This window comes from Theropithecus gelada, chromosome X (assembly GCF_003255815.1).
Source record: "Theropithecus gelada isolate Dixy chromosome X, Tgel_1.0, whole genome shotgun sequence".
NCBI lineage: Eukaryota > Metazoa > Chordata > Mammalia > Primates > Cercopithecidae > Theropithecus > Theropithecus gelada.
Genome location: NC_037689.1, coordinates 151,778,122 through 151,843,593, shown reverse-complemented (window position 1 = coordinate 151,843,593; position 65,472 = coordinate 151,778,122). Strand labels below are relative to the sequence as shown.

Here is a 65,472-nt window from a genome sequence, read left to right as displayed (position 1 = left end):
CTTCCTATTTCCACCCCTACAGAGAGGCCAGAGGCATTATACAACAAGCCAACACATATGCTTTATGGTTCTGTTTCAAAAACATGAAAACTCAGGCCCCAGGACTCAAGTGATGTTGAGAAGCAGAAAGGATGGAGAAGTCGGTGGCCCCAGCATGGGTGCAAGCAGCCAGACCTCAGGCCCTCGCTCTAGGCTCCACGTGGCTGGGCTTGGCTTCTGGCCAAGGGCTGCTCTTCCCACCTGAGGCCAGACCTTGCCTGAGGAAAGGGCCTGTGGCAGGGGGGAAGCTCAGGCAGAAGGAAGACGTGGCCAGCGGCCATCCCTGAGGAGGTAGTGAGCAGCTCCTGGTTCGGCAAGGGTGGGGGGTAGGAGCCAGGCTGAGGGGTCTTAGGGTCCCCTCTCCACAGCTCTGGTGAGCCCCCAGCCAACTGCTTGCTCACCTGCCTTCTATGCTTCCTCCTGACGCCAGCCCCTGGGAGAGAACACCTGAAGGCAAGAAGGAAGGAGGGCCCTGCCTAAGCTTCTTCCTCCCTGCTTGGCCAAGTGGGAGAAGCAGCTGAGGTCCTTCGTTTAACCGAGGAAGCATGGAGGAGCTGGAATGCCTACCAGCTCGGAGAGGGCACTTGAGAGGGTCTATGAACAAATCTGTCTAAAAACCACATTTGAGCTAAAAGCATCAGTCCATCCCTCAGCCCCAGCTCTGTGCAGGCCAAGTATCCAGAAGGCAGCAAGCAAGGACAGCCAGCCCCGTTGGGCCTGGACCCTGGTGCCGCCTCTTCCTCCAGCCTCAGCCCTGCCTGTTCCCTCAGGGCCCAGAGGAGGCAAGGTCAGGGGCTGGCCAGGCGGGGCCTATCTCCCAGGCTGGAGGTGGTTGTGGAGCTGCTCTGCCTGAGTCTTCAGACGCTGAAATTCCTCTTGAATGAAGTCTGTCAGGGCTTTGCGCATCTCCACCTGAGGGAAAGGACCAGGGATGGCCTGCACCCCTCGGGAAGCTTGGCCAAGGTGTCCTGGGAGGGTGACGGGACGGAGAGGGTGGAGGCACCCTCAGGGGGTCCGGGGACAGCTATGGGGGACCCAGGAGGAAACTCACAGCTGACTTGTTCTCTGCCCGGAGCCGCTCGAGTACAGGTAGGGCACTGAAGGGCTTCCCGATCAGCACAGTGATTTTCTGTGGGGTGGCCACCAAGAGTGATGAGGAGCAGGAGGAGTGCCCACAGCCCCAGCCCAAGCAACCCGGGAGCCAGAAGCTAAGCCCTGGCCCTGCTGTGCCACACATTCCCCAGGGGCCACTCTCTCTCTAAAATGAGGTACTGGTCCTGGGTCCTGTGCTGTAGATAACCTGTCCTGTCCTGACCCCACGGCCCACCCCTGCCCCAGCCTGACTTCCTCTGCTCTCATTTTAATGTCTCAGTGCCAGGAAGTCCCTGTCTATGTTCCACTCAGTCCCCTACTGTAGCCTCACACTCAGCTCCTCCTGCATCTGGCCTCCACAGTGCTGAGTGGGAGACATGGGGCAGACGGCAGACAGGCAGGCAGACAGACAGCCGAAGGTCAGCAGTCCCCACCCACCTGTCCAAAGCGGGGGAAGTAGGGCGGACTGTTAGGAAGGACGTCATTCATTCCTGCAGCACAGTGGACAGAAGGCCAGACGTGGGGTGGAGCAGGGCAGCCTGAGTCCCAGGCCCCCCACCCCAGATACCATCTCTCTGTCCCTGTTCCCAGGCTCACCAACATGCCACAGGGGCAGGATGATGGGGTTGAGATGACACTCAGCAATCAGGCGCCCGATTCCTGCCCGGGGGGGAGGCAGAAATGTTAGCATAAGCTGGGCCCTGAGCCAAGCTTCTGTGCCAGCCTCTGGCCAGTACCACCCCGGACATCCTCCAGTTCAGTTCAGCTCCCCTGGGCAAGGCCCTCCACGAGGCAAGCCCTAGTCTCAGCACCTGTCCTCTTCCTGGCGCTACAACACACCCATTACCCCCATACAACCCAGCCTGAGGGGGCAGGAGCCAGGGGCCCACAGGGCCATCTCTGGGCCGGGAGGATGGCTGTGGCCAGAGACCAGTAGCCCTTACCCCACTTGAAGCGCAGGAACTCAGAACTCATGTTCACTTTCCCTGGTGAGAGAGCACAGAGGCGAGGCTTGGGAGCCCATCCCGCTCATACTGCGGGGGCTCGACCCAGTCAGCCCTGCTGACCTTCTGGGAAGATATGCACCCAGTCCCCATGGTTGAGTTTCTCCAAAATGAAGTCCATCCCCTTCTGGTAGACACCATCTCCTGCAAGGAAAAGGCCTCTCCCCATCAGTCCCCATTCTCGGGGGTGTGGGGTGATGGGTTAGCTTACCCTCAACCCTCTCCAAACCTCGATGAAACAGGCCCTTCTCCCTGGGGCCCATGCTTTGGGCACTTCCCATCCCCCACTGTGCCATCCACACAGATGCCCTCCAATGACTGTCTCCAGGGTCTGTGTGGCACTTGGGCACATGGTGGGGCTTCCTTCCTAATATCTTCTAAACCCCTAAGTGCCAGGCAGCATCATCTCAAGTCATCTCCTACTGAGATTTTGACCTGGCAATTCCTCCATCTACCATGACCCCCATCTTCAGTGGCTCACCAGCTGGGCCGCTTCAGCCACATACCCCTGCACACTCTCAAAGATCCCCAGGTTGGCATACCACCTGCCTTCCCTCCCCAGCCAGGCCCTGGCTGCCAGCCGACCGCTCTCAGAGCCTCATGTATTCCTTTCTCTTCGAAGGTGCCACTCCTGGGGTGATCCTACCATGTGCCAGCTGCTAGAGAAACCAAGTGCATTTGTGATTTCCAACCTCACTTAGGCCCCAGATTCTGGGCAACAACCCTTTGCTGGGGTCTCAGTGACGTGTCACAGCCACTCCTCAGAGGGCACCTGCCTGAGGCCTCAGCCTCCACCATTCCTCCCTCCTGCTGGCCCCTTCTTCTCAGGGCGCCCCGGGAAACTAGACCCTCCCTTATAGGGAGGCCTCTTGGGAAAGGGAGAACATTCATTTGAACACACATCAAGAGTTTGGGAAAAACTCAAATTTGCTAGACTGCAAACAGTGGAGTTGAACTGCTCCTGGTCTAGCAACTTTCCACATTGGAGATAACCCTGAGACCATGACACTGGACCCAAGAGAAGGAAATGCAAACTTCCTTCCTTCTGAAGCCAATGTTGGCTGCGTGTTGGCTGGAAGCCTGGGGACGCTTGGAGACAGTAAGTACACAGTAAGGATCTCATCAACCTCGGTGATGGAAAAGTAACCACATGTCGGACAAAACAGGAAAGAGGAGGTAGAGAGGTTGAAGGAATGGGGTATAGCAGATATCCTCATCTTATAAAGTAGGGAGTAAAGAAGTTCTATCACAGAGGGAGAGACAGACATTGGGAATACCTCTGGCAATGAACTTTGTTCTCTGCAAGGCCGATTCTTTGGAAGGGGCTAGTTAGGGATCCAGGAGTCTCAACCCAACCCAAACAGTGCCCTGACCCAGCAGCCCACTCGGGCTAGAGGGAGGGTGACGACTCACTGGAGTTTTCTCAGGGCATGGGAAAAGCAGCAGTTTCCCTACTTGGGACACAGCATGTGTAACAGTAGGGGGGAGTCTTCATAGGTACTGGCCCCTTCTCTACTAAAACCCACTGATGCAACCTATCCATTGAGCTTGAAACTGGAATTTAAAAAAAAATAATAATATGCTTTTGGAGCAAGACTTCATCATTTGTAGCTTTTACAAATGCTACTACTACTTATTTGTGTCACTTGTGTCAAATCACTTCGATACTTAAATACCATATTAAAGTCAACACTTGGAGAAAAAGGGAATTTTTTGGAACACAGAAGCCAAGTGTGCTAAATACTGCCTTTGCCTTAATGACATATTATTAGTTCTTTGCTGAAGGAACTGAGAGGCAGGGGCAGGGGGTGAATGAGTAGAGTTCTCATCTCTCAGAGCAGGTTGGGATAAACGACGCCACGGTCATTTGCCAAGACACTGTGGCCTCTGCTTGTTTCTTAACAGAGACAGAAGTTCCTTTACAGAGAGAAGTAGCCTCCAAAAGCAGCAGAAAGAGAAACCGCTCCAGGGGGCTGCTTCTGAGGAGTGGGGCTAGGGAGGTGAGGGGCGGGCACTGCAGCTTTCCATTAAAAGCCCCTCTTTGTTATTTGTTGTTACTTTATGGGGTTTTACCACATTCTACTTTGACCAGCTAGAAATAATAAACCCCTCCTTGACCTCTAATATCCTTTGGTTACTCTTCCTTCTGTCTCTTTTTCCTCCCAACTGAACCTCTGGGAGGAGTTGCTGCCCCTGTGGTCTCCATTCCCCCTCAACTGCAGCACCACCAGCCCTCAGGCCACAATAATCTGGCTCTGGCAGCCGTCACTCCATGGAAACGCTTCTCCAGAATCACCTGCTGCTTCCATGTGCCACAGGCGCCTGGTTTGCTCTTCTCTCTGGCCATGGCTCCCTGCCATCTTGGTGGCTTCTCTCTCCCTCTGTGCCATCCTGGGCCTCTGCCCTGCAGACTCTCACTCTGCATTCATGACTTTGTGGTTGAATTCCCAGTATCTTTATTCCTGATTTTTTTTTTTTTTTTTTTTGAGACGGAGTCTCGCTCTGTCGCCCAAGCTGGAGTGCAGTGGCGCAATCTCGGCTCACTGCAAGCTCCGCCTCCCGGGCTCACACCATTCTCCTGCCTCAGCCTCCCGAGTAGGTGGGACTACAGGTGCCCGCCACCGCGCCCGGCTAATTTTTTGTATTTTTAGTAGAGACGAGGTATCACTGTGTTAGCCAGGATGGTCTTGATCTCCTGACCTCGTGATCGGCCCACCTCGGCCTCCCAGAGTGTTGGGATTACAGGCATGAGCCACCACGCCTGGCCCCCTGATCATTCTTCTAAGCTCCAGAACTGCACACCCCACTGCCTCTGGGACTGCTCTCCAGGTGAGGGGCTCCTCAGATGCAGCACAAGCAAAACAGGACTCACCCTCTCCCCTCCCAGCCCCTGCACTGCTTTCCCTTTGCACCCGTCTCCCCGTGACTCAGCTCCAACACCTAGTGTTATCTTTGAGTTCTCTTCCTCACCCCACCCTACACTTAATTTATCAACAAGTCCAGAGTACATCCCAAAGAAGTCCCCTTCTCCGATTCTCCACCGTGACCCTTGGAGGCCCAGCCACAGTTATCTGCTGCTGGAGCTACTGTGACAGCCCTGAACTGGGCTCCTCACATCCACCTAGCCCTGCTGCAGCCACATTGCAAACTAGGATGCTATCGCTCTCTTTTTTTTTTTTTATTTTTTTGAGACAGAGTCTTGCTCTGTTACCCAGGCTGGAGTGCAGTGGCACGATCTTGGCTCACTGCAACCTCCGCCTCCTGAGTTCAAATGATTCTCCTGCCTCAGCCTCCTGAGTAGCTATGATTACGGGCATTTGTCACCATGCCCAGCTAATTTTTATATTTTTAGTAGAGACGGGGTTTCACCATGTTGGTCAGGCTGGTCTCGAACTCCTGACCTCAGATGAACCACCTGCCTCAGCCTTGTAAAGTGCTGGGATTACAGGCGTGAGCCACCGTGCCCAGCAAATGCTATCTCTTAACCACAGACACAAGCATGTCACCACCTGGATGAGAGAGCACAGCCAAGTACAAAAATATTTTTTTTTTTTTTTGAGACCAGGTCTCACTCTCTGGCCCAGGCTGGAGTGCAATGGTATGATCTCAGCTCACTGCAACCTCCGCCTCCTGGGTTCAAGCGATTCTCCCACCCCAGCCTCCTGAGTAGCTGATATTACAGGCATGCGCCACCATGCCCAGCTAATTTTTGTATTTTTAAAGTTTTTTTTTTTTTTTTTTTNGCTGGCTGGCTATCTATCTATCTATACATACATACATACGTACATACCTGGGGTCTCACTATATTGCCCAGGTCAGTCTATCTATCTATCTATCTACACATACATACATACTTGGGGTCTCACTATATTGCCCAGGTCGGTCTATCTATCTATCTATACATACATACATACCTGGGGTCTCACTATATTGCCCAGGTCGGGTTGGTTGGTTGGTCTGTCTGTCTATGGATCTATGCATTCATCCATACCTGGGGTCTCACTATATTGTCCAGGCTGGCCTCAGTTGGGCACAATGGTTCATGTCTATAATCCCAGCACTTTGAGAAGCTGAGGTGGAAGGATCACTTGAGTCTAGGAGTTCAAGACCAGCCCTGACAATGTAGTAAGACCCCAACTCTACAAAAAAAAAAAAAAAAAAGAATTAGCTGGGCACACTCCTTAGTCTCAGCTGCTCAGGAGGCTGAGGTGAGAGGATCACTTGAACCCAGGAGACAGAAGCTGCAGTGAGCCATCATCATGCCACTGCACTCCAGCCTGGACCATAGAGACAGACCTTGTCTCAAGGAAAAAAAAAAAAAAAATCAAGGGCTCAAGTGATTTTCCACCTCAGCCTCCTGAGGAGCTGGGACTGCAGGCATGCACCAATGCAGCCAGCTAGAATCCAAAATTCTTAATAGGATTATTCTAGAACCTTCATATTCTACATACAACTTATATTTTCTACCTTTCTTCTGTTTAAAATATGTTTATTTTTAAAGAGACAGGGTCTCACTATGTTGCCCAGGCTGGTCTCAAACTCCTGGGCTTGAGTGATCCTCCCACCTCGACCTTACCAAGTACTGGGATGACAAGTGTGAACCGCTTGTGCCCAGCCTACCTTTCTCTCTTCTCTCTCCAGCACCTGGCATGTGCCTGCCTGTGTCTAGAACACCTTTCTCCTCATTCTCTGCTTGGAAAAATTCTGCTCCTGCAGAGGGAGGAGCAATCTGGATTCAAATCCTGGCTTTGCCACCTCCTACCCCATGACCTTGGGCCAGCAGCTTAATCTCTGTGATCCTCCCTGAATAGGGATCAAAATGGCCCCTATCTCCTGGGGTTCTCACCCCACAAGCCTGTTTGTTCTCCTAGAAGCAAAACCCTCTGGCCTGCAGGTACATGCTACTGCCACCATGGACCAATGACAATGCACTGTTCTCAATGAGTCTCTTAGTGACGTGTCTGAGATAAGGGGGTGTGGATAATACCTCCCTGAATTCTAATGCCAAGGTTCCAGGTCCACACGATCCCTGGGCAGTTGCAGAGAGTTGAGGGCTCTCCAAGGAGCCATCCCTCCTCCTGCAGCCTCTGCCTCCTCTGCTGGCATGTGATGGAGCTGGGCCTCATGTTGGCTCCCGGGCTGCCTGCCCCCATAGGTCCCTCCAAAACAGAGACACTGGCGACCAGCTTTCCTGCCCCAGAAGTGCCTCCCTGCACTCGCTGGAGGAGCAGCTCACCTCGGCACACAGGCACACACTTGCCCAAGCTGAAGAAGTGGGAGTGCAGCTCCTTGGTGAAGCAGATGTCTGCAGCTGCAGGGGTCCTGAGCAGAGACAGATGCAATTAGTCCTGCCCCCTGCACCCCGCTCGACAACCCTGCCCCCAGCATTGGCATGCAGAAGGGAGGCACAGGGGAGGGCCTGTGGGGCCCCACCCCATGCCCTGCCTGGACTGCTGGACGCCACCTCCTGGGCAGAGCAGGAGGAGGGCAAATCTGGGCAGAGGCAGGTGGGGCCGGCCCGGCCCACTTCGAGGGGCCCATTCCTCCTCACCAACGCATCAACTTCAGGTTCCAGATGTGGCGGAGTTTCAGGATCCCTAGAGGAGAGGAAAGACTTCATGCCCCAACTTCCCATATCCCCAGGGAGTGCCCTTCCTTCACCCCATTTCAGGGAATGAGGAACAAGGACAGCAGCACTACCATTTCCCTACAGCCCTAAGTGGCATCTTTCAGACCCATAGGCGAGACTGTTCAGTTCTCCCTGGCTCCTGCCTCTCCCCCACCCTCCACATCTTACTAATCACTGCACCTGGACTGCCTACCTCCCCAACATACTTGGACAATGCCCATTCTTCTATACTTCTCCCTGTACTGTCACTGCCACCAGCCCAGTCTAGGCTAGTGGATGGCTCAAAGACCTCCTTCCTGGCCTCCCAGGATCCACCTGTGACATCTATAGGCCTTTCTCCACCCAGCAGCCAGGATGAGCTCTGAAGGGCTCCAGTGCGGCCAGGTGGTTCCCCACGAGCTCTAGGACAGTCTAACCCTTCTGTTCAGAAGTGGAAGCCCTGGGCATCCCTCCACCCAGCCATCTGGTTACCAGAGCCAAGTAACTTCCTGTGAAGTCAGCAGAGCAGGAACCTCTAGGTGTGGCAACCAGGCTCCCAAATAGGGCTGAAGGGTACCCGCCCAGCCAGGAGCAAACCTGGAGCCAGGACACTGGGCTTCCAGTCCCTGGCCCAGAACTTCCTCACAGGATATCCTATGTTCAACCCCCAATTTTTTCCCAAGACTGTGGGGCCCTGGATGGTTTAGAGAACAGAGGGTTCTCCAGGACTGACGTTAAAGGAGCTGTAAGACCTCAGGGGATGCTGCAGGAGTCACAAATCAGAGTCTCAGCCCTGGGGCAGAACACCCAGAAACCAGAGTGCCAGGGCTCCATGAAAAGGCAGCGAGAAGGGGTTTGTTCTGACAAGGCTGGGGCCGTCGCGAATCCTCGCCTTTCCTCCCCCTGCCCAGCACACTGGCCCGGGTACCCCAGAGATGAGGGTCGTCCATGCAGGACTGGTGATTGGACACGGTGATGAGGGGCGTGGCCGGGCCTCGGTTCTCGATGAGCTCGTACAGCACCTCCTTGTTGTGCACGGTCAGGTGGTTCATATACTCTGGCGGGAAAGGAGAGGTCAGGCGCTCAGGGCTCGCCCACCAGGTCGGGGCCGCGGCGTCCCCCACCCTAAGTCCCATCTCCGGCCGGGCATAGGTACCCAGGTGGGCCTGCCTCGGCCTGGGTCCACTCACTGGTCCAGAAGCAGCTGTAGGTGCCCACCAAGCCCATGACGACGCTGCTGGCCAGGGTCCAGGTGAGCGGCGGCACCGCGGGGAACGGCCACTTCACGTGCAGGGGCATCCCCACCGGGCCCGCGGCCGGCGCTTCCCGCGTCCCGGGCCGGCCTGTGGGGCGCCTCTAGGTCTGCGACCTCGACCGCTCGAGACACTGGCCCCTGACTGGCCCGCGCACGGACGGACGGGAGGCGCGGCGCAACAGGGGACTGGACCGAGGTCCCTTCGCAGGTCAGGCCGGAGCCGCGCCCGGCCCCGCTCTCTTGTCACTGAGGAGCGGTCGCCGGGGTCACAGGCCGTGGGCGCGCCGCGCAACCGGAGGGAACGGGAAGGCGGGCGCTGGCGCCCCGGCCCCCCGCAACCGCCGGAAAGCGAACCTGCGCCGGTGCCAGGCCCCACCGACTGTCGCAAAGCGCGCCCGGGCCGCTTGACGGCAGCGAGGCCAGCCCCGGGGCGGCTGGAAGTAGCCTCAACCCCGCCGGGCTCCAGCTTTCCGGCAGCCGCCTGCCCTCGCCTTTTGTCTCTCTAGTGTTTCTGTTTTTTGTTTGACACAGGTCTAGCCAGACCCAGACCGGAGTGCAGTGGTGCAATCACGGCTGACTGCAGCCTCGACCTCCCAGACTCAAGCGATTCTCCTGCCTTAGCCTCCCGAGTAGCTGGGACCACAGGCGCCGCCATCACACTCTGATCCACCCGCCTCGGCCTCCCAAAGTGTTGGGATTACAGCCGTGAGCCACCCCACCCGGCCACATATACAATTTTATATAGTTACAGTACTACATGATACTATGTATATGTAGCAATATATAATCTACTGTATGGCACAATATATATATACAGCAATATATGCAAACACATATTGTGTATTATATGTAATACAAGAAACAGTATTTTATACCGTCTGATACATTTACGATGTGTGCTACTACCTCTAGTTCTGAAACATATTCATGACCCAGAAAGAAAGCCCCCTATGCATTAAGCAGCCAGTTTTTTATTTTTATTTTATTTCTATTTATTATTATTATTATATATATATATTTTGAGAAGGAGTCTCACTCTGTCGCCAGACTGGAGTGAAGTGGCACGATCTCAACTCACTGCAACCTCCACCTCCCGGGTTCGAGCTATTCTTCTGCCTCAGCCTCCTGAGTAGCTGGGACTACAGGCGCAGGCCGCCACACCCGGCTAATTTTTTCTTTTTTTTTGTATTTTAGTAGAGATGGAGTTTCACCATTTTGTCTCGAACTCCTGAGCTCAGGCAATCCACCCACCTCAGCCTCCCAAAGTGCTAGGATTACAGGCATGGGACACCGCGCCCGGCAGGTTTTTATTTTTATTTTTATTTTTTTTTATTTTTATTTTTGAGACAGAGTCTTGCTCTGTTGCCCAGGCTGGAGTGCAGTGGCGAGATCTCAGCTCACTGCAACCTCTACCTCCCATGTTCAAGCAATTCTTCTGTCTCAGCCTCCCGAGTAGCTGGGATTGCAGGCACCCACCACCACACCTGGCTAATTTTTGTACTTTTAGTAGAGACTAGGTTTCTTCATGTTGGTCAGGCTGGTTTCAAACTCCCGGCCTCAGGTGATCTGCCCACCTCGGCCTCCCAAAGTGCTGGGATTACAAGTGTGAGTCACCCCACCCGGCCTGTTTTTTATTTTTAAACCATAATTTATTGGTTTTTGTTTTTGTTTTAGTTTGAGATGGAGTCTCACACTGTCGCCTGGGCTGGAGTGCGAGTGCAGTGGTGTGACTTCAGCTCACTGCAACCTCCACCTTCCAGGTTCAAGCGATTCCCCTGCCTCAGCCTCCCGAGTAGCTGGGATTACAGGGGCCCACCACCACGCCCAGCTACTTTTTTGTATTTTTAGTAGAGACGGGTTTCATTATGTTGGCCAGGCTGGTCTTGAACGTGGTCTCGAACGCCTGACCTCGTGATCCACCCGCCTCAGCCTCCCAAAGTGCTGGGATTACAGGCATGAGCCTCCATGCCAGCCAATAATTTATTGATTTTTTTTTTTTTTTTTTTTTTTTTTTGAGACGGAGTCTCGCTCTGTCACCCAGGCTGGAGGGCAGTGGCCGGATCTCAGCTCACTGCAAGCTCCGCCTCCCGGGTTCACGCCATTCTCCTGCCTCAGCCACCCTAGTAGCTGGGACTACAGGCGCCCGCCACCTCGCCTGGCTATTTTTTTGTATTTTTTAGTAGAGATGGGGTTTCACTGTATTAGCCAGGATGGTCTCGATCTCCTGACCTCGTGATCCACCCGTCTCGGCCTCCCAAAGTGCTGGGATTACAGGCTTGAGCCACTGTGCCCGGCCAATTTATTGATTTTTTAAAATTTGTCCAGCCTTCTATCACCACGTTAAATCCATTAGCTGCAACCATCCCATGAGAAGCTGAGTGGATTCAGCCCCACCGCCTGCTCAGACTCTGTCCGAGCACCTCAGTTGTCCCAACAGCATCACTGCAGGACCCCCAGGACGTTGGACTGGTAGCTCCCTGGGTCTCCTTCTCTCTGGGGCAGATCCTCAGTCCTCCCTTGACTTCACAACTGTGGCCAGATCATGTGCGGACTGTCCCTCACTTTGGGTCTCCAGAGCAGTTGCATCAAACACCTCTAACTCAGAAGTGTGCAGCCACACTGGGACTCAGAACCCGAGAACAGGGACAGAAGACTTATGCCCTTGGGGTGCCCGGTCTCGCGGCATTGGGCATGACTTCCAGCTCCTGCGCCTTTCCCAGCAGCTGCTGACTGGGGACCCGGACCAGGGGCTGAGCGACCGGCCCGGCGAGCGAAGCTCGGGGTCTCACTCAGGCACCAGCTCCTCCTTGCCCCGGGCCCTTGGCACAGGTAAGTGCTCATTAAGGGACTGCTGCTGCTCAGCCACGGAGACAGCTGGCCTGCCAGGCTTGAGTGACTCACAGGTCTGTCACGTCCCGCTGGCCCGGGAAGGCGGGGTCTGGGTGGGAAGGTGGGCGGGCAGGTCAGCAGTTCCCAGGCCTGGTGCTCGCCCTCCTTGTCAGCGGCGGGGCGGAGACGGGGCGGGCCTGCCTGTCGGCAAGGGTGGGGCGTCCGGCCCGGTCAGGTCCTTCCTGGCTGGGTGGCTCAGGAACACGGCCTCTTCCTCTTTTTTTTCCCCTGCTAGCCCTATTCAGGCAGGAGCTGCTCTTCTGGGGTATCGCGATCCACTTAAGGATGAGGCAGACTTGGTGACAAGCTGGTCTGAGCAGGTATGGGAGTCCCCTGGGGAGACAGAATAAGGGAGGAAGTTGCCTTCTGCCTGGAGAGGGCTTGGGAGGGAGAGGGAAGCCTAGGGCTCCAACCAAGGCTGATGTTGACTGCCAGGGTTTGGGGCTGAAGCCAGGAACAGTCGCTCTCTCTGGTTCTTACTGGTAGCCCTCATGGGGGTCCCTGACGCCAGAGCCTCTAAGGCTGCCTGTGCCAGCCCAGGGCTGCCCACATGCCCACGTATATCCCAGAATAGGCACCAGGGCAGGGAACTCAAACTAGCGTGAGTGACAGAGCAGGTGGTCAGGGAGAAACAGACATCAAACCCAGCCAGGAGAGAGACACCACAACAGAGAGACAGAGAAGGGAAACCAGAGACGAGAGGGAAAGTGAGACAGAGACAGGCAGAGCCTCAGAGAGGCAGGAAGTGAGCCCAAAGGGAAGGTGACAGGTTGAGGGAGAAAAGCAGGCAGACAAAGCAGAGGAACTCATGCCTCGGGATGCAAAAGCCACATGGACAGGGCTTGGAGCAAGGGGCTGAGCCCTGCAAGGTCAGGTGAGTGTGAGACAAAGATAAACTGGGGGGGGGGGGGGGCTCCAGCTGGTGAGATAAACACAAAGGGCTCCCCAGTGGTGGCAGGGGCATGTGAAAGAGTCCCCATCACAGGTTGCAACGGGGATGATTTGGCCATATCTGAGATCTTTTTAAATACACACGCCTTTGTACCCAGCAATTCACTGCCAGGAGTTTATCTTAAAGAGAACGTCTCACAAGTGGGGAGACAGAGATGAACGAAGATGTTCCTGTAGTTACTAATGGAGGTGAAAAGCACTGGGGTTTCTTGGAACAACATGGTGAAACCTCATCTCTCCAAACAAATTTTAAAAATTAGCTTGGTGGCCGGGTGTGGTGGCTCACACCTGTAATTCCAGCACTTTGGGAGGCTGAGGTGGGAGGATCACTTGAGGTCAGGAGTCCGAGACCAGCCTGGCCAACATGGCGAAACCTGTCTCTACTAAAAGTACAAAAATAGGCCGGGCGCGGTGGCTCAAGCCTGTAATCCCAGCACTTTGGGAGGCCGAGACGGGCGGATCATGAGGTCAGGAGATCGAGACCATCCTGGCTAATACGGTGAAACCCCGTCTCTACTAAAAAATACAAAAAAAAACTAGCCGGGCGAAGTGGCGGGTGCCTGTAGTCCCAGCTACTCGGGAGGCTGAGGCAGGAGAATGGCGTGAACCCGAGAGGAGGAGCTTGCAGTGAGCTGAGATCCGGCCACTGCACTCCAGCCTGGGTGACAGAGCAAGACTCCGTCTCAAAAAAAAAAAAAAAAAAAAAAGTACAAAAATTAGCCGGGTGTGGTGGCATGCGCCTATAATCCTAGCCACTCGGGAGGCTGAGGCAGGAGAATCACTTGAACCTAGGAGACGGAGGTTGCAGTGAGCTGAGATTGAGCCACTGAACTCCAGCGTGGGAGATAGAGTGAGACTGCATCTCAAAAAAAGAAAAAAAAAAATCAGCTTGGTGTGGCAACATGTACCTGTAGTCCCAGCTACTCGGAAGGCTGAGGTGAGAGCATCACTGGAGCCTGAAAGGTGGAGGTTGCAGTGAGCTGAGATCACATCACTGCCCTCCAGCCTGAGCAACAGAATGAGACTATCTAAAAAAAAAAAAAAAAAAAAAGAAAGTGGGCCGGGCACTGTGGCTCACGCCTGTAATCCCAACTACTCAGGAGGCTGAGGCAGGAGAATTGCTTGAACCTGGGAGGCGGAGGTTGCAGTGAGCCGAGATCACGCCACTGCACTCCAGCCTGGTGACAGAGCAAGACTCCATCTCAAAAAAAAAAATATAGACTAGGCCAGGCGCAGTGGCTCAGGCCTGTAATATCCCAGCACTGGCTGGGCGCGGTGGCTCACACCTGTAATCCCAGCACTTTGGGAGGCCAAGGCCAGCTGATCACCTGAGGTCAAGAGTTCCAGACCATCCTGGCCAAGATGGTGAAACTCTGTCTCTACTAAAAAATACAAAAATTAGCTGGGCATGGTGGCAGGCGCCTGTAATCTCAGCTACTCAGGAGGCTGAGGCAAGGAGTTGCTTGAACCCGGGAGGCAGAGGTTGCAGTGAGCCAAGATCACGCCACTGCTCTCCAGTGTGGGCGACAGAGTGAGACTCTGTCTCAAAAAAAAAAAAAAAAAAAAATCCCAGCACTTTGAGAGGCTGAGATAGGAAGATCACTTGAGCCCAGGAGTTTGAGACCAGCCTGGGAAACATAGAATTCAGGAGGCTGCAGTGAGCCGTGATGGCACCATTGCACTCCAGTCTGGGTGACAGAGCAAGACCTTGTCTCCAATAAATAAACAATAAAAGAATAAGCTTGACCGCTTGTGCACTGTTGGTGAGAATGTAAAATGGTGCAGTCACCATGGAGACCAATGTGACAGTTCCTCAGAAAATTAAAAATAGAACTACCATATGATCCAGCAATTCCACTTCTGGGTATATACCCAAAAGAACTGAAAGCAGGGGCTGGGCGCTGTGGCTCACACCTGTAATCCCAGTACTTTGGGAGGCCAAGGCGGGCAGATCACGAGGTCAAGAGATGCATGAGGCTGGGGCACCAGGGCTCATTTCTGCAATCCCTGCACTTTAGGAGGCTGAGGCAGGAGAATTGCTTGAGCATAGGAGTTCAAGACCAGCCTGGGCAACATAGTGAGACCTTGTCTCTCTCTCTAAAAAAAAAAAAAAAAACAAAAAACCAGCAGGGCACGGCCGCTCACACCTGTAATCCCAGCACTTTGGGAGGCCAAGGTGGGCAGCTTACCTGAGATCAGGAGTTCGAGACCAGCCTGACAAACATGGAGAAAACCCGTCTCTACTAAAAATACGAAATTAGCTGGGCGTGGTGGAGCATGCCCGTAGTCCCAGCTGTTTGGGAGCCTGAGGCAGGAGAATCGCTTGAACCTGGGAGGCGGAGGTTGCAGTAAGCTGAGATCGTGCCATTGCACTCCAGCCTGGGCAACAAAAGCGAAACTCCATCTCAAAAAAAAAAAAAAAAAAAAAAGGAATATGATTCAGCCATGAAAAGCAAAGAAATTCTGACATATGCTCCAACATGAATGGCCCTTGAGGATAGTGAAATGAGCCTGTCACAAAAATACAAATACTGTAGGATTTCACTTTTTTTTTGAGACGGAGTCTTATTGTTGCCCAGGCTGAAGTGCAGTGGCGCGATCTTGGCTTCATCTTGACAGAGCAAGACTGTCTCAAAAACAATTTTTTTTTTTTTTTTTGAGATGGAGTCTCACTCTGTCGCCCAGGCTGGAGTGCAGTGGTATGATCTCGCTTCACTGCAACCTCCGCCTCCCAGGTTCTAGCTATTCTCCTGCCTCAGCCTCCTGAGTAGCTGAAACTACAGACACCCGCCACCTCGCCCGGCTAGTTTTTTTGTATTTTTTAGTGGAGATGGGGTTTCACCGTGTTAGCCAGGATGTTAGCCACCTTGATCGATCTCCTGACCTCGTGATCCACCCATCTCGGCCTCCCAAAGTGTTGGGATTACAGGCTTAAGCCACCGCGCCCGGCCTCAAAAACAATTTTTAAGTGAAAAGAATGCTGTCAAGCCATACATGGAGAGTCAACAGGTGGCCACGGAGAAGGGCGGGGAACCTGCGGGTTGGCAGGTCTGGGAGGCTGGTGCTGGGCAGCAGCTAGTGCCACTTTCTCTGTTCCATATTTCAGCCCTCCCAGAGCCAGAACTGAGCCCAGTGAGAGCATACCCTGGGGCAGCCTGGATTCCTGGGGGGTCCCCGGCAGCCACACGCAGTCATGCACTATCCAACTGCACTCCTCTTCCTCATCCTGGTCAATGGGGCCCAGGCCTTTCGCATCTGCGCCTTCAACGCCCAGCGGCTGACGCTGGCCAAGGTGGCCAGGGAGCAGGTGATGGACACCTTAGTTCGGGTAAGTTCATCACTTCAGGGAAGCTGTGCCCCTAAACACCATGACCCAAAGCCCCCAGCCCTGCCTGACCAGGAGTATGTTCTAGAGAAGAGGGGACAGGAAGAGATGTGGCACGGAGATGCAGCACAGGCACTTGCCTGCTGCTGGCCTCAGTCTCCTCCTCTGTGAAACAGGTGACGTGTGGGTGGGATGAGTCTTCTCCTGGGGCCTTTCCAGTCCCACTGCTTCTGTGGGCTGCAGCCAGCAAGCCTTAACACTCTTGGCCACAACAGTGCCAGTTCCCTGGGCCCACTGCCTCCTCTCAGGGCAGCTGGCACTGAGTCAGGCTGGCCTTCCTGGTGTCCTGCAGATCCTGGCTCGCTGTGACATCATGGTGCTGCAGGAGGTGGTGGACTCTTCCGGCAGCGCCATCCCCCTCCTGCTTCGAGAACTCAATCGGTGAGCAAGGCTCTGTGAGTCTAATCAGGGGCGCACCCAGAGCCTTGAGGCCCTGACTCTGCCTCCCCTTTTCTTGGCAGATTTGATGCCTCTGGGCCTTACAGCACCCTGAGCAGCCCCCAGCTGGGGCGCAGCACCTACGTGGAGACATACGTATACTTCTATCGGTGAGCACGGAGCTGGTGGCGCAGCAGGGCAGGGGGTGGGGAGGGGGCGGGCGCAGTCCTTGGCCCTAATATGAAGTAGGCTCGTTAGTCCCCGGGGCCACAGGCCCCCCATCCTGGGACAGCCTCACCTGCTTAGCATACTTTTTCTTCTCAACACCTTTTATTCTGGACTCTTCCCATCCTCGACCCCCGCCAGAGTGTCCATAGAGCAAGAGGCCTTCCTTCTCTAAGCACAGATGTGGGGTCCCTCCTCCTCTCTCCTGTGGGAGCTCTCCTGCTGGGGCTCAGGGTGTGGCTGACCCCCTCTATGAAAGTGGCCAGCAAGGGCTGCAGCTGCTGGGAAGAGGCTCCGTGGGGACCACTTATGGGCCTTGGGTAGACCCGATCTTCTAAGTCCCTGGGAGGACAGGCTGGCAGGGAGCCCTTTGGAATCAGGATCCAGAGGGCAAGGGAGGCTGCAGGGAAGGAGAACTGATTCTCTATGTAAATAAAATTATATGACATCTGGTATTTGCTCCAAAATAACTGGGTAGGCAGGATACAGTGGCTCATGCCTGTAATGCCAGTGCTTTGGGAGGCTGAAGCAGCAGGATCACTTGAACCCAGGAGTTCAAGGCTGCAGTGAGCTATGATTGTGCCACTGCACTCCAGCCTGGGCAACAGAGCGAGACCATGTCTCAAAAACAAAAATAAAAAGAAAGGCCGGGTGCGGTGGCTCAAGCCTGTAATCCTAGCACTTTGGGAGGCCGAGACAGGTGGATCACGAGGTGAGGAGATCGAGACCATCCTGGCTAACCCGGTGAAACCCCGTCTCTACTAAAAAATACAAAAAACTAGCCAGGTGAGGTGGCGGGCACCTGTAGTCCCAGCTACTTGGGAGGCTGAGGCAGGAGAATGGCGTAAACCCAGGAGACGGAGCTCGCAGTGAGCTGAGATCCAGCCACTGCACTCCAGCCTGGGCGAGTGAGACTCCGTCTCAAAATATGAAATATCCAGAATAGGCAAATGCGCAAGATAGAGAACAGATTAATGGTCACAGGGGCTGGCAGGAGGAGAGAACGGAGAGTAACTGGTAATGGATGTTATATTTTGATTAGGGGTAATGGATACCAATGTTTTAAAATTGATTGTAGCAATAGTTGCACAGACTTATGAATGTACAAAAAAACCATGTTGTATACTTGAAGCAGGTGAATTTTATGGCATATGAATTATGTCTGATGTTTTAAAGTTCTAGAGACAGGTTGGGAGGGCTGTGCCCACATTGCCGCTGTTAGTGGAGGGCCCCTCCCTGAGTGCCGTTTGGCACTTGCAAGCCAAAATCGGTGATGTGGGCCCACTGCTGCCCATCCCTTGGTCCTCCCAGGTCACACAAAACACAGGTCCTGAGTTCCTACGTGTACGACGACGAGGATGATGTCTTTGCCCGGGAGCCATTTGTGGCCCAGTTCTCTTTGCCCAGCGATGGTAGGGAGGGAAGAAGGGTGGGCTTGGTATGTGGGAGCAGAAGGGGGGTTCTTGCTGGCTCCACTGGGGGCTTCCTCACCCAGAGGGGCTGGGGGAGAAGGGCCAGGAGTGCATGGCAGCCCTCGGTCCCTGGGCCTTGCAGTCCTTCCCAGCCTGGTGTTGGTCCCGCTGCACACCACTCCTAAGGCCGTAGAGAAGGAGCTGAACGCCCTCTACGATGTGTTTCTGGAGGTCTCCCAGCATTGGCAGAGCAAGGTAGGCCCGGGCAGTTTGTACAGGAGGGACAAGAATAGGGTGGCCCAGCGGCCAGCCCGATGGCTGCTGTGTCTCTAGGATGTGATCCTGCTTGGGGACTTCAATGCTGACTGCGCTTCACTGACCAAAAAGCGCCTGGACAAGCTGGAGCTGCGAACTGAGCCAGGCTTCCACTGGGTGATTGCCGACGGGGAGGACACCACAGTGCGGGCCAGTACCCACTGTGCCTATGACCGCATTGTGCTGCATGGGGAGCGCTGCCGGAGCCTGCTGCACACTGCGGCCGCCTTTGACTTCCCCACGACCTTCCAGCTCACCGAGGAGGAGGTGAAGGGATGGGGCTGGCACAAGGAGGGAGGGCAGGAGCAGGGTCACAGGGAAGCCCCTCGGCCCCGGGCACTGACACTGCCCCACCACCCATTCCCAGGCCCTCAACATCAGTGACCACTACCCCGTGGAGGTGGAGCTGAAGTTGAGCCAGGCGCACAGTGTCCAGCCTCTCAGCCTTACTGTTCTGTTGCTGCTGTCACTCCTGTCCCCTCAACTGTGCCCTGCCGCCTGAGCCCCCCCACCCCCCGTGGCCTGCTGCCTTTTGGGACTTAAACCCCAGCCTCCCCCGTCCATCCAGCCCTGGGGCTGGGGGGCTTCAACTACAGTTGCCCCGTGACTGCAGTCCACCCCCACCTGCCTTTTGTTTGATTTGGCTCTTCTTTGGTTGGGCTTGTGCCTAGATTAGGAGTGGAAGCCAGGGGCCCCGAGGCTGGACTCATGCCACCTGCCAGGTAGTGTAGTATCAGGAGTGGAGACAAAGTGGGCTCTGGGTTGGGGGAGGGGAAGGGAGGGCTCAGAAAGAGGAATCAAGATGTTGTATGACAAAAAGGAAAATTACTGAGAACAAAAATCCAGATTGGTGAGATATGACACTTGTGCAGCAGATATGCCAATGGGCCATCTTTATTGTGGATTGGTAACAATCACCAGGAAACCATTAAGTCCCAATAGCTACAAGGAGGGTGGTTAAGCCACTACATCAAACTCCTTCTCTGGAACCAGGAAACACCAAGACATATTTCGGCTCATTGTAATCCGGTGAACAATGCAGTCAGGCCTGTTATAACTGCTGAGCAGTCATGCTCGCACCACTTGGGTGCTGTCGTCTGTGTTGGCACAGGCTTTTGCATGCCTGGTAAAGTCCAGCCAACGCTGGTCAAGGCCAACATCTGCACACAGAAAATCTGCACCAGTTACGTAACCTAAAAAGTTGTGTGAACCCAGGTGCCCCGGGAAAGGGGCTGCAGGACACAGCAAAATGCCAGCAGCGTGCCAGACCCCTCCCTTGCATCCTCCTCTCCAAAGAACAGCGCTCAGGAAAAACACTGACTGGGATGATAGAAAGGCCATGTGTTAACTATAATCACATTTATGGTTTGGAATCATCACCCCAAGGTAAAAAATAAATAAATAAAAGGTATTCCCAGGTATGTTTGGCAAAATAAAATAAAGGTAATTAAAAACCTTCCAAATGGCTATAAATTGAGATTACAAAAGACCAGAGGCCTCTTGGGAGCCACAGGCTGGGGGCTGGGGCCAACATATTCCAGCTCTGGGACCAAAAGCCTTTGGAGTCCTGTCCCTGGATACAGATGCTCAGGCCACCCACCTAGCACGCCTCTCATTTTTGCTACTCCCCCAAAAGCTAGCGCTGTTCTATCTAGCGATAGTTCAGGTCAGACATCTGGGATTCCCAGGTCAAACCATGCCACACGTGCCTGTTCTGAGGTCTTTTTGTTACAAAGGACCAAAGGTTAGCCCAGACCTTTGGTCAGGTGGTGAGGGCCCTGGGAATGCAGGCTCTCAGAGAGGTTAGTGCATGGGGCTCAGGAGATTGCTAGAGATAGGAAAAGTGCAAATCCCAGAATGATTCCCACCAAGGAGGACTGGCTAAACCAGATGGGTGAGACCACGCCCAATGCGATGCACACCTACCCTTGCTAAATAAATGCTGATGCTGGTCAGCCTCTAGCCCACAAGCCCCTCTTGGTTCCCATGTGTTGTAATAAGCAACACAACTGTAGACTGACTCCAGCCTGGGATTGCAAGGCTTTGCTGCAGCTGTGCTTCATGAAAAGCACTTCAATGCTTTTCAACCTACTGCCTAGGACCTGGGGAGGTCCAAGTCAAGCTCCAGAGTAGACAACTGACATAAGGCCACCAGTCCTAGCCCTTTGCAGGGTTTGCTGCCTCATGAGCAGGGCTGAGCTGTCAACCTGTTTCTGAAATGAAAGGGCAATGACCCAAAGGTTCCCAAAGGAAGTTCCTTCTCCCTCAAGAATGTAAATACAAAAACATAGGTGGACAGGAAGTAGAATTTATTGGTGAGTATTAAGTGGGGGCAGCATATTGGAAGCCCTCATGAGTGCAGGGCCCGCCATTTGTCCAGAGGACCACGATTGGGGATGTACTTGACCCCACAGCCATCTGGGATGAGCCGCTTTTCAGCCACCATGTCTTCAAATTCATCAGCATTGAACTTGGTGAAGCCCCACTTCTTTGAGATGTGGATCTAGGGAGCAATGGAAAGAATTGAGTCAGAAGGCCTGGGGCAAAGAAAGGTGGGAGAAGGGGGCTGCAGCATACGTACCTTCTGGCGGCCAGGAAACTTGAACTTGGCCCTGCGCAGGGCCTCAATCACATGCTCCTTGTTCTGCAGCTTGGTGCGGATGGACATGATAACTTGGCCAATGTGAACCCTGGCCACAGTGCCCTGGGGCTTTCCAAAAGCACCTCGCATGCCCGTTTGGAGCCTACATTGGGGTAATGCAAAGTTAGAAACATGAATGTCCATCGTAAAGGCCTGTCTCCAAGGTCCCTTAGAGCAACCCATACAACAAACAGGCTGCATACACTACCAAGGAAGCTGCTGTTTGCAGTCATTGCACACTGGGCCCCCATGAGGAAAGGAACTCAGTCGGCTTAATTGGCTGCAGAGCATCTCAAGAACCATGGAGGCGTCCTGCAAGGCACCACTGGGCTCCTCTACTAGCTTCAACTACCTACTTGCTGGCAAGATGGTTGTCATCAAGCTAAAAGAAAAGCTACTCCCATCACAAGTGTTTCCCCTCACCTATGGGAAACAGCTTACTTGCTAAGACTTACTCATGCTTTGTTTGTATCCGCAACAGTACGTAGGAAAGGGTCCTGAGTGGCCACTGAAAATCACTTGCCAGCTGTGTCCTGGCTTTACTAGTAGCCATAGTGGCTGAGTCACTGGGGCCAAGTACCTCTATGCTCCGTCGAATTAATGCAAGCCTAATAACGTAGAGACTCCAAGTTACGGGAAAACTGCCTTAAAAGGCCCAGACCAAGCTCACCTGTCAGCCCCAGCACAGGACAACATCTTGTTGATGCGGATGACGTGGAAGGGGTGGAGCCGCACCCGGATATGGAAGCCATCCTTGCCACAACTTTTTACCATGTACTTATTGGCACAAATTCGGGCAGCCTCCAGGGCTAGGTAGGGGGAAAGAAAGCACCAAAGTGAAATACGATAGTAGAGAAACATTCCCCACGACCTTCTCCAGCTCAGGGGAAATGTGTTGGCTGGGTTTTGTAAAAAGGCTTATGTTTCATTAACTCCCAATTCCACTGCAGTGTACATGGATGGGGTTGAGGGAGCAAAGAGGAAGGACTGGGGGTGACGAACAAAGAATCCTGCCTTACCTTCAGAGGACAGCTGCTCATATTCATCTGACACCATGTGGCCACAGAGCGGAAACTCATCCACTTTTGCCTTCTTCCGCCCCAGGTCAAAGATGCGAATCTTGGCATCTAAAAAAGGATTGGGCAAGTGTGCAGGGGGTGTCACAGACGGACGCTGAGTCAGTAGAGCCAAGCCAGTGCAGGGGCCCTTCCACTACTTACCAGGGACACCTCGGCAGAAGCGAGACTTTGGGTACGGCTTGTTCTTACAATACCGGTAACTGCAGGGGAGTGAAAAAACACAGGTTAGGTGAGGTTCACATAAAGCCCAACAGGGACTTTGCCCCTCAAGGAACAACCCAAAAGAGGGACGGGAAAAGGGTGGGGAATGCACGTCCACTTCTAAACCGTTTGCATTCGGGGAAATAAACTACAAAGCAACACTTGGCTGCTGCAACACAGAGAACACCCAAAACTAGAAACACAACCGCCACCATCTTCCGTTACTTTGTCTTACGCTTCCTATAAACACTTCGCAACAAACTTTCCTGGTTAAAAATTATCTCTTCAAGACACTGCATACTACAAAATCGCCGCATTATCACTGCACAGCTCAGATCACCCAATTTAAGACTTTCGGGCACGTGGCACTAAATCCACCTCCGAGTCCAGTGGAAAGGCGTCTGGCGCCCCCTGTAGGACACAGGAGGCGGCCGCACCCGTTTTTCCCGGACTGCCCTTCAAGTCCGACAAGGCAGGCGGCACGTCGCCCGGAAATAAGACAGAGAACGCACACAAAGGCCCCAAGAGAGCATCGAGCGTCCGAAAATGCGGTGAACTTGCAGGACACGGAGAGATATATGAGGGAACAGTCGCTTCCACACCGACACGGGAACGAAGGAACAAACAGTAATACTGAAGACTAAAAAAGAACTGGGAGATGTAAAACATAGGATCAGTTCCCAAGACAGGGCCGCCGCACGGGGGACGCTCCACCCCACAGCTGTTTTCAGCGGCCACAGGCACTTCTTTCCCCTCCCGTTTCCCAGCAGTGAAAGTACACCGAGTCAAGACTCACCAACGGGCGGGGCGGCGGCCCATGGCGACACCAGGATCTTCAGTGGCTGCAACGAGAGAGAGAGAGAGAGTCGGAACGGAAGACGAGAACAGACCTAAAAGGGGTGAGAACCAGCAATGGCACTGCAAGAGACTACAACCGCGCTTACTCACCGCGCCGAAGGGAAAGAGGCGCTCTCACGCCTGCGCATGCCTTATATAGGCGGTCTCTCTGCGCGCGTAAGAACCATAGAGTCCTGGCGAAGGCGGGTGGACGCTCTGTCAGACGTCATGACCATAGACGCAGCCGCTCTTAGCGCCTGCGCCCAGGCGTAGCCCAGCTTATGCGCAGGACAGAGAGGTGGCCGGGTACCGGGGCCGCGGGCGGCCAGCTGACGAATGGGGCTTCGCCACATGGTCGCGAGAAGCCCGCTTCCGGTTGGCCATCTTGGGCGTAGAACTCTTGCCCTAGGCTTTGCTCTTAACTGTGACAGACGTATATTTCTGAGAGGGGAAAAAGGAAAGCACCCTGGGTGGGCCTCCCGGCGACCGCGAGAGTGTCCCCGAGCTTGCGCGGGTCCCGGACATGCGCTCCGTGCCTCCTTCTAGGCTAGAGGCCCCGGCGGTGAAGCGCCATATAGGGACCTGGGCCCGCGTTCCTTTGTCAACCCGGGAGGCCGGAGCGGGAGACCCATTCCCCTACCGGAGAAGCTGGACCAGGCCTTGCTGGGAGCCATGCCCGGTATCCCCGTTTCCTGGAGACCCAGGATTCGCACATTGCCGCGGGGAAGAGGTCGAGGAGAAGTCTCCACAGAGATTCATGGCCTGGGAGACCCGGGGGCATCACTGGCCCCGCTCCGCCCACCCTGACCCGCACCGTCCTGGCCAACTGCGTCTCGGGCGCCGCCTCCCATGAGCCGCTCTCGCCTGGGCACTACCTCGCCTCGCCCTTCCCACTCCACTGTGCGCAGAGTGCCTCGGGGCCCGTCTAGGGGTCGTGGGGAAGCAGGGCTGCCCCAACCTGCCCACGGAGCAGCATCCAGGGAGAGGTGCGCAGAGCGGGCGGGCGTCCTGGGGGAAGTGGCGTCTGTAGGTGTCTGTCCACCATCTGCAGGTGGGGCGCGGTGGGATAACTTCCCGTCCTTTGACAGGAAGGACAGGAGGGAATCCTGCTTGAGCGCACCTGTTTTCCAGAATGACATGTCGCTTTTACAAATGACTTCAGGTCCCTTTGAGAAAAGCTTGGGACGATTTCTGGGGTGCACTTGCAGCAACAGTGCAGGGTCCTTCCCAGGGGAAGGTAGCCTCCCTTTCCATCATGGGACTCTGGATCCCGGCGGTGACTTACGTCTGTAACTGGGTTCCAGGCTGTAACACCACTGGGGCAATACAAGTCAGGGATTGCGGCGGGGCGCGGTGGCTCACACCTGTAATCCCAGCACTTTGAGGGGCGGAGGTGGGCGGATCACTTGAGCCCAGGAGTTTGAGACCAGCCTGGACAACATGGGGAAAAACTGCCTCTACAAAAATTAAAAATTGGCCAGGCGCAGTGGCTCACGCCTGTAATCCCAGCACTCTGGGAGGCCAAGGTGGGCGGATCACGAGGTCAGCGGTTTGAGACTAGCCTGGCCAACATGGTGTAACCTCGTCTCTACTAAAAATACAAAAATTAGCCAGGCATGGTGGCGGGGGCATGTAATCCCAGCTGCTCCGGAGACTCAGGCAGAGAATCACTTGAACCCGGGAGGCAGAGGTTCCAGTGAGCCAAGACCGTGCCATTGCACTCCAGCCTGGGCAACAAAGCAAGACTCTGTATCAAAGAAAAAAAAAATAAAAAATTAGGCAGGCGTGGCAGCACATTCTAATCCCAGCTTAGGTGGGAGGATCGCTTGAGCTCAGGAGGCAGAGATTGCAGTGAGCTGAGATCACACCACTGCACTCCAGCCCAGGCAACAGAGCAAGAGTCTGTCTCAAAAAAAGTCATGTATGGCCAGGCGCGGTGGCTCACGCCTGTAATCCCAGCACTTTAGGAGGGCGAGGCGGGCGGATTACCTGAGGTCAGAAGTTCGAGACCAGCCTGGCCAACATGGTGAAACCCCGTCTCTACTAAAACTACAAAAATAAGCCGGGTGTGGAGGCACACAACTGTAATTCCAGCTACTCGGGAGGCTGAGGCAGAAGAATTGCTTGAGCCCGGGAGACAGAGGTTGCAGTGAGCTGAGATCATGCCACTGCACTCTAGCCTGGCCTACAGAGAGAAACTATCTCAGAAAAAAAAAAAAAAAAAAAAAAAAAAATTCTGCCTACAGGGCGGGTGCAGTGGCTCACACCTATAATCCCAGTACTTTGGGAGGCTGAGGTGGGTGGATCAGTTGAGGTCAGGAGTTGGAGACCAGCCTGGCCAACGTGGTGAAACCCCGTCTCTACTAAAAATACAAAAAATTAGCTGGGCATGGTGGCGCATGCCTGTAATCTCAGCTACTCCGGGGGGGCTGAGGCAGGAGAATTGCTTGAACCCCGGAGGCAGAGGTTGCAATGAGCCAAGATCACACCACTGTACTCCAGCCTGGGACCACAGAGCAAGACTCCTCTGTCTCGGAAAAAAAGAAAAACAAAAAAGAAATTCCACCTACAGTCTCCTCACTCTCTAGTGGGTGTTAAAATGAACTTTCCGTAGCCACTTTGGGCAGAGGGAGGATACAGTCTAATCCTGCATGCCCTAGAAGGTCGTGCAGGCTGTTCTCTGCACAAGGACACCTTCCTGGGGAGTGAGAGGGCTGAAATCCCTCCCGTGTCCTCGCCTCCAGCTGACTACCTGCCTGGAGAGCGGAGTGCCTCTTGCTGATCCGCACACAAGCCTGCAGGGGCGGGTGGGGGCCCTGGAGCCCAGACAGGCACCAAGCAATCTTGCAGCCCTACACNTCCCAGTGAGTGGCCGCCCTGAGCCTGGGGCCGGCAGCCCAGCCCCAGTGAGAAATAAAAGTAGCCATCCTGCCTGAGCTGCCGCTGCCTTTTCTACTCTGCCTTCTCAACAGGAGTCAAGGAGGGAACGCATGGTGTTGAGGTCTCAGAAGGCCTGGGTTTGATGTGTACCATGGCTGCAGGCTATGGCCTGGTCCTCTCCTTCCCCTTGCTCATGTGCCTGGCCTTGAGCTGTGGGCTCTGGGGTCATGGGGACCCGTAGGGCTTCGTGTCAGATGCTGTGGAGCTGAGGGAGGATGTGGCAAGAAAGCTGAGTGTTGTCCCTGAGAGCCTTGCTTCCTGGCCCTTGTCTGCAGATGTCTGAGGTGGTGGTGTGCTTGTCAGGGGTTTGATCTGGGCCAAAGCCACCTGAAGCCCTTGGCCCGCGGAGCAGGCAACTTTGTGTGCTGCAGTTGGTATGTCCCAAGAGCATGCAGGCAGCACTAGGAGCCAGGACGACTTGGGATGTTGTGTGTTTGGGAGCAGTCTTTACAGTGGGAGAACATAGGTTAGTGTGGGAATCCACGGCAGGGGTACCAATGAGGAGATACTCAGCAGGGGCCCCAGGGTACCTGGGATTGGCACTTAGAATGCATCCACCTACTGCCACCTGTAAAGGGCCGTGTACCGAGCCTAGGGGAGGGGGCCTCATCCCAATCCCTTGTTCAGGGGAATGGTGGCATGTTCAAGTTACCTGGCAGATGGCCAGGGCCTGCTGTGATTTTGAGGACTGCTTAGAGGGCTCTTGACTATCTGGCCACCTCCACCAGGGAGCCTTCCTGACATCACCCTACCCAGTAATGGGCTCTCCTCCCCAGCTCTTTGCCTCCTTGCAGCCTGGGCTCCATTCTGCGTTGCTACATGTCCCTCTCCTTGCGTTGGCTCGAACTCAGGGAGGCAGAGGAAGCAAGTATAGATGGAGCCTTCTGGAGTCAGGGTGGGGTGAAGCAGGAGCCTCGGAGGGAGGTGACCTGTGGTCGGCCCACGCTTTGATATGCTCATTGGTACCCCTGTCAGGTTGGCCTTGACTGGTCCCCCAACCCCAACAAAGCTACAGCCACCCACAGGAGAATGGAAGCAAAACTTTATTCCTCTTGGCTGGAGAAGAGAAGTAGTGGGTGGTTGTGTACAGGACCCCCATCCCTCACCCCTCCCAGAACCAAAGAAGACAAGCAGCGCCACCAAATGGCTCCCTCTGCCCAAGTGAAAGCCGAGAGGTCAGCGGCTGGCTGGGGAGGCAGGTGAGCGCAGCACGGCACAGGGCAGGGGCGGCTGCAGTGACAGGCGGGCGGCCAAGGTGGCCCAGGGGCCAGGGCTTAGGGGAGGAGGGCGGGGCTGCTTGGATAGTGGGGCAGGCTTGGGGGCTGCCGGCTGGCACTGACCCCAGACTCAGGGCACCACAACGCGGTAGGGGCTGCCTGGGATGTGCTCGTCGCCCCACTTGACCACCAGTGTGTACTCCCCCTTGTCCTTGAGCAGGTAGGACACGCTGTAGAGCCGGCTGCCCACGTGCTTCACCAGGATCTCCTCGCAGGGGGTCCTTGGGCCATGAACCCCCACCAGCAGCATGTTGTTGCCTGAGGCAAGAGGGGTCCTCAGTCACAGGTCCCAGCCCCCTTCCTCCCGCTGGTGTCCTTTCCTCTCCTGTCCCTAGCCAGTTCTGGGGTGACAGTTCTCTCTTGCTAAAGAGCTGCCAGCACCTCCCCAACCCAGGCCGGCTTAGCAGATTCCAGTTCCTCCCTGGCCTTTGTTTGAGGGTCCCGGAGGTGGCTCTAGAAGTGACAGCCATACCCCAAAGGTGGTCCCCCCTCTCTCAGATACTGGCCGTCCTGTGATTTCTGGCCTCATTTTGGTGGGAAGGTGGGCCGGGGGCCCGAGTTTGCCTACCTGCTTTGCTGCAGTCTACCGTGAAGCTGCTCTTCTGGCCTATGTAGGCCTTGCTCAGTCCCAGGCCCTTGGCCACCACCTTGGCAGCGTCAGCAGGCCCAGGACCCGGAGCCCCATGCTGGGGGGCGCAGGTGGCCTTGGTCAGAGAGTCTACAAATACTGATGATGTCTCGTGGAGGCTGTGGTTGCTGACGAGACGGGGGCCTGCAGGGCAGAGTGGGTGGGGCTAAGAGGTGGCCATGGTGCCAGGCATTGGGCAGGTACCAACAGCTTGGCCCCAGGCTTACCTGTGACTTTGGCCTTGAAGGGGCTGCCCCCAATGTGATAGGGGCCACCATACTTGATGGAGATGAGGTAGCTGCCAGGTGCCATGGGGGTATAGGTGACACGGTAGCCCTCAGGGCACTCCTGGCAATCCATCTTCACCTTGGAGGGGCCATCAATGGTCACCGACAGGGCACCAGCTCCTGCATTGCTCGTGTTCACGATGAACTCAGCTGGGCTCCCTGGGAGCACAGGAGGTCAGGCAGAGCCAGACTGGTCTGCCTCCCTGTCCTCAGCCACCCAGCACAGGCTTGTCACCTCCAGATGCCTCCCGTTGTCACCAAGAGCTTGGAGGCAGGGGTCTAACAGCTGCATGCACACCTGCAGCCGCACCCACAGACTTACCTGTGACACCGCCTTCCAGGCCTGCTCCGTAAGCAGACACCAAGCCTGGGTCCCCTCCATGACCGGGCTCCCCAACTCGGATCTTGAAGGGGCTTCCAGGGATGTGGGTGCCATTGAACTTGACGTCAATCAGGTAAACGCCATTCTCCCGAGGGATGAAGCGCACAGCATATTTATCTGAGGAGCAGGGAGCCATGCTGTGGGCCTGGGGCTCCTCCTCAAACCAGCAAATGGTGTCTGAGGAATAGCCTCAACCCTGGCCCTACCCGTTTTGCTGGTCCATCAGTGTGAGCCCAGCCATGCTGGGCACCTGCACCCTGCAGCAGACCTCCCGAGGGCCGAAGCTTTAGACACTCAAGCTGCCCACTGCCAGGGTGCATTGGGACAGAAATCTTTTACAAGCCAAACCCAGGCCTCGCTGCCTCCTAAGAAAGGTTACCGTGAACAACATATCCCCTGCATGTTAACGGGCTCAGAGACAGGCAGGAACTTGCTTCAGGTCACGCAGCTGGGAAGGGCAGGACTAGGCTGTGAAATGAAGCCCACTGGGCTCCTCTTACCCCCAAGGTTGCCCCAGGCCTGTGCACAAGTACCATGGCCATGGCTAAAGGGCCGAGCAGCACTGAGGCTGGACTTTGAGTCTTTGCCTGTGGCAACAGCATGGTACTTCAGGGTAGAAGGCCTTCCTAACAGCCATGGGCGGCGAGCCACATTCCCAATGGCTTGGGTCACCAATTGGGAAAGGGTTGCTTGGCTTAGGGGGGCCAGGAGATGGGGCCCCGTCTTGGCTGCTTACAGAAGCGGTACCTTCCTTTTGTACTCTCAGCCTGCTTCCAGCCAGCAGGGCAGGGCGGCCGGGCGGGGACAGGGCCTCACCTTGGTCAATTTCTGTGACATAGCACTCCTCCAGGGCTCCTGAGGGGCTGTGCACCTTGGCATCGATCGCCCCCTTGGCCCCATTCAGGCTGACTGCAAAAGAGGCTGGCTGGTTGACCTTTAGCCCTGACTCCTGGAAGCACAGCAGACATGGTTAGATGGGGGGCTTGGGCCAGGGCAAGGGCAAGGGAGAAAGGAAAGGCCCCAGGAGCAGGAGGCCCGCGGGTTGCACTTACCCATCTGGCGTCCAACTTGGTTTAAAGAGGGAGAGCCACTGATTTGCAAGGGGCAGCAAGCCACAGGCACACATCCCCACGCCTGCCCCCACACTCTGCCATCACACACACCCAGGTGGCAGGAAGGGAGGGCGGCCCCACCCTGTGGGCAGCACCCAGCCTTGGCAGGCTGTCCCTCTTTAAACCACAGCCCTGGTGCTCAAGGGGCACAGGCTTCTGTTCAAAGCCTTTAGACCTGAGACACGAGAAAAACTCCACGTGGTGGGCAGGATATTTCCTGCCGACCCCAAGCGTGGGCTGCACCCGGCCAGAGCAGAGGCCTGGAACCCAGAGCTGGGCCAGGGGGTCACTGGACACAGGGCCGAGGCCTGCTCTCTGCGGTAGCTCTGGTCTGTCCGGGCCCAGGAGCCGCAGGTGGGCGGTTTCTCTCAGTGCCTCACCTGAAGGCTAGAAACAGTGAGGCGGCGGGCATCGCCAGACGGAGAAGCCACAGGCACCACGAAGGGGCTGTCGGGAATGTGTTCCTCGTTGAACTTGACTGAGACTTCGTAGTCACCTGGGCAGGGAAAGAGCGTAAGACCGGTTCATCAGCCTTTGGGCCTCCCGCCTCCCACGAACAGCCTGGGTGGCCCTGGGACCTGAAAGTGAAGAGTGAGTGCCACGCAGGGTCATTTGTGCAATCCCTGGGTCCAATACCCACACTCAGGCCCCACCTCCTCCAACCCCAGCCGGGTTCCCAGTACCTGGCTCCTGGACCACATAAGCCACACCACAGGAGCCGTCCTTGCGGTCCTCGAAAGAGATCTCAGCCTTGCTGGGGCCCTCGACAGCAATGGCCAGGCCTCCGGCACCAGCTTCCCGGGTCCAGATACTGAATTCGGCTGTGGGAGAACAGTGTGTCCTCACTGAAGGCTGCTCCACCAGCCTTGGCCCCCTCCAGGCATAGCCAAGGTAGACATGTCTGCCAGCTCCTTCCTCCACCCCCAACCCCACCCCGGCCAACACAGGAGAGCGAGCGCTCAGCGTGTGAGCAGGCCTACCTGGCACTCCAGCTTCAGCCCTCTCCAGGCCAGGGCCCCCAGCTCGGACCTTGTGGGCTCCCCCTTCCCCTAGGGGCCCCACGGTGAACTGGAAGGGGCTCCCAGGCACGTGCTGGCCCTTGTACTTGACGCTGACTGTGTGTGTGCCCATCTCAGCAGGAACAAAGCGGATACAGTAGGTGTGGTTCTCCCCTTCCACGATCTCGGCCTCATGGCTCTTGCCCGATGGGCTGGTCACCTGGGCTGTCATATCCTGGATGCTAATTTCTGCAGGGTGGGGATGGGCTAGTGAGCAGCAGCCCTGGGCTCCACCCCTCCTCTTGGGGCTGCTTGAGCCCCAGGACCCCTCCCCAGGCTCCCCACAGCCCCTACCAGGGATCTTTAGGCTGAGATCACAATGACTGCCAACGTTGGCCACTGAAGGAGCCCGACGCCTGCGGGTGATGCTCTCTTTCACCCGGCCCTCGCCTGTCACTTTCACAGAGAAGGGGCTGCCTGCAGGAAGAAAGCACGGCCCACGCCCCTCCGGTCACATACCGCATGTGGGCCCTGGTGTAGTGACGGGGGCTGCCGAGGCACTGCTGCACTCACCAGGCACGTGCTGGTCGGCAAACTTGATGTTGATGATGTAGTTGCCAGGCTCTGTGGGGCAGTAGGTGACCCTGCACGTCCCGTCCTCCAGGTCCTCTGTGTTGATGTCCACCTTGCTGGGGCCCTCAATGGACAGGCTGAGCCCACCATAGCCTGGGGAATGGATACCCCTGAGCTTCGGTGCTATGCAGAGTGTTCCCACCCCAGCTGGTGGGCAGCCACTGCCTACCTGCATCTCGGGTATCAATGATAAACTCTGCAGGCTCAAAGGTGTGGCCTTCGTGAAGGCCCTGGCCAGAGACCCGAACGCGACTGGCATCCCCGATTTCCGACTGGCTGATCACCACCGGGATGGGGCTGCTGGCCACGTGCTGGCCGTTTTTCTTCACGTGCACCAGGTGCTCCCCTGTCTCCTTGGGCACGAATGAAATCCCTGGACACAGGGCAGGGCTGTCAGTCAGGGAAGGCGTGGGTTCCCACAGACTGCTGCCTTTCTGAAACCCCTGGACTCTTCGGCCACTTACCCACGTGGCCATTACGCAGCCGCTTCAGCAAACAGGGCTCCTCCCGGCCTGAGGGCGGGACCACAGTGGCTGTCAGCAGGCTGAGATCCGTCTCTGAGATGTTGATGGGGATGTCGGCGGCAGAGCCCACCTTTAGGTGGGACATACGCATGGAGTCGTCACCTGGTGGGGGCAGGCCAGCCATCACTGTGTGTCCAGCCATGGGAGACCATGCCCATCCTGCCACCCGTTTGTCACTGCTCCCAGTGCCACCCACCTGTGACCCGGGCCGTGAAGGGGCTGCCTGGGATGTGCTGTTCATTGTACTTGACTAGGATGCTGTAGTCACCCGGCAACACAGGCAGGTAGGAGACGCTGCATGTCCCATCCTGGTTGTCAGTGCAGCTGATTTCTGCTTTGGACGGGCCCTCGATGGCCAGAGACAGGCCCCCTGGAGAGAGCCGTGGGTGAGCATGGGAACTATGCTGGGGACACTCCAGTTGGCCTACACTGAGGAGCCCCAATGGCCAGGGCAGCAGGGCAGGGAGCCCCATTCAGGAGTATCTCCTGAGTCCAGTCCTTAGCCCGGTGAGGGCATCCCGGGCACAGAGCAGGTCAAGACCGGAGGTATTGCTCACCCTCTCCTGCATCCTTGGTGTTGACGGTGAAAGTGGCAGGCTTGTTCACTACTCCGTGGGTGAGGCCAGGTCCATAGGCAGTGACATGGCCGCAGTTGACATAATCCACATAGAACTGCAAGGGGCTTCCTGAGGCAGGAAGAAGGGCCTTGTGGAATGGCAGCCTCATGTGTCCCCCAGTCCCATCTCTCTGTGAGGTGGTGGCAGTGGATTGGGCAGAGGCAGGGCAGGCCCACCTGGGATGTGCATGTTGTCATAGCGGATGTCCATCTCGTGCAGGCCAGCCTCACTGGGTGCATACCGTACGGTCACGGTGCCATCTTTGTTGTCAGTGATGGCAGGCTGTGCCACCTTGCCTGAGGGCATCCGAACCTCCCCTGTGGGGCAGTGGGGCTGAGGTCAGGGCAGCTCATTGGCACAATCTGGCCTCCTTGGCTCCCGAGCTCCTTCCTAGTCCCCACTCACCTGTGATCTCGCCCTTCTTGATGGTGAAGGGGATGACAAGGTCAAAGGGCCTCAGGCTGGTCATATCCAGCCCATTGACACCCACCAGGGGCCTCTCTGGGGCCTGCAGTGGAGACACAGGGCATGGGTGAGGGGCAGTGGGAGGATCTGGGGGTCCCTCCTCACACACAGTAAAATAGGGCCTCACAGAACACCCAGCTGGCTAGCCCCAGTGTCCCTAGCTGGCCAGGCGTACCCAAGTCTGCTGACCGCCCTGGGCGTAGGTATACTGTGGGGCCAGCTGCTGAGACCGTAGCGGGGGCTGCACCGAGGGCTGGTCCCCAGCCAGAGCCTGCAGGGCAAAGCAGAGAGCTGCTGGAGAGTCTGTTGTCACAGAGGGGCCCCAGGGGAACAGGCCAGGACCTGCCAGACGCCCCTGCTGACCTACCCCCCACCCCTCCTCACCGTCACTTGGAAGGGGCTGTTGGGCACGTGCTCGCCACCAAAGCGCACACAGATAATGTATTTGCCCGGCTGGGGGGCCGTGTAGAAGATGTCAAAAGTGCCGTCCTCATTCTCCACCACGTCCACATCTACCTCTGAGCCATCAGGTGTGCACACGGTGCATGTCACTTTGCCTTTGCCTGCTGCCTTAGTGTCCACGGTGATCACCGTCTCCTCCCCAATCTGGATGGTGGGGCCGATGCCAGCACCTGGTGGGGCAGGGTGGGTCCCCAAAGGGGGGCCAGTGTGTGAGCTTGGGCTCAGGTTGTTCCCGTCCGCCTGCCGCCCACACAGGCCTCTCATTGCCACCACCAAGCACAGCCAGGCCGCCCGGCCTCTTGCCCCTCCAAGCTGGGATGGCGAGTGGTTTCTCAGAAGGCAGGAAGGGTTCTCCTGACCACCTCAAGTGCCCGTGTGGGAGGGGCCCGACGGTAGCACCCAGGTGCCTGGGAGGAAAAGGAAGGGCCCACTCCAGCCTAAGTGTTGACAGCCACTCCCTTGCCTACTCAGCCTCATCCAGCACCACGGCCCACACTGCTGAACGTCAGCATCTGGCTGGGTACACGGCTGCCTGCACCCCTGTGGCCTGGCCCCGGCCCCCATTGCTGTGTGTGGACGCGGTGAGGCAGAGTCCTGCTGCAGCGTGGGGGGACGTGACACTTGCCTCCCCACCCCCCAGGCCTGATGGTGAAACCGGAGTTTCCTGACAACTGAGAAGGCTCGCGGTGAAAAGCAGCCCGGTGCAGGCAGGAGTGGGAACGGGGAAGCGGAAGGCAGTGGGGTTAGCACCCGAGTAGCGCAGTGCAGCAGGCTTGGCAGAGCGGGGACAGCACCCAGGGAGACAGGGAACAGGAGGCCCAAGCTACAGCCACCACTGCTGGGTTGCGAGGGCAGAGCAGCTGAGCAGGCTCCAGGGCCCCAGAGTGCCCGAGGAAAGGGGAGAGACAGTGACGTTATGATCTGGAGCTCCGCCGTGGAGGCTTGGGGGGCTGTGGGCTGTGAGGCCTGGCAGTGACAGTGTCCCCTGCAGCCTGGCCTCCTGCCAGGGAAGCAGCCAGGAACACGAAACCCACTTGAAGGCCAAGCTCGAGGGGCTCTGCCACCAAGTCCCGCTATCGGCCGAGGGCTCCTGCTGCACTAGGCTCCATGCTGGCCTGCCGCGGCCAGGCAGCTCTCCCGAGCTCCAGACCTGGCTGCCTGCTGCCCACGCTGCCCTGGGAGGCTTCATTCATGCCCACCCCATGACATCTAGTTAGTGTCTTGGACCCCAACCTCACAGGTACCCAACTCTCCCCACTTTCCCTGCCCAGCTCCAGGCTGGCCATCCGCAGGTCTGAGCCACTCCATCCTCAAAGTATGCCTCCTAATTTGGCTCTCACTGAAGCCCCCTGGCCACCAAGCTTGCCGGAGAGCAACTTCAGCACCCCCCCTCCCTGTCTCCATTCTGCAAACAATAGCCAGGGAAATGAGGTTACTGAGTCTTGCTCCCACCCCCAAAGCCCCCAAGGCCCTGCAATCAGCACTCCCCAGCCTCCCCAGCCCTGCACACACACGCCTGTCACATCAGATCCTACCTACGGCCTGTTCTATAAAGCCATCTCGCTCCTGCCGCAAAACTCTAGCCACCCTCTAACCCTTTCCTTAGCCACCTTGCCCAAATGCCAGGCCTGTAGCCTCTCATCAGCATTCCCGGGTGTCCCTGGCTGGGGCAGGTGACCCTCCATGCCTGTTGGGGAATGTCTGAATAACGTCACTGCTGGGGGATGGGGGAAGGGGGAAGGAGGGAGACGGGTCACAATGCACTTTGGGGCTCTGAGGCTGGGCCGGGCCCCGCCATGCTGGCCGCCCAAGCAGTCGATACTGGCGCTACTGTACTACCAGCCAGCCCCACCCGCTCATGCACCTCCCCCAGCCCGGGACGCAGAGGCCCCTGGAAGGTGGGGATGGGGGTCTGTGGATCTGGCCAGGGCTGGGGCTCCCACTGAGTCAGGGAGACCCCTTGTTCCCTCAGCCCACACAGGAACCCTTGTGCTTCCCTGGGTGCCAAGATCCCGAGACCCCAAAGTCCCCAGTGGGGTGCCTCTCAGGATGCACCTTACCCCAAAGCTCTCAGCTGCAACCCGAGTTCTCAGATGGGGAAATAAAGGCCCAGAGAGGGGGAGAGCCGGAGCGGTCATGCTCAGCTCCGGAAGCCTCCCTGGGCCCTCGCCCTCCAGCCCACAGCCTCATCTTCTGCGCCCCCCCCCAACTCTGTCCCTGCCTAGAGCTGCAGCTGGAACTGTCCTGGGAATCGGCTCCAAGAGGAAAGGAAGTTGCCCCTCTGGACAAGAGGGGCATTGGGAGTGGCCCCAGCAAGCAGCTTACCTAGCCCGTGACCTCCGATTGACACTGAGGTGAGAAGGCAGAGAGCAAGGAGAAAGGTCAGGTGAGTCACTCAAGGGGGCAGCCCCCACTCCCACACGCCGCCCCAAGCAGCGAGCCCTTGCACACAGGCACAACCCAAGCCCCGTGCCGAGCGCCGCAGCGGCCAACGGCAGGCTGGCTCACCTGTGACTGTGCACTTGCTGGCGTCCCCGGTGGGCACAGCACGCACGCGGTACGGGGAGAAGGGGATCTCGTCACCACCATACTTGATGAGGATGGTGTAGCGACCCGTCACATCTGGCACGTAGGCCACTGTATACGTGCCGTCATGGTTGTCTTGGATGTGTGTCTTCTTCGGCTTGCCTTCCGGATCCTGTGTGGCAGAGGCAGGGGAGGCAGTTGGCTCAAGACCAAGTAGCCCCAGGCCTGCCTCAGGCGCTCCTGGAAAGCGCCCAGCGTGGCTGCTACAGGGACAGCCTCTGGGCCTCAGGCCTCTCAACTGCTATGGCCCAAAGGGCTGCCTGCACCTGGCAGAGTCCAGAATGGAGACTAAAACATCCCACACTCCCCACATGACAATAGGCACAGCCAGGGAGCTTGGCACCCATCCTCAGCCCCAGGGCCTGTCCAGCACTAGGAGGAGCTCACCTGGGTGTTCTCAAGTTTTTATCCTATACCTGCCCCATGAGAATATTACAGGTGGGGAAACTGAGGCACAAAAGGCTTTGGTGACATGCTCAAAGTTAACAGCAAGTGCATGTCTGGGGAAGCCTGTGCCTGTCACCACTATCCTAAGGTAGTCACAACCTTAGCGAACCAAAGACAGGGGCCCTGTCCTTCCCTGCCCTCCTTGGTGCGGCTCCCCAGGGATATCAGACACTGGCCACCACAGCCCACACTCCAGCCTCCCAGGCCCAGGCCCCCTTGCCTCCCCTGCTTGTTCCTGGGGCTCACCGTGATCTGGACAGCCAGCAGGCCCTCCCCAGCATCCTTTGCATCGATGGTGAACTCCACGGGCAGGCTGGCGGGCACGCCAGTGGTGTTGAGTCCGGGGCCACTGGCCTTCACCTTGCTGGCATCATGAGTAGGCAGCACCTTGACCTTGAAGGGGCTGTGGGTATGGGTGTTGTGATGAGCAGTCAGACAGGTTCTCAACATCCAGCCTGGGCTACTCCCCACAGGCAGCAGGCCCTGCCTCTTACCTCCGGGGCACCTCTTCATCTCCATACAGCACTGAGATGCTGTAGGGCCCTTCTCGGCTGGGCACATAATTGACGGTCTGGGTGCCATCAGCGTTGTCCACCACGTCCACTGGCTCCACCAGGCCTGGCCCCAGCCCCAGGGACAGAGCCTCAGCTAGTCTCCTAGGCCTCCATTCCTATCCCACCACACTGGACTGCCAGGACCCAGCCCCAGGCCTAGACCTCGCTTTATCCTCATCCGCCCGACCCTGGGAATAGCCTTGACCCCTCTGACACAAAAGACACCCATCTGGGTGCCAGCTGGGAACCTTGCCCGCCTGCCTTCCTGCCACATCTGCTCAGTGACCAAGTCCCATCTGCTCTACCTCCTCTAAGTCCCCTCGTGGATGCACTGTCATCTGAGGCTCTTCCGAAAACACCTATACACTTGCACCACTTCTGCACTCTGGGCCTCCCGACCCCCGGCTCCAGGCATGCAAACACTCACCTTTGGGCCCTTGCACTTTGACCTGCAGTGGGGCCACACCAGCCTTGCTTGTGTCCACCTGGAAGGACTGAGGAAGGTTGGCACGAACCATGCCTGGGCTCAGGCCGGGCCCAGAGCACTTGACCTTGGACGCATCTGTCACATCATGCACAGGGACCTTGAAAGGACTGCCTGAGGGTTGGGGCAAAGGTATGGCAGCTGTATGAGACAGGGTGGGGAGGAGCAGACAGTCCCGGCCCTGCCCTGGCTGCCACCTCCTCACCTGGCACTTGATGGCCACCATAGGTGACATTGAGGCTGTAGGTGCCAGCCTCATAAGGAATGTACTCAACTGAGCAGCTGCCATCCTTGTTATCCATGCAGGACATCTTGGCCTCGGAGGGGCCCTCTACAGCCAGGCCCAGGCCGCCCGTGCCAGCTCCCCTGGTCCAAACAGACAGCCGGTCATTCCTGGGGTTCCCAGGCCTACTGGCCACCCAGGCTCCTGGGGGCTCCCTCACCTGGTCTCCACAGTGAACTTGTTGGGCTTGTTGGTGGTGCCACTTTGGATGCCTGGCCCATGGACACGCACCCGGGAGGGGTCACAGCCCTCAGTCACGGGCACCTGGAAGGGGCTGCTGGGCACGGGGCTGCCGTCGTAGGTCACGTCCACCGAGTGCAGTCCTGGAGGAGTGCAGGCCGGGTCACGAGGAGCCCGGGCCACCCCACCCACCACCGTCCACCAGCCTGTGGGAGCCCCAGCACGCACCCTCCTCGTAAGGCGTGTACTCCACTTTGTACGTGCCGTCGCCTCGGTCCTGAACGTAGGTCTCTGTCAGGTTGCCTGAGGGGTTGGCCACACGGGCCTTGACGTGCGGCCCTCCGGTCTGTGTCAGAGCCCGGGCGTCCACACTGAACTCAGTGGTGGCCTCACGGAAGACACCTGCAAAGGGACAGAGAGGAGGCTTGGGGCTCTGGGGTTCTGGTCCCTGTGTCCCCGCTGCCACATACCCCACGGCAGGGCAACTCACCCTGGCCCTCAATCCCAGGCCCGTAACACTGGACGCCGGAAGTGTCCACTGCGGGCTCCACCTGCAGCTTGCTGGGGAAGTTGGGCACAGGCTGGCCGCCGTACTTGATGGTGACAGTGTAGGCCCCGGGGCAGAGAGGAATGTATGTGATGGTGTGCGTGCCGTCGCCGTGGTCCTGGATGTACACCTCGGCTGGCAGCCCCGCCTCTGAGCAGATCTCAATGGTCAGCTCTGCACTGCCTGCGCTCGAGCAGTCTACTTGGAATTGGCCCACTTCCCCAGCGGTGGCCCGCTCCAGCCCAGGGCCTGAGCACTTGACTTTGGATGCGTCAAAGCAGGGAACCACATGGGCCTTGAATGGGGAGCCAGGGATGTGGGTGTCAGCGAAGAGGATGTTGATGTTGTAGTCCCCGGGCTCGGTGGGCACGTAGGACACGGAACATGTGCCGTCCCCGTTGTCCAAGCACTCGAGCTGTGCCTCGCAGGGGCCCTCCACTGTCAAGCCCAGGCCACCTGTGCCGGCGCCCTTGGTGTCAATGGTGAAGCGGGCGGGGGAGCCTGCACTGCCTCCCTGCAGCCCCGGCCCAAACGCCTTCACCTGAGGGAAGAAGGGGTCAGGAGCCAAGGCCATGCTATGCCCCTGACCCCAGACCTCCTGCCTGACTCTCCACCTGCCTCCCCTTGCCCTGGCTTCCTGCCCTCACCAAACAGGGATGCTGGCGGGCCCAGGCTGCCTGCCAGATGGGCCATCCATCAGTCATAAGGACAAAAAGGAGGGACGGGCACGGTGGCTCACACTTATAACCCCAGCCCTTTGGGAGGCCAAGGCAGGTGGATCACCTGAGATCAGCAGTTTGAGAACAGCCTGGCCAACATGGTGAAATCTCGTCTCTACTAAAAATGCAAAAATTAGCCAGGCGTGGTGGCGGGCACCTGTAATCCCAGCTACTTGGGAGGCTGAGGCAGGAGTATCGCTTAAAGCCGGGAGGCAGAAGGTGCAGTGAGCCGAGATCGCGCCAGTGCACTTCAGCCTGGGCGACAGAGTGAGACTCTTTCTCAAAAAAAAAAAAAAGAAAAGAAAAAAAAATGCTTTAACCCTGATGACTTTTTGTGGGTTTCTATTTCCCTCCTCCCCTTTACTCTCACTTAAACGGGGTCAAGGTTAACAGTCTGTCTCAGAAAAAAAAAAAAAAAAAGGAGGATTGAGGGCAGGTCTGGAGAAGATGGGGTGCCCTCTGGGCCCTCAGAGAACACAGTAGGTTCTCTACCCTTAGGGCCTCCCATACCCCAGTTACCTTGCTAGGCTTGGTAGGGGCCACAGCTTCCACAGGAAAGGGGCTGCCAGGCACAGGCACGCCGTCATAGGTCACCTCCACCTCATAGGGCCCTTCCTCACGAGGCACGAAGCGCACCACACTGTTGTCAGCTCCTAGGCCTGGCTCCACCTTGCAGGGCACTGCTGCACCTGAGGGGCCCATAATCTTGGATGCCACTTTGCCTTGACCACCAGCACCCTTTGATTTGACTGTGAACTCCTGGTCTTTGCCAACGTCCACCTCTGTAGAAACGATGAAGGGAAGGAGAGAGACATGACACCCAGCTCAGTCAATCCCTGGGATGACACTCGGGCTGGGGGTGCCTATGTGACAAGGCCTTTGCAACAAGGGCCCCAACTACTTACTCTCTCCCAGGCCAGACACCTTGATCTTGCTGAGGTCCAGGCTTGGAGATACTGCCACCGAGAAAGGGCTCTTAGGGATGGGATCCCCTCCATAAGTGACATTGACGCCTACTGGACCCTAGGAAGGGTGCAGAAGGGAAGGGGGCATTTAGAGACACTAGAATTGCTCCCCAACCCCCTCCTGGGCCTCCATGCCTGCCCTTTCCCAGGTAAGGAATGAGGGTGGGCAGTAAGTCCCTCGGAGCTGTGTGAGGAGGCTGGGAACTCGGTCACCGTAGTGGAGGGCGCAGCTACCTGCTGCACAGGCGTGTACTTGACTGTGTAGGTGTTGTCATGGTGGTCGATGATGTCCACGTCTCGCACTGCATCCCCCTTGGTGAGTCCTGAGAACTGGACGTCCAGCTTGCCTTTGCCAGCGGCTTTCGCATTGACTGTGAAGTGGGTGGGCTTGCCAAGCTCGACACCTGAGGAACACATAGGGACCGTGTAGGGGCACCCTGCCCTAAGCCCTCCTACCCTTGATGCCCCACAACCTGCCATGGGGTACCTGTACTCACCAGTGCGACTGAGGCCAGGGCCCTCAGCCTTCACCTTACTGGCGTCATGAGAGGGCTCCACCTTGACTCGGATGGGGCTGGTGGGCGTGGCCTGCAAGCAGTGGGAGGAGAAGGCCTTAGAGGAGGGCAGACATTATCTGCAATGACATCTTAGCGGTCAGGAGCACAGCACTCACCTGGTCAGCAAAGAGGACCATAATGGTGTAGCTGCCAGCCCCCCGGGGTGTGTACTTGACCGTGAAGGTGTCATTGTCGTTGCGGATGATGTCGAAGTCGATGTCAGCTTCAGCGGGACCTACCACTCCAGGGGCACACTTGATACCGATGCTGACATCCCCTGTGGCGGGGAGAGGAACGGAGGCTGAGACCTTGCAGGGACATCCCAGCCACCTGCCCTCCCACCTACAGCCAGGCCTTACCCTGGCCAGCCTCGGCGCAGTCCACAGTGAAGTAGGTGGGCTCGTGGGCCTTGAGCCCTGTCTTGGCCACTCCGGGGCCATATACTTTGACCTTGTTGGGGTGGCTGCCAGCTCCCACATTCACCTGTAGGGCACAGGGGCAAGGGTAAGGGCATGAGCAGCCTGGAGGAGACTCAGAGGCTCCCTCGGCTACACTGGCAGGCACACAGAATGGCCCAACTGCCTTGGGAAGAGCCTGGCAGTTCCTCAGTTGACCACAGAGGGACTGGGTGATGCTCCAGGTCACTCCGAGGCAACTACCCAAGAGAAATGAAAGCAAACGTCCATGCAAACACCTGGACCCACTGTTAACAGCACTGTTTATGATCACCAAAGGCAAGCCCATCCTCGATATCTGTTAGCAAGTGAACAGACAAATGGAATGTGGTCTGGCCACACGATGGAGTATTATGCAGCCATAAAAGGGAATGAAGCGGCCAGGCATGGTGGCTCACGCCTGTAATCCCAGCACTTTGGAAGGCCAAGGTGGGTGGACCACCTGGGGTCAGGGGCGCGAGACCAGTCTGACCAACAAGGAGAAACCCTGTCTCTACTAAAAATACAAAATTAGCTGGGCATAGTGGCGCATGCCCAGCTACTCAGGACGCTGAGGCAGGAGAATTGTTTGAACCTGGCAGGCGGAGGTTGCAATGAGCTGAGATCACGCCACTGCACTCCAGCCTGGGCAACAAAAGCAAAACTCCGGCTCAAAAAAAAAAAAAAAAGAAAAAAAAAAAGGCTGGGCACAGTGGCTCACGCCTGTAATCCTAGCACTTCAGGAGGCTGAGGCGGGTGGATCACAAGGTCAGGAGATCGACACCATCCTGGCTAACACGGTGAAACCCAGTCTCTACTAAGAATACAAAAAAATAGCTGGGTGGGTGGCAGGTGCCTGTAGTCCCAGCTACTCGGGAGGGTGAGGCAAGAGAATGGTATGAACCTGGGAGAAAGAGCTTGCAGTGAGCCAAGATCGTGCCACTGCACTCCAGCCTGGAAAACAGAACAAGACTCTGTTTCAAAAAAAAAAAGAATAAAAATTTTAAAAATAAATAAATAAGATCATAATAAAGGAACGAAACACCAAGACATGCTAAACGTGAATGAACACACAGTAAACTTCGTGGTGAGCGAAAGAAGCCAGACACAAAAAGCCACATGTGGCACGCGGTTCCGTGTATAGAACATGTCTAGGACAGGCAAAGCCACAGCAGAAAACAGGAGCTGTGGGACAGAGGAGTCAGGATGGCGTGGAGTTTCTTTCTGGGATGATGTGAATATGCTCCACCCACTTGACATGGATGAATTGTGTGCTATGTGAATGCTGTCGAGAGGGACTAAAGGCTGCTGGAGGTTGACTCACCCTGAAGGGGCTGTTGGGGATGCTGACGCCTCCCCAGGACACCATGGCTGTGTGCTTCACTGGCTTCCTGGGCACGTAGGAACAGCTGTAAGTGCCGTTGCCATTGTCCTTGACCAATGCCTCCACAGGGCAGCCTTCATTGTCCTGTCAGGCAGGTAGGAGCAGGTGGCCTGCTGGTCAGTGCCCAGGCCTGGGTACCCACACCTGCCCTGCCCCCAACACCCATGGGCACTCTACCTGGACTTGGACCCGGAGTGGGGCCTTGCCACCGTGCTTGGCATCCACTGTGAACTCTGCTGGCTTGTTGACGGCCACACCTGTCTTCTCCAATCCAGGCCCACGTGCCTTCACCTAGTGGGAGACCACCCAGCTGTCAGGGGACCAGGTCTAGGCTGCCTGAGCCACAACCCAGGCAGGGTGGCGAGGGACACAGTGCCAGGAATACTGCTGGGGATACCAGCCCAGGACCCGGGCCCACCCCCACTGGACCCCAAGCAGGAGCAGCAGGATGAGACTTAGGCCATCGCTGCCTGCTCTTTACCCTGTCTGGGTGGAAGTCCTGGGGCGCATCACGGATGTCAGCCATGAAGGGGCTGAGGCGGATGTCCTCACTGTTGCACAGCACGTGAACGGCATACTCGCCAGCCTCCTGCGGCCAGTAGCGCACATCACAGGAGCCATCACCCTTGTCGTCACATTCGATCTTGGCCTGTGATGGACCTTCCACCGAGAAGCCTGACAACAGCCAACAGTCCCCTCAGTGCCCTGGAGCCTCAGGGTGGGTTGTCCTTGCCATCGTCTGTCCCCAGGTGCCCATGGTGCAGCCCCCAACTTACCCAGGGTGCCCACGTCGTCCCCAATAGCCTCCACCACAAAGTCTGCTGACTTGCCAACGACGCCGCCCTCCAGCCCAGGGCCCCATGCCCGCACCTTCTGATTGCCACACTCGGTGCCCACCTTCACCTCGAAGGGACTGCGAATGGGAGAGCCACACAGGAACACCAAGAATCACTACATGAGCCAGCCTGGGCCCCACTGTGGCGGCCAGGCAGGAAGAGCCCGTGTGGCCCCTCATCATCAGGTGGGGAGGCAGGAGGAAGAGGCAGAATGTGCAGAGCTGGGAGAGGGATGCCTGGGGGCCTCACCTGCGCCCAATGTTCTGACCGCCCCACGTGATGGTGACGATATAGGTCCCAGGGACCGTGGGGTAATACTCGAAGCCATACACACCATCCCCCAGGTCCTTCTGCTTCACGCGCTCCTCTCCCTCTGCGAAGACAAGGAGGGCCTCAGGCCTGCCCAGCAGTGAACCTGGGGGCTGCCGCCACCCACCCTGGCCTGGCTCCAGGCCAACTTACTGGGGCCCTTCACGGTGACCTTCAGTTCCCCACTGCCAGCGCCCTTTGTGTACACCTTGAAGTCGGCTGTCTCCTTCACCCGCACACCCTTGGGCTGGAGGCCCCGGCCGACTGCCCGGCAGGCACTTGGGTTACAGGCTGTAGGCAGAGGGGCCAGCTGAGCACCAGCAGCTCGGCTGGGTGACCCCTCCCTTGCCTCCTGCAGGGCGGGGCTGTCAGGACTGGAGGGTCCCTCAGAGTTTGGTTGGAGGGGGACATGCAAGAAAGAACTGGAAGGAACCGTGACCCCAGTAACTGTGGCCTGGGCCAGGACATGGCAGGCCTCCTCCCACCTGCTACACACCAGCCCAGAGCCCCCCGCCCTCCCTTCCAAGAAGAAGACAGATCCAAGTACCGTTGACCCCGTGGGCAGAGCAGAGAGCAGCAGGTTTCTAGACAGCTGGAGCGAGCTCTTCCAAAGGTGAAAGCGTGAGGAGAGAGATGGAGAGGGGCGAGGAGAGGAGAGGAGGAAGGGCCCCAGCAGGGGAGGAAAGACAGCAGGTGCCCAGACAGTGGAAGCTCAAAGAGTAGGCGCCCTGGGGTGGGCTGCAGCGGGACTGGACCAGGGGGCTCCCCCTCCTGTGGGAGGCCCAGACTGCAGTGCCACAGCAGAGGGCGGTCAGGGCCGGGCCTACCTTGGCCAACAGTGACAGTGTAGGGGCTGCGAGGGATGGGCACGCCGGCAAACGTGACGTGCACGGTGTGGACACCCTCCGTGGTGGGCTGGTAGGTGCAGCGGTATGTGCTGTCGCCCCGGGCCTCCAGCTGAGGCTCTACCGTGCCCTTCTGTCCCGCGGGGTCCTGGATCACAACCTCAACCTCGCCCGTGCCAGCTCCTGCCACAAGGCACCTGCTTAGCTCCCCGGCCCCAGTGTGCCTCTCCCCACAGACCAGCCGGGCCTCGGCAGCCTCCCCTTACCTGCTGTAAAGATCTCAAAGTAGGTGGTCTTGTTGGCGATGTTGCCACTGGGCTCCAGGCCGGGGCCTTGGGCTGTCACTTTGCTGGCGTCACCCTGTGACTTATCCACATACACCTCGAAGGGGCTCTTGGCGATGTGCTGGCCAGCAAATAGCACAGTGACCTGTCCCCAGAAGGGTGGGCCGTGAGGGTAGGCTAGGGACCTCCAGCCACCGCCTGAGGTCACAAGCCTCCCCACTGGCCAAGGGCTCACCTTATGAGTCCCCGTCACCTCGGGGACGTACCAGACGGAAAAGGTGCGGTTCTTGTCATTATTGGCAGTCACTTTTGCCTGCAGTGGGAAGGAGCCTGTGAGCCTTCGCTAAGAGCAGCCCCACTGAAAGGGAGTGCTGCGGGGTCTCCGCTGCCAGCAGCTAGCCCTACCTCCTCCTGGTGTCCAGCCGGGTCCTCCACGTACACCAGCACCTCTCCCTGGCCGGCACTTCTGGTCTCCACAGTGAACTCCGCCCGCTTCTTCACCATGTTGCCTGTGGGCTCGATGCCTGGCAGGGGAGGGCGAGCCAACCACAGGCCAGTTGTTAGGGCCACAGCCTCACCCCTCCACCCCTCAGCCCTGGATGCTAAGGGAGGCGGGCAAGAGCACCGGTGGCATGCCAGCCCCCAGGCCTCTGCAGGCTCAACGCCCCTCCCTGCTGGCCCCTAAGTCAGGCACATTCCAAACTGGGCAAGTTCATTCAGTGTGAGCTGCGGCACAAAGCCTGGCCTCGGGACCCAGCTGTGCTCTTGCCGCTGGGACAGGCCTGTGCCTGTTTTCTGGAACATTCATTCTCACCGCACTGGGCCCTCGTTCCTGTGTGAGCTGTGACTGGGTTTTAGGTCCCTGTTACTGAGTTCTGGTTCATCTCCATTTATAACAAAGACCACTGGGTGCTACCTCCCCGAGGACCTCACGCTGCAGGTTTCTGTGACTGGAGGAACGTGTTGGCATTCTCTTGCCTACTCAGTGGAGTGTTGTCACTAGTCCCGACCCACTCCTGTCTGACTTTTGGGTGGCCTGATCACCTAGCCACCATGTAACCCAAGACCCCTCGGGACCTCCACGTTTGGATGGGACACTGTCTTATGGGTAAGACATTGGCACATGGGTGCACCCCTGGCTGGGCTCCCTCACCTGGCCCGTAGGCACGGGCTTTCTTCGGGTTCAGTTTGGGCCGCAAGGGTGCCCCTGGCTTCAGCTTGGCCTTGGGGAACTGGGACAGGTAGGTCATGACAGAATGCTCATCCACGTTGGGGTCCACAATCTCCTCGGGGGTGATCACCTGTCACGGGCAGAAAACAGGAGCCATCGGGCCTCCGAGTCTCTCCCAACTGCCGATCCGGTCCCCTACAGCCGCAGACGGGCCGGGCAGGTGTACCTGGGGGATGCCCAGCCAGTCATCCGCCTGCTGCATGGCCTCTCGTGCATTGTTCACAGGCTTGCTGGCATCCCAAGAATCCCAGTCAGGACACAGGCCTATGGCACAAGGAAGGCTGTGAATCCGGGGGCTACAGAACCCCCTCAAGGGCCACCCATGGGCAACCCCAGCCCAGTCTCTCCTGCCTCTGTGCCCCCTCACCCGGGGCACAGCTGTCGACCAGGGCACCCAGGGCCCGGCCGCTCTGCCAGTCCCGGCTGAAGTTGGTGATGGGCAGCTGTGGCAGCTTGTTCTGGATCCAGCCCAGGAGCCTCTGCTTGGGGGTCTGCTTCTTGGCCTCCTCATCCTCCTCCTCATCCCACATGGGCATGGAGATGGAGTAGTGCAGGATCAGGGTCCAGATGAGGCCCAGGATCAGCTTCAGGTTCCCGTCCACGATGGCCTTGCTGTCTGTGAGTAGAAGAGTGGCTACACTGGGCACACAGCTGTGCGGGAGGGGCCGCTCCCAGGCTTTGGGGTCATGGTCTGGTAGCACGGGATAGGGGGGGCCAAGGAGGAGGGAGACACCCCGTCTTGACCAGTGGTAGGAAGTGGATGAGGCCCTCTCTGCCCAGCATCCCAGGGGGTGTTCAGAAGTAAAGGAGACTTTGGGGTGAGGGGAGATACCCACAGACATGCGATGATAGCAGGGTATGATTACTGCCAGAAGCCCTGGGCCCAGAGGAAGGGCAGAGGGCAGACCCAGCCCACAGATGGTCAGCTCTGGAGAACAGCTGGACAGTGTCCACAGCTGCCAGAGCAGGGGTCTGCCACCCGCCTCAGGGGCCTATGGGGAACCAGGAGGAGGAGATTGGCTCCAGCTGGCCCAGAAGCCAGGGCCCATGACCTGGAGTGGGGCTGGGGCTGAGGAAGAGGAAGACGGGTGGCCCTGGGTGGTTGGGAAATACAACTGTTGTTCCAGGGTGGGTGGGGTGAGGCAGGGGAAGTGGGGGAGTTGGGCAAACACCCTTTGGGTAAAGGAGTGTGACCCCCACCACCACCTCCACTTCCTCTACCACCTCGAAGACCCAAGCCTGGAGCTGGGAGGCCACAGGCCCGGCCAGGGGAGAGGCCCAGAGTCCAAAGGAACCAGCAGTTGGGCCACATGGCCCTGACTCACTGGGGCCCATCGGGAGATGCCGGACTGGCAGCAGGAGACACTGTGGGAACCCCCTTGCCACCCACTGCCTGACCCACTTGCCACCTAACGGGCCTGGGCCTCGGCAGGCTCGCCACAGGGGAAGTGGTTAGGGCGGGTCCCCGACACCCCCCATTGCCATGGCAACCCTGCTGTGCTCTGGGCCCCACCCAAAGCTACTTCTGGGTTTCAGGCTCAAGGCAGGATGGTCTGGGCTTTCTAAGCTCATCTTCAGAAGCGCTGTCAGCCTCTCCCATCATCAGACAAAATACTTCTCTGGTGATTCAACTAGGGGGTGGGTCTATGAGGAGGGGCTGGGCCGTCCACGGCAGCTGCTTCCCAGCCCAGCAGGCAGCACCTGGAGGGCCAGGTGGGCCGCTCAAAGTAGAGTGGCCTCCCCAGTTCCCAGATTGGTCCTGGCCCCACGAGGCTGCCTTTCACTCTCCCTAAATGGCAGCGGGGAGAGGGGCTCAGAGAGGACTGAGGGTGCAAGGCCAGGGAACAAGGCCAGCCAGGGCTTCCCATCAGGCCCCCACCCCAATCCATCCTGAGACCCCTTAACGACCCCCACACGGGGAGCAACCAGGCCCACCAGGTCCATGTTAGGCCAACCTACTCCGTCCCCATCCCCCTCCCAAAAGAGAGTGTGAAGGACCAGGGCCCAGGGCTGGGAGACTGCCTGGCTGGATGGCCCCGCCCCATCCCACCCCCTTTCCCCAGCCCCCGGGCCAGCCAGCCCCTCCCTCCCCTAATCACTGCTGCTTTCCAACATTTTTTTGCCTTATATGGCAAAGCTCTGGGAACTAGGCCTGCTCCAGCCAGCTCACAAGGAGGAGGGGAGCTGGGAGGAGGGAGGAGACCCCCCCCAAAGAGCTGGGGTGTGGCCCGCCTCCCCACATCCGGTCGCCCCCCCCCCCCACACCATCCAGGACTCTGAAATGACTCAGCTTGGCTAGACTGAGGCTGGGACTTGGGGGGGTGGGCCTGCCCCTCGCCTCAACTGGCATTCCAAAGAAAGAACTTCAATTCTTGGGATCTGCCCTCTGAGTGGCTGGGGGAACCCAAGTCTTGGTCCCTCACTTTCTTGGGTTCAGCAAGGGCCATTCCAGAGCTGCAGGGATAACTGGAAGGCCTCTCAGTTCTGAAGAAGAGAATCATCCCTCTCCTCTCCCTGTTCAACGTCACCCCCAAGTCACCCGTTCTGGTGCCTGCCCTTCCAAGCAGCCCCTATCTTGAGAAAGAACTGGGATGCTGCAGCAGGCCTGGTCAATGCCAGCCTCTCCAGTCCAGTGACACAGACACTGGGCTGGCACAGTGCACGCCGGAGCATCTACCAACCAACTCCTGCGTGCTATACGCAGAAAAGCAAGGCCAACATGGAAGCAAGAATTTGGCCCAAGACGAACAGAAACGTTGGCGTCCAAGTAGTCTACAAGCCAGGTCCCTCAGTCAACCACGCCCAACTCCGGGTACAGTTTTGCTAACTACGCTTCTTTCTGGCCCCCAGGTTCCCTGTGTGTGTGGGGGAGGTAGATCTAAACTGGTGGTTGGAGCCATCTCCGATGGGCGACGCATTCTCCAGGGACAGAAAGAGCCCAGAGTCCTAGACAATGGGACGCACGAGCTCCAACCCACACTTTAGAAACAAGGGGAGTCTGAAGCCAGAGGGCCCTCTCTAAACAGCTGTGGGGGGAGAGCCTGGGCCTCCTCCTCCTCGAGGATGGGGCGCAGGGCCAGAGCCTGCCCAGTGCCCGACCCCCCAGGCCCACTCCCACCGCGAGCACATCTGCGGGGGCGCGGCCTGCTGAGGATGTGAGTTCAGCCTGGGCGCCGGCCAGCCGGGGCGCGGCGGGCGGGGGCGCGTAGCGGTTCGCACGCCCGGCCGGCCAGCCCGCCAGCCCGCGCGCGCCTTTGTTCTCCAGGCCCGCGTGGAGCAGAGCAGCCGGGGGCCTCGGGAGCTGCGCCGCAGCCCGGAAGGAGGTGGTTTGGAGGGGTCCGCCCGGGGGGATGGAAGGACGCACGGAATTCCCGCCCCCTCCTGCCCGCCCGCCCGCCCGGCGCTTCGGGGCGTCCCTCACCGATGGACACCAGTTTGATGCTCTCGCGGTCCAGGAACTCAAGCGCCACCGACACATTCTCAAGCTGCATTTGGCGGAAAGTGGGCCGCTGGTTGTGCTTGCGGTGCATCTTCTTCTGGCTGAGCACCTCCAGCAGCGCGATGAGCCGCAGCCCGTCGCTCAGGTCCGTCTGCAGGTTGGCGATGCGCTTGCTCACGCACTTCAGGTGCTCGTTGCACCAGCGCGTGAAAGTGTTCTGCTGGATCTTCTTCCACGGCGCGTCCTCCGCGAGGTCCTTCTCGGTGGCCGGCATCTCCGCGTCCCGCGTGTCAGCGCCACCACCCGGAGCCGCGCCTGCTGCGCTCTGGCCCGCCCGAGAGTGGGAGCTACTCATTTTGAGGCGCGAGAAGCCGGGGGGGCGGTGCTGCAGCCTCGGCGAGGGGACGGCCCTTTAATTAAAGTCGCAGGCACCTCGGCGCGCGGGAGGCGAGGAAGGAAGCAGAGGTTGCGCTGCGGAGAGAGCGAGCCCTTTAAATGCGGGCGGAGGGCGGGGCCAGGGGGCGGGCCTCCTGCGGGGAGGGGCCGTGGGGTGGGGCTTCGGGGGCGCGACTGCCCCACCCCGCCCCGCCCCGCCCGTTGGAATGCCCCCACTAGGCCCCGGGCTTTGGCTGATCAGACGCGAAACCCGGGCTCCGGGGTGGGTCGCTGGGCCCTGGAGTGGGCAAGGATGCTCCCAGCCCCGCGGCCTCGCGTTGGCGCTGCAGGAAACGCGCCCCAGAGCGAGGAAAGGCTGAGCAGTATCTGGCGCGGGACTGCTTGGCCTGCAGCCGGCGCGCCTTACAAGGGACTTTCCTTCCCCAGGGCTCCTGCGAGGGGTGGGGTGGTTCTCGTCCCTAAGTCACTTGGGCTCTGCCCCGTCCCTGCACAACCCTACCCTCCCACCGTCATCCCCCTTCCCCGGGCCCCCAGGGCCTAGGGTTCCCCGGCGGCATCCCGGTCCGCCGCCCCGGCAGCGGCGGGAAGGGGCCAACCCTAAGAGCGAACCCGTGGAGAGCGGCGGCCCCGGACCAGGCACTGCCGAGGGCCCTTTGTGTGCGCATCACCTGGGAAGCGGCTGCAGGGCAAGGCCTGCGCCTACGCGGTCCCCGCAGACCCCCTGCCACGGGCCCGCCTTCCCAGTCTGTAGGGCCCTCGCCTGCGCACCTGTGCCCGCTGCTTCCCACCGCCTCCCTCTCTGCTTCCCTCCACCCCGGAGGATATGGGGCACTGGGCCAGGAGGCCGCCGACACTCCAGGAGCAAGCAACCTTTGAAGGGGTCCGGGCGTGCCAACGGGCACGCCAGTGGGCGCGGGCAGAGGGTGCCGTGCGATGTGTGCAGAGACGTGTGCCCGCCTAATCATTCATGCCAGTTCACCCGGGGCACTGGGGGGAGTTGAAGCCGGGGTCCTCTCCTGTCGGAAAGGCCCCTGAGCCCAGCATGGCCAGCCAGGGGACAAACGGGAGTGGCATTCCAGACCCAGAGGAGCCTGCTCAGCGGTTCCCATAAGACTTGTCAGACTCTGAACACCTGGGTCTGGGTGGGCTTCGGGTGTGGTGGCAGGTGCAGAGGAGGCCTGAGGACAAGGATCAGGGGCCTGGGGGGTTGTGTCCTCAGAGCAGTGGGGGCTATTCACTCAAAATTTTCTGGTAGATAACTCTGGAGATGGTGCAGCGGCTGCTGTGCTGAGATGTAGACTGGGACCAGGGAACTGTTGGGGATGCTCACTGCTACTATCTTCAGCCAGAAGCCAGCCTGCCTATGGCTTCCTCCCCAGCATGCACTCCCTCTCTCAGTCCTCGGTACCTCCCCTCTCCGGAATGTTTCCTCCTCTGAGTGTTTTTTTCTAGGAAGGCAGGTATCTGTCCCTCCTGCTCAATTCTAGTAATAATTAATTTATCTGCTAAAGACCAGTGAGAGGAGGAGGCTCCGGCTTGGCCAGCACGTCATGCCCAAATATGGTTGACTCTCCTGTAGCCCTAGTTGTCTACATGACATGTGGTCGGGCTGTGTGTGATCCACCCAGCACATTCACTTCGGGGCTGCCTGTGGCCCCACTGGTTTTTCCCACTAGTGGTGGTGTTAGGGGGTGCAAATGGCATTTTCCAGTACTGAGGCCAACCCCTGTATATTGTCCCCTCTCCTGACGACTTTGAGACACACCTGCACCAAGTGCACCTGGGCGTCTGGGAGCTGGGGTGGAGGTGGGAGGGAGGACTGGAAAGGGGGGACCCATACAGATCCCTCCCTGCCAGGCCCCATTCAAGACAGGTTTGAAGTTGTCCTTCTGGTCCCCCTGCCCCACTGGAAAGCAAGTTCCCAGGCACGGAATTCCATCAAGAATTTACTCTCCACTAAGGGCCATTGAGTTGGGTTGTCTGGGTTCATTCCTTAATCTTCAGAGCTCAGGGAAACTGAGTCAGAGTGACCAGTAGTCAATTCCAGCAGAAAGGGTGTCAGGAGATGGGTGCCCTGTCTTCCAGCCCTAGCTTTTCCCTATTTAGAGGAAACAAGGAATGGGCGTGTAGAGGCTTCTTGTCCCTAGAACATAGTATCACCGCCAGATGTCGCCCGATCCCAGAGCCCCCAGATCGGGCAGTCCTGGGAAGCCAAAATCCAGCTCTTTCATATTTTCCCTTATTTGGAGTAGATTCTTGGATGTTAGACACACCCCGCCCACCACACCACCCCTGGCCCTCAGACCCCAGGCCAGACCCTCCCACTGGGAGGTATAGCCCAAGCCCAGGGGCTGTTCAGCTGGGATCCCTAAGGAGCCATTTCCAGGCCTGTGTAGCCAGGGGGCGCAGGAGGGAAGGAAGCAGCAGATTGGCAAGGTGAGAAGAGACCTGTGCTGGCAAGTCCAGGTGCGGCAGGTGAGGCTGCCCATTCCCAAGCTCCCACCTCGGCAGTGTACTCAGAGCACTTACAAATGGGTCTGCCAGTGGACTTTAACCTACTTTGCCTGGCCCCAGGTGGCATGGGAATCTGGGGACATTGTTGGTCACATCCTGGCTGGCAGTGCGCATCCAGCTCAGAGCCAATCTGGGATATGGCCCAGGGCCCGACCAAGGAACCTAGCCTGGCCTCAACCTCACCATGGCCGCCATGGAGTACAGCAGCCCAAGAACCAGCTCCCCTTTGCCCAAAGCAGCTGGTGTCCCGTGGACTCGAGCCAGAAAAGGACACGCTGTCCCCCTCCCAGTGGGCACACTGACTGAGAAGTGTCCTTCCAGGTGGCCACTCACCCTGAGTCCACACAAGTTCCTGGTGTCAGGGCCCTTCTCTCTCAGGCATGCAGTCTGTTCATGGGCACCCACGCAGGCACCAGTTTCCTGGCAAGTGCCCAGACACCCTCTTTCTCTAGGGGACCCCCCCCATGGCCTCAGGCTCCCACATTCGTGGGCACAGACACGGCTCGTGGGTCAACTAGGGAAGACATTCTCTGGACACTCACTCCCAGATGTCAGGGGCGCCTCCATCGGCTCACGCATCCCAGCTGAACCTGGCCCGGACCTGGGCGCGAGCTGGCGCCTGCGTTCTCGGGCCTCTGTGCCCGCCTTCTCCAACCCCGCCCCCGGCCGACAAGGAGCGCGGCGACCCTACGGCGCAAGGCGCGAAGCCGGGCCGCGGAGACCTCACCTGCTGTCCCTGAGAGCGACCGGTGGCCGGTGACCGCGGGGTGGCGCCCGGATCGCCTTCGCGCCCGCGCCGGGCGCCTCGGGGTTCTGTCGGCGTCCGCTGCGCGCGACGCGCCTCCACGCGAATGGGCCGCCGCCGCCCGCCTTCTTGTTGGCCGCACCCCCGCCCCGCGCCCGCCCCGCGCCCGGCCCGGCCTGGCGAGAAAGCCTTAATTGGTAAAATTGCCCAGGAGCCCGGGATGGGTGCGTGGGGGGCGGGGTGCGGGGGCGCGCCATGAGCTCCAGCGACCCGCCGCCAGGCGACGCCGCCCCCCGAGATGAGCTCACCGCCGGCGAGGGCCGCCAGGCCCTGGGGGAGGGAGGACTTCGGCGGAGGGTGGGGAGTCGCCTCCAGCGCCCACAGGGTCTGCAGGGCTCATGTGTAGGCCCAATCACAAGGACGTTGCGTGTCTGAGTCTGGGGGAGCCAAGCGCACCCCAGGTGGAAAGGCCCAGGCCCAAGGCCACCTTCTCCAAGGAGCCACCCACAGTCACGGCCCCCCAGTGTCTGTCCCAAGTCGGGATTGTGTTTCCTGGGGTGGGGGCAACAGGTCGTTGCAGGTGTTTGCTGGGCGCCTACCTCAGGCAGGGCCCCAGGACGGGACTGCAGGGCTCTGAGCCCTGGGATGAGCCTGACTGCCACCGATCGGGCGCTGCCAGGTCTGGCCTGGGGTGGGCAGCAGAAACAGGACCGCTCAGGTGGACACTCAGGGGCAGTCCCAGAGCCTGGGAGTGTGCAGCGGAGTGCAGCCAAAGAGCCAAGTGTCTGTGAACATGGCGGTCACAGCCACGCCCTGGCACTGCCAGGCTCTCTCTTCCTCTTCTATGTGCCCATTTCCTGGTAGCTTCAGATTCAGCTCAAATGTCACTTCCTTGGGGAAAGCCGCATAAAGCAGTGCCGTTGTAACATCTTGCCCACAACCCCCAATAAGAATTACAGTTGACACTGTGAGCCAGCACACATACACAGACACACAGATTTGAAACAAAGAGTAGGCTGCTATTTTCTATTCTATTCCAAAGAGGGAAGGATGGAAGGGAGGGAGGGAGGGAAGAAGGGAGTCTGCTCGCACCTGCTAATTTAGTTCTGCAATCCCCAGTTTAACACTGTGGCAAGGCACTGGTTGCCCTCTAGGTCTTGCTGCCTCTGCTGGCAATGACATTTCATCCCCGAAGCCCCGCGGAAACCTCCCAACAGGCCCAGGGGCTCATCTCCAGCTGCTCCATCCAGTGTGCGTGCCCTGCTGGGGAAGCCACTTGCTAGATGAGAAACCTGAGCTCAGGCCCTCGAGGTAGCTGTGCTGCGAATCACAGCCAAGGCTATCCTGAGGAGGGAATCCCGCCCACCCACAGGCACCGGAACAGGTGGAGGGAGCATGAAAGAGGTAGTGGCTGCTTGGCTGCGTCTCAAGATCCCGGCTGTATTTGAACCCTCTCTTTCTACTCCTGCACCGCTCCCCGACACACACACACCCCCTCTAAACACAAGCAGTTCTTTGAGTCTACTTTTTCCAGGTTGCAGTGGGAACAAAGGTTTCTATAACACCAGTCATTCCTTGTGAAGATCATGACATCTCCCTACGTTGAAGATGGCAGAGAACTGGAATTGGCTCCATTCCTGCTGCAAAGACTGAATCTCCAACCAGCTACACCAACAGTAGCAAGCTCACCACCCTCGAGGGCCACCAGGCCCTGGGGGAGGGAGGACTTCAGGGAGAGTCGCCCCCAGCCCCCACAGGGCCTGCAGGGCTCATGTGTAGGCCCAATCACAAGGATGCTGCGTGTCTGAGTCTGGGGGAGCCAAGCGCACCCCAGGTGGAAAGGCCCAGGCCCAAGGCCACCTTCTCCAAGGAGCCACCCACAGTCACGGCCCCCCGGTGTCTGTCCCAAGTCGGGATTGTGTTTCCTGGGGTGGGGGCAACAGGTCGTGGCAGGCATTTGCTGGGCGCCTACCTCAGGCAGGGCCCCAGGACGGGACTGCAGGACTCCGAGCCCTGGGATGAGCCTGACTGCCATGGATCGGGCACTGCCAGGTCTGGCCTGGGGTGGGCAGCAGAAACAGGACCGCTCAGGGGGACACGAAAGTTAAGTTTGTTTAGTATTAAGAAGATTCTGATCTTAAAGAAAACATTGGCTGGGCATGGTGGCTCACACCTATAATCCTAGCACTGTGGGCAGCTGAAGCAGGTGGATCACTTGAGCCCAGGAGTTTGAGACCAACCCGGGCAACACAGCAAGACACTATCTCTACCAAAAATATAAAAATTAGCTGGGTGTGGTGACATGCACCAGTAGTCTCAGCTGCTCAGGACGCTGAGGTGGGAGAATCGTTTAAGCCTGGGAGTTTGAGGCCGCAGTGAGCTATAATTTCACCACTGCACTCCAGCCTGGGTCACACAGTGAAACCCTGTCATTAAACATAAAAAAAAAAAAAATGCACTGTAGCTCATGCCTGTAATCCCAGCACTTTGGGAGGCCGAAGTGGGTGGATCACGAGGTCAGGAGTTCAAGACCAGCCTGGCCAAGATGGTGAAACCCCGTCTCTACTAAAAATATAAAAACTAGCCAGGCACAGTGGTAGGTGCCTGTAATCCCAGCTACTTGGGAGGCTGGGGCAGGAGAATCGCTTGAACCTGAGTGTCAGAGTTTGCTGTGAGCCGAGATCACATCACTGCGCTCCAGCCTGGGTGATAGAGTGAGACTCTGTCAAAAAAAAAAAAAAAAAAAAAAAAAGGCCAGGCGCAGTGGATCCCAGCACTTTGGGAGGCCGAAGTGGGTGGATCACGAGGTCAGGAGTTCAAGACCAGCCTGGCCAACGCAGTGAAGCCTGGTCTCTACTAAAAATACAAAAATTAGCTGGGCATAGTTGCAGGCGCCTGTAATCCCAGCTACTCGGGAGGTTGAGACAGGAGAATCGCGAGAACCCAGGAGGCGGAGGTTGCAGTGAGCTGAGATCGCACCACTGCACTCCAGCCTGGGTGACAGAGCTAGACTCTGTCTCAGAAAAAAATAATAAAAATAAAAATAAAATGTTAACAGCTCAGTGAACAATCATCTACTTGTTATAGATACTGAGGAATGTTTCCATGTTGATATTTTTTCCTCATAACTCAATCACGTTGGGATTGTAAGTTATACAACATATACTGCTTGCCAGCCATTCCATCCTTAAGGAGCAACTCAGTTTTCTTATTCTTGACTTAGAATTGGTTGCACCACGATGTCTCCTCTGCCTGCACTTCCCAGGAAGAACCCCCTGGAGACCCTCAGATTTTCCTGTACATGCCCTTCCCAGACCCTCTGACGACTGCAAATCCCACCCTACCCTTGACGGGAAACTCTCTGAGGCTGTCCAGGTCATCAACCCCAGGGACCAGGTACTGGTGGGGGAATGTTCCATGAATTAATTGCTGTACTCAGGGCTCTTGGACAAGTCTCCCCTGATCACAGGGTCCTGACTCTCCCTGTATAAGATGGAGGCTCTGCTGCTCAGGAGCCTGCCTGGCTTCCAGTGGTCTGGAGTGGAGCTGCACTGCAATGGGGCTGGACTTAGGCTCCAGGTACCCACAGGGTGGGTGCAGGGGGACCATCACAGTTCAGCTTCCTGGTGCCATCTGTGGTGGGACCTGATTGTGGGGCAAAGGGGTGGGACATAAAAAGCAGAGTGCCGAGGCAGGTACAGAACGGGTGGGGGGTGCTCCTTAGGGAGAAGGCAAATCTAGAATTCCTTGACCTCATAAGGAAACAGCTTGGATCCGTATGGGGAGGGGTGGCATGGGGGAGGATGGAGCAGCACTTAGTACACAGAGGCCTCTGGGAGATGGGCCAGGATTGCAGAAGGCTTGCAGAGGTGCTGGGGAATCTGATTTTGTCAAACCTAAAAAATCCACGAGGCAGCCTCTGAGCAGCCCAAACTGCCATCTGTCCCCTCAGCTCTGAAAGATGAGGTGCAAACCCCTGCCCTACCCAAGGCTCTCCTGCTGCACACTGCCAGGCACTGTCTTCATGGACCCATACTTCCTCCCACATTGCTGGGCACAGAGCAGGGCCTTACCAACAGTGACTCCTCTTTGTTAGGATCTTTGTGTGTAGTCAGAACAAAGACCCATCTCCTCATTACTCCCCTAGGTGTCTACCTCTTCCCACCCCATGGCAAACCTCCATGGATGACTGGTCTGTGACCCTCACCAGCTGGCTCAGTCATTCTGGACACAACCAGAGCCCTCCCCTCTTCTTCCCTTGTCACCAGCCCTCATCTGTGAGACCACAGATGGTATGTCACCTCTTCATGCTCCCAGTTTGGGGCCTACCCAGTGAGGGGCACACTAGTTGATTCCATACACCCTCAGCTGGCTTTGTTTAGAATGTGAATGTCACAGTCAGGTGCGGTGGCTCATGCCTGTAATCCCAGCACTTTGCTGGGAGGCCGAGCCGGGCTGATCACTTAAGGTCAGGAGTTTGAGACCAGGCTGGCCAACATGGCGAAATCCCGTTTCTACTAAAAATGCAAAAAGTAGCCAAGCATGGTGGCATGCGACTGTACTCCCAGCTACTCTGGAGGCTGAGACAGGAGAATCACTTGAACCCGGGAGGTGGAAGCTACAGAGAGCCAAGATCACACCACTGCACTCCAGCCTGAGTGACAGAGCGAGACTCTGTCTCAAAAAAAAAAAAAAAAAAAAAAGGATATGAATGTCACCTCCTTTCCCTTCTCCATGGGACAGCCCATATCTGATCAAGGCCCTGGGAATCCTAGCCACAGTTCAGGCTCCTGAGCAGGCCTTGGCAGCCTTCCATAGCTCATCACCGACGTCTGCCCCCTGCCTAGACATGCTGCGCTCAGGGACTATTCCGACAGGAGAGGACGCCCCGCTGCAGCTCCCCCCAGTGCCCCGGGTGAATGAACGGCATGAAGGATTAGGCGGGCACACGTTGTCTCTGTACGCATCGCACGGCGCCCTCTGCCCGCGCCCACTGGCGTGCCCGTCGGCATGCCCGGGCCCCTTCGAAGGCTGCTTGCTTCTGGAGTGCCAGCGGCCTCCTGGCCCAGTGCCCCATTTCCTCCCGGGTAGAGTGAGGGAGGAGGAAGGGAAGCAGAGAGGTAGGCGGTGGGAAGCAGCAGGCACATGTGCGCGGGCGAGAGCCCTGCAGACTGGGAAGAAGGGCCCGTGGCAGGGGGTCTGCGGAGATCCCATAGGCGCGGGCCTTGCCCCGCAGCCGCTTCCCGAGCAATGCGCACACAAAGCGCCCCCGGCGGTGCCTGGCCCCGGGCCCGCGCTCTCTTAGGGTCCGCTGCCGGGGCGGCCGACCGGGATGCGGCCGGGAAACCCTAGGCTCTGGGGCCCAGGAAAGGGGGGCGACGGCGGGGCGCAGGGATGTGCAGGGACCGGGCGAAGTCCAAGTGACTTAGGGACCAGAGCCACCCCAAGCGCCGACTTCGCCCGCTCGCACGTCCCGGGTCCCTAGCGCGCAGGCCCCATCCCTCTCACCCGGCTGGCTCAAGCGCGCCACAGGGTGACGTCTTGGCTCCCAGCCGTGTCGCCCTGACTCCCGCGCGGGCCCCGCTCCCTGCCGCTAGCCAATCTGTGCGTTTGTGACTTTTGGGCCCGCAGCCCCGCCTACTCCCACTGCGATACCAGTTTGCATTGCCCTGACTCCCGCGCGGGCCCCGCCGCCTACGCCGCTAGCCAATCCGTGCGTTAGTGACGTGTGGCGCCCCTCGCGGCGCGGCTTGCTCCCACCGCGAGACCTTCTGCTCCGCGCCCGCGCGGGCCCCGCCTCCTCCATCGCTAGCCAATCCCCATGTTTGTGACGTAAGGGCTCTCAGCTCCGCTCGCTCCCAACGCAAGACCTTTTGCTCCGCGCCTGCGTGGGCCCCGCCCCCTCCATCACTAGCCAATTCCCGTGTTTGTGACATATGGGCTTGCGGCCCCGCCCGCTCCCACCGCGAGACCGGTTCCCACCACCCTGACTCCCGGGGGGGCCCGCCCTCTCTGCCGCTAGCCAATCCGTGAGTTGATGACGTTTGGGCTCGCGGCCCCAGCCTCCCAGCTCTCAGGGCCCGGCCGGTCTGTGCCGGCTACTCCCGCCGTTAGGTCCCGCCCCGCGCAGCGCGCGCAGCCTGCGGAGCCAGCGGCCGTGACGCGACAGCGATTCGGGTGTGACGCGAGTGCGGCCGCTCCCGATGCACTCGTGCCGCCCCCGCCGTGCTCCTAGGCAGCCGTTGCTCGGCCGGTTTTGGTAGGCCCGGGCCGCCGCCAGGCCTCCGCTCGAGCCCGCACCCGCCATGGACGACTACGCAGATCTTTCAAATACCGAGCTGACCGCCTTGCTGCGCCGGTACAACATCCCGCACGGGCCTGTAGTAGGTACGCGGCGGCGGGCGGGACCCCTTCCGGGCCCCCTCCTCGTGCTCCGCCCCGCGACCTCCCCGCTGCCCTCCCCGCGCCCCTTCCCCGGCCCGTGGCCCTGACCGCCCCGTGTCCGGCCAGGATCAACTCGTAGGCTTTACGAGCAGAAGATCTTCGAGTATGAGACCCAGAGGCGGCGGCTCTCGCCCCCCGGCTCGTCCGCTGCCTCCTCTTATCGCTTCTCTGGTGAGAGCCTCGCCTGTGGGGACGGCCTGGGACGCGGGGAGGATGAGGTAGCGAGGGTGTGGCAGGGGTGCCGGTCGAGAGCGGCACTGGGGAAAGGGGAGGGAAGTCTCGGGGTGGGGGGGGGGGGCAAACAGTTCTGTCTCCTTTCAATCCAGACTTGAATTCGACGTCAGGGGATTCAGATATGTATGATCTTCCCAAGAAAGAGGACGCCTTACTCTACCAGAGCAAGGGTAAGGCAGGGGTTGGGTGGGCACGCTGGCACCTTCACCCGACTGCGTCAGGGACCCCGCTCACAGGGAGGACCTGAGACCTCAGTCCCAACCACTCCAGCAGCCTTAGGAGGGAGAAACTGTCACAGGTCCCGAAATGGGATTCAGATTAGGGCCATCGGGCCAGGCGGGGCACACCGATGCCCCCTCTGCTACCGCTGCCCCCCTTCCCAAGGCTACAATGACGACTACTATGAAGAGAGCTACTTCACTACCAGGACTTATGGGGAGCCCGAGTCTGCGGGCCCGTCCAGGGGCTTCCGCCAGTCTGTGACTTCACTCCCAGATGCTGATACTTTCCACCACCAGGTGAGCTGGCTGGCAGGCGTACTGTACTTGGGTACAACCTAGGGGATCGCGGCTGTGTTTGCATAAATCCAGGGGGCCACTGGGTACAAATGGTGGCCCTTGGGCCTCTGGGGAGACTTTGGCTCAGCAGACACCTGTTTGGTCAGGGTCCTACTTTGGGGAGCCCTCAGAACTATGTGACTAGAGCACATAGAATGTGTCCTGCACCCTGGTCTGGGATCTAGGCTCCAGCTCTTCCTGAGAGTCCTGGGGGCAAAAGGGGATGCTGGGGCATGAGCACAAGTAGCAAGGCCCCATGGATAAAAGGCCGAACACCCAGAGTCATTCAGGAGGGTGTGGGTCCCTGGCCTCTAACCAAAGGTCAGAGGGGACCTGCTGGGGAAATTTGAGACGGACGTGACAGGGCCATTGTGGCCCTGCCAGCCAGTTCCCTCACCTTGACTCTCTTCTACAGGTGCGTGATGACGACCTTTTGTCGTCTTCTGAAGAGGAGTGCAAGGATAGGTATGTATGTATGGGGAAGGCCAGGGACAGGGGCTGGTTCTGGACCCAGGCTCCTGGCCCACCTGCTCCCCTCTTTTGCCTCAGGGAACGCCCCATGTACGGCCGGGACAGTGCCTACCAGAGCATCGCGCACTACCGCCCTGTTTCAGCCTCCAGGAGCTCCCTGGACCTGTCCTATTATCCTACTTCCTCCTCCACCTCTTCTATGTCCTCCTCATCATCTTCCTCTTCATGGCTCACCCGCCGTGCCATCCGGCCTGAAAACCATGCTCCTGGGGCTGGGCTGGGCCAGGATCACCAGGTCCCGCTCTGGGGCCAGCTGCTGCTTTTCCTGGTCTTTGTGATCGTCCTCTTTTTCATTTACTACTTCATGCAGGCTGAGGAAGGCAACCCTTTCCAGAGGGAGCCATGAGGGTCTGGGCTTCAGAGCCAGGTCTTCTGGGGAAGTCCTGCCTGACTGCCTTAGCAGTGGGGGTGGGGGTGGGTGTGGGGGCAGGGGCAGGGGCAGGGGCTTTTATGTGTTGTGCTTGGGGGGCGCTGGGCCTAGCCCAGAGTAGTGCTTGCTCCCCCTGCCTTGTCCCACCAGGGAGGCAGCAGATTCAGGCCCTCCATGGGGGCCTGAGTGTGCTTTCTTCGGCAGCCTGGTCCAGGAGGGCAAGGCCTCGCTCAGTCAGAGGAGAACATGGTTCTTGTTGTCATGCATGCCTCCTTTTTGTCATCTTGTTGGGGGGGATTAACCAAAGGCCACCCTTTGTTTTCGTGGACACACAATAAAAACCCCATTTATTTTTAATGCGTTGGCTCTTCCTGGAGGAGAGGGTTGGGCTCCCATGGCAAGGGCCTCTGCGTCTTGGGGCTCGAGGATTGCAATTTGGCTTTGTTGGGTCCGCATTTTTGCTTTGGTCTGGGGATAGGAATCAAATGCTACCCAGAGATGTTTGTGTTTTGTTTGGGAGTTTTATTCCCTAACTCATTCCCCAAAGCACCTGTAACTGCTTATACATATAATTGTGGTACAACAAGGCGTATACAGAGAACCCACTTAGAAATTCAGGCAAAGCAGGCGGGCGTGGTGGCTCAAGCCTGTAATCCCAGCACTTTGGGAGGCCGAGGCGGGCGGATCACGAGGTCAGGAGATTGAGACCATACTGGCTAACACAGTGAAACCCCGTCTCTACTAAAAATACAAAAAAGTAGCCGGGCGAGGTGGTGGGCGCCTGTAGTCCCAGCTACTGGGGAGGCTGAGGCAGGAGAATGGCGGGAACCCGGGAGGCGGAGCTTGCAGTGAGCCGAGATCGCACCACTGCACTCCAGCCTGGGTGACAGAGCAACACTCCGTCTCAAAAAAAAAAAAAAAAAAAAGAAATTCAGGCAAAGCTGCATGCACGCTACCAGCAGTCTGCGGGTGTTTTAACTGGAAAAAGCTGAAGTCCACCCCAGTGTCCAAGGGCATGGGGACGGAAAAAAAATGAAGCATCTCTGGCACATCATTCTCAGCTCCTGGAACTGCTGCTTGTTTAACATGGGAGAAAAGCTCCAAAGGCTGAAATGCCCCATCATCCCTGGGTGATGGAATTCACCTGCCTATATTCTCACTTAGCTCCCAGGTTTTCTGCCCTGGGTATGTATTTCATAATCTTCTATATATACATATATATAATTTTTTTTTTTTGAGACGGAGTCACTCTGTCACCCAGGCTGGAGTGCAATGACGCCATCTTGGCTCACTGCAACCTCTGCCTCCTGGGTTCAAGCAATTCTGTCTCAGCCTCCCTAGTAGCTGGGACTACAGTCACACGCCACCATACCTGGCTAATTTTTGTATTTTTAGTAGAGATGGGGTTTCACCATATTGGTCAGGCTGGTCTCGAACTCCTGATCTCAGGTGATCCACCCATCTTGGCCTCTCAAAGTGCTGGGATTACAGGTGTCAGCCACTGTGCTCAAAGTTTATATTATATACACACATATATACATATATATGCGTACACATACATAGATATACATATATACCTGTATATACATATATATATTATTTTATTTTATTTATTTTTTTGAGATGCAGTCTCGCTGTTGCCAGGCTGGAGTGCAGTGGCACAATCTCAGCTCACCGCAACCTCTGCCTCCTGAGTCCAAGCGATTCCCCTCCCTCGGCCTCCCGAGTAGCTGGGACTACAGGTGTGCACCACCATGCACGGCTAATGCTTTGTATTTTAGTAGAGACAGGGTTTCACCAGGTTGGCCAAGATGGTCTCGATCTCCTGACCTCGTGGTCCACCCATCTCAACCTCCCAAAGTGCTGGGATTACATGTGTGAGCCACTGTGCCTGGTCTACATATATTTTTTTAAGTGGAAAGTGGGTACTAAAGCCCAAGACAGGCCGGGCATGGTGGCTCATGCCTGTAATCCCAGCACTTTGGGAGGCCATGGCAGGCAGATCACAAGGTAAAGAGATCGGGACCATCCTGGCCAACATGGTGAAACCCCATCTCCAATAAAAATACAAAAAATTAGCTGGGTGTGGTGGTGCATGCCTGTAATCACAGCTACTCAGGAGGCTGGGACAGGAGAATCGCTTGAACCCGCGAGGCGGAGGTTGCAGTGAGCTTAGATCGCACCACTGCACTCCAGCCTGGGCGACACAGCGAGACTCCGTCTCAAAAAAAAAAAAAAAATAATAATAATAATAAAAAAAACCCAAGACAGAATGCCACATGTTGCTGTGCACGCCTGGCTCTATGCTGCCGGCAGAGGGCGGGAAAGCACAGAGGGGCTGCCATCCACTGCACACGGGCAGGTGGGAAACAGAGGCCCAGCAAGGGGTGGGGTGCTGGCATTAGTCCCCCTTGCCTTTGGCTCCTTGCTGCAGGTAGTGGCACAGCTCCCATGCAGTGCCTGCACATGCGCCCGTGGAGGCAGGGCTGGGGCTGGGACCCTCCCCGGCTACTCTTGACCATTTATCTTGGCTGCATCCTAGTCTCTCCTCACGTATATTTTTGGTCCTAAAATAGTGCATGGTCCTTGTGTGTTGAAAACATGCAGAAAAGAGCGAAGCACTTCTAATTTTCTTACCACTCAGTTTCAGCCTTTCTTGTTTGTTATAAGCTCCTCTTACCTAGCTCACCCCCAGAGCCCAGCCACTTGCTGTGTGGACTCCCCAAGCCCTTGCCCTCTGCCCCTCACCATCCCAAGCCCAATGCAACAGACTGATGGCTGGCCCTGCAGCAGGCGAGACCTGGATGGTCCATGGCAGGTGGTAGGCATGCGCAGGGGATGCCACCTCCTCACAGGTCCACCTTAGGGACCCAATGGTCCCATTAATAAGCCTGTACGTGGGGGGCAGAACAAACAGGTTGCTACTACCAGGACCCTAGAAGGACGCAGTGACAGCCTCCTGTTTCAGCAGCTGATAAAAACCAAGTACACTGACAGGAAGAACTGAACTCACCAAAGTCCAGTTCCCCCAGGAAGCACTCACTACCTGGGATTGTGGCTGGACAGAGGCAGATGGGGCCTAGCAGGAACCTATATGGGACCTGGGGTGGAGGCAAGGTTGACATCCCAAAGCTCTGGAGTAATAGCCGGTGTCAGGGAGATGGGGGATGTGGAGCTGGGCTTGGGGCATCCCAAGGAGGGAAAAGAGATATCCAGGTATCTGGACGAAATAGTGCTTTCTAGGCCTTAGGTCAGGTCCTGGATCTGTTACAGGTGAGGAGTAAAGAGGAGGCAGCTGGGTGTACTTGGCAACCCCTGTGGTGTCTGGTGTGAGGGAAGAGAGGGAAGGAAGGAACAGCGGCCACCCCCAACGTAGCTTGCCCCTTTTCATTCATTCCAAAAGAGTTCCCAAGACTGGATGGAAGAGGGCTCCCGGAGTCCCCACCCCATTTCCCCAGGGAATGACAAGGGCTGCAAGACTCCTACCCCAGGGCTCAGAGACTCCCTGCTCCTGAGGGCCCACGGCCTTCCCCAGGGCTCTGCTCCCACCACCTCCCTGAGCTCCCCCTGGATTCCTGAGGCCTCCCACTTGGGCTTGGTCACCAATCCCCAGGGCTCCGTGGGCCTTGGAGTACTCCCTCCCTGTTCCAGGGCTCCTCAGAGCTCTGCCAAGCTCATCCTGTGATCTGTCCAACCCCCAGGGCTTTGAACCCCATGAGGGATTCCAACTACTCTGGACACACCCAAGAGCACTGGGTGCCCCAACTGGAACCAGAAGGATTAGGAAGGTTTCATGGGCCTCAAGAGCCTCCAGGCCTCCACTTAAATGTTCTCCAGAGCTCTGAGAGACCACTGTGGCCCCGCTTTCAAAACCTCCCAAATAATCTGGGGTCCCCCGCAGGGCTCCAGCAGTACTCAGACACACAGCAGGGGGCAGCAGCTGCCCAAGGTCCCAGCAAGA

The 65,472-nt window shown here is 57.8% G+C and overlaps 5 protein-coding genes and 1 non-coding gene across 22 annotated transcripts; 2 read left to right on the top strand and 4 right to left on the bottom strand.

The window, feature by feature from the left end:
* Positions 1 to 39: 39 nt before the first annotated feature.
* Positions 40 to 9,568, bottom strand: TAZ (tafazzin). Of its 4 annotated transcripts, XM_025371789.1 has the most exons (11): positions 8,934 to 9,568; positions 8,672 to 8,800; positions 7,687 to 7,732; positions 7,372 to 7,457; positions 6,756 to 6,845; positions 2,199 to 2,279; positions 2,076 to 2,117; positions 1,729 to 1,791; positions 1,570 to 1,622; positions 1,091 to 1,168; positions 40 to 951 (listed from the first exon to the last, which is right to left on the bottom strand). In XM_025371789.1, the coding sequence occupies exons 1-11, from the start codon at positions 9,040 to 9,042 to the stop codon at positions 850 to 852; spliced, it is 879 nt and encodes a 292-aa protein (XP_025227574.1). In that variant the 5' UTR covers positions 9,043 to 9,568; the 3' UTR covers positions 40 to 849. The 4 variants fall into 4 exon arrangements, with proteins under 4 accessions (XP_025227574.1, XP_025227575.1, XP_025227576.1 ...); XM_025371790.1 differs by lacking the exon at positions 2,076 to 2,117; XM_025371791.1 differs by lacking the exon at positions 6,756 to 6,845.
* DNASE1L1 (deoxyribonuclease 1 like 1) lies at positions 8,797 to 20,010 on the top strand. Of its 5 annotated transcripts, XM_025371785.1 has the most exons (11): positions 8,797 to 8,995; positions 11,574 to 11,814; positions 11,885 to 11,901; positions 12,123 to 12,207; positions 15,945 to 16,166; positions 16,516 to 16,604; positions 16,685 to 16,771; positions 18,138 to 18,238; positions 18,381 to 18,493; positions 18,572 to 18,820; positions 18,921 to 20,010. In XM_025371785.1, the coding sequence occupies exons 5-11, from the start codon at positions 16,032 to 16,034 to the stop codon at positions 19,053 to 19,055; spliced, it is 909 nt and encodes a 302-aa protein (XP_025227570.1). In that variant the 5' UTR covers positions 8,797 to 8,995; positions 11,574 to 11,814; positions 11,885 to 11,901; positions 12,123 to 12,207; positions 15,945 to 16,031; the 3' UTR covers positions 19,056 to 20,010. The 5 variants fall into 5 exon arrangements, with proteins under 5 accessions (XP_025227570.1, XP_025227571.1, XP_025227573.1 ...); XM_025371786.1 differs by lacking the exons at positions 11,574 to 11,814; positions 11,885 to 11,901; XM_025371788.1 differs by lacking the exons at positions 11,574 to 11,814; positions 11,885 to 11,901; positions 12,123 to 12,207.
* RPL10 (ribosomal protein L10) lies at positions 19,432 to 24,288 on the bottom strand. 3 transcript variants are annotated; one of them, XM_025371807.1, is made up of 7 exons: positions 23,423 to 24,288; positions 23,271 to 23,316; positions 22,415 to 22,473; positions 22,214 to 22,321; positions 21,865 to 22,003; positions 21,135 to 21,297; positions 19,432 to 21,056 (listed from the first exon to the last, which is right to left on the bottom strand). In XM_025371807.1, the coding sequence occupies exons 2-7, from the start codon at positions 23,291 to 23,293 to the stop codon at positions 20,904 to 20,906; spliced, it is 645 nt and encodes a 214-aa protein (XP_025227592.1). In that variant the 5' UTR covers positions 23,294 to 23,316; positions 23,423 to 24,288; the 3' UTR covers positions 19,432 to 20,903. The 3 variants fall into 3 exon arrangements, with proteins under 3 accessions (XP_025227592.1, XP_025227593.1, XP_025227594.1); XM_025371808.1 differs by having other exon boundaries at positions 23,419 to 23,434; XM_025371809.1 differs by lacking the exon at positions 23,423 to 24,288 and having other exon boundaries at positions 22,411 to 22,473.
* On the bottom strand, positions 21,346 to 21,480 carry LOC112616719. The gene has a single exon (XR_003117747.1). It is a non-coding gene; the product is annotated as a small nucleolar RNA SNORA70 (small nucleolar RNA).
* Positions 24,289 to 27,276: 2,988 nt separating the features above from the next.
* Positions 27,277 to 53,478, bottom strand: FLNA (filamin A). 6 transcript variants are annotated; one of them, XM_025371722.1, is made up of 48 exons: positions 53,358 to 53,478; positions 49,703 to 50,191; positions 46,649 to 46,897; positions 46,448 to 46,545; positions 46,204 to 46,351; positions 45,456 to 45,574; positions 45,286 to 45,363; positions 45,033 to 45,195; positions 44,749 to 44,949; positions 44,075 to 44,212; positions 43,862 to 43,985; positions 43,553 to 43,689; positions 43,258 to 43,451; positions 42,954 to 43,067; positions 42,717 to 42,860; positions 41,318 to 41,441; positions 41,075 to 41,235; positions 40,899 to 40,989; positions 40,636 to 40,805; positions 40,342 to 40,459; positions 39,956 to 40,218; positions 38,661 to 39,258; positions 38,399 to 38,572; positions 38,151 to 38,313; positions 37,913 to 38,073; positions 37,651 to 37,821; positions 37,164 to 37,287; positions 36,916 to 37,072; positions 36,145 to 36,334; positions 35,962 to 35,985; positions 33,559 to 33,806; positions 33,350 to 33,445; positions 33,115 to 33,217; positions 32,886 to 33,026; positions 32,650 to 32,778; positions 32,289 to 32,462; positions 32,033 to 32,194; positions 31,738 to 31,941; positions 31,509 to 31,661; positions 31,290 to 31,412; positions 30,918 to 31,184; positions 30,621 to 30,758; positions 30,318 to 30,433; positions 29,642 to 29,774; positions 28,766 to 28,942; positions 28,384 to 28,602; positions 28,097 to 28,300; positions 27,278 to 27,786 (listed from the first exon to the last, which is right to left on the bottom strand). In XM_025371722.1, exons 2-48 carry the CDS (start codon positions 50,073 to 50,075, stop codon positions 27,599 to 27,601), a joined length of 7,944 nt encoding a protein of 2,647 aa, XP_025227507.1. In that variant the 5' UTR covers positions 50,076 to 50,191; positions 53,358 to 53,478; the 3' UTR covers positions 27,278 to 27,598. The 6 variants fall into 6 exon arrangements, 5 of the variants coding, with proteins under 5 accessions (XP_025227508.1, XP_025227504.1, XP_025227506.1 ...); XM_025371723.1 differs by lacking the exon at positions 35,962 to 35,985 and having other exon boundaries at positions 27,277 to 27,786; XM_025371719.1 differs by having other exon boundaries at positions 27,277 to 27,786; positions 30,918 to 31,412; positions 53,358 to 53,464.
* Positions 53,479 to 59,272: 5,794 nt separating this feature from the next.
* Positions 59,273 to 61,848, top strand: EMD (emerin). 3 transcript variants are annotated; one of them, XM_025371794.1, is made up of 6 exons: positions 59,273 to 59,762; positions 59,886 to 59,990; positions 60,146 to 60,223; positions 60,438 to 60,571; positions 61,026 to 61,075; positions 61,160 to 61,848. In XM_025371794.1, exons 1-6 carry the CDS (start codon positions 59,681 to 59,683, stop codon positions 61,485 to 61,487), a joined length of 777 nt encoding a protein of 258 aa, XP_025227579.1. In that variant the 5' UTR covers positions 59,273 to 59,680; the 3' UTR covers positions 61,488 to 61,848. The 3 variants fall into 3 exon arrangements, with proteins under 3 accessions (XP_025227579.1, XP_025227580.1, XP_025227578.1); XM_025371795.1 differs by lacking the exon at positions 59,886 to 59,990; XM_025371793.1 differs by having other exon boundaries at positions 59,273 to 60,571; positions 61,026 to 61,558.
* Positions 61,849 to 65,472: the final 3,624 nt, after the last annotated feature.

What these genes read in the sequence shown, in the direction of transcription:
- TAZ (XM_025371789.1), bottom strand. Translation starts at nt 9,042, where the DNA reads ATGCCCCTGCACGTGAAGTGGCCGTTCCCCGCGGTGCCGCCGCTCACC. An exon ending in GGTGCATATCTTCCCAGAAG is followed by an intron (nt 2,118 to 2,198) that starts GTCAGCAGGGCT and finishes CTCTCTCACCAG; the next exon opens with GGAAAGTGAACATGAGTTCT. An exon ending in GTTCCTGCGCTTCAAGTGGG is followed by an intron (nt 1,792 to 2,075) that starts GTAAGGGCTACT and finishes CCCCCCGGGCAG; the next exon opens with GAATCGGGCGCCTGATTGCT.
- DNASE1L1 (XM_025371788.1), top strand. Translation starts at nt 16,032, where the DNA reads ATGCACTATCCAACTGCACTCCTCTTCCTCATCCTGGTCAATGGGGCC. An exon ending in TGATGGACACCTTAGTTCGG is followed by an intron (nt 16,167 to 16,515) that starts GTAAGTTCATCA and finishes GGTGTCCTGCAG; the next exon opens with ATCCTGGCTCGCTGTGACAT. An exon ending in TCCAGCTCACCGAGGAGGAG is followed by an intron (nt 18,821 to 18,920) that starts GTGAAGGGATGG and finishes ACCCATTCCCAG; the next exon opens with GCCCTCAACATCAGTGACCA.
- RPL10 (XM_025371807.1), bottom strand. Translation starts at nt 23,293, where the DNA reads ATGGGCCGCCGCCCCGCCCGTTG. An exon ending in GGCCGCCGCCCCGCCCGTTG is followed by an intron (nt 22,474 to 23,270) that starts GTGAGTCTTGAC and finishes ACTCCCCTGCAG; the next exon opens with TTACCGGTATTGTAAGAACA. An exon ending in CTTCTGCCGAGGTGTCCCTG is followed by an intron (nt 22,322 to 22,414) that starts GTAAGTAGTGGA and finishes ATCCTTTTTTAG; the next exon opens with ATGCCAAGATTCGCATCTTT.
- FLNA (XM_025371719.1), bottom strand. Translation starts at nt 50,075, where the DNA reads ATGAGTAGCTCCCACTCTCGGGCGGGCCAGAGCGCAGCAGGCGCGGCT. An exon ending in GCCTGGGATTGAGGGCCAGG is followed by an intron (nt 38,573 to 38,660) that starts GTGAGTTGCCCT and finishes GTCCCTTTGCAG; the next exon opens with GTGTCTTCCGTGAGGCCACC. An exon ending in TCACTGTTTCTAGCCTTCAG is followed by an intron (nt 29,775 to 30,317) that starts GTGAGGCACTGA and finishes CTGTGCTTCCAG; the next exon opens with GAGTCAGGGCTAAAGGTCAA.
- EMD (XM_025371793.1), top strand. Translation starts at nt 60,179, where the DNA reads ATGATCTTCCCAAGAAAGAGGACGCCTTACTCTACCAGAGCAAGGGTA. An exon ending in CTGATACTTTCCACCACCAG is followed by an intron (nt 60,572 to 61,025) that starts GTGAGCTGGCTG and finishes TCTCTTCTACAG; the next exon opens with GTGCGTGATGACGACCTTTT.